We start from the raw sequence: 72,089 nt of genomic DNA, 5'->3' as shown, positions 1-72,089 counted from the left end.
CCAGCAGAAAAAATGGATGAAAGAGATAAGTATACATAACTTATTTGGTGAATATCTTAGATCCTATCTTGGTTCTTCAACCCTTTGGTTTTCATCCAACTAGAACTTGAAAAGAAGAGAAAATCATTTAGGGTTTGTGTTGAATTTTTGGGAGGAGTTTGCAGGGGCTTATCTCTGGGTTTTATGCTCTATAATGAGTGTAATATCTGAAGGAGATCAGCCCTTAAAAGGGCTCTTTGGCCGACCCAAACTATCCTCTTTTGGACATGTTTCGTCCTTTCATTTAAGCAAGTAGGTAACACACCTACTTGTCACCTATGTAGTCTGCGCAGTCTCGCGAAAATGCAAATATCTCTCTACTCCGATATTGTATAGATAAACGGTTTAATGAGTTAGAAACTAGACTCTTAGGTCATCAATCTTTTAGGTGGATCATCCCGTAATTCCACGTATGCTGGGAGAAAATGTCAGCTACATTGGACCTAATTTTTAGCACATTTATGAACGTAACTTGTGATGACCTTTGCCAACTTTTGTTCCACAACTCGCTTGACTTCAAAACATAACACACGACTATGATACGACTAAAACAACTCATAACATAGCCTCCTTATCATGTTAAGCACCCTAGTCTCACCCCAAAAGTACATGTTATAACATTCACAACTTGTCGAGTTTCGACGAAACTAATTTTCTTCAATTCATTTAGCTTCTAAGCCTTCCAACCCTCTTGGTACTTTTTATTTATGATCTTAAATATTTTTTACCTCCACGGTAACATGATTAACTTAATTGATGTACTTTCAAAGATGATCTCATTTTTGACCTTACATCAATTGACTTACGACGTACTCTCACGTACAAAAATATAGGGTATAACATACTCTGTAGAACGCCTTCGACAAAATTAAGGAGTATCTCTCAAACCCACCAGTGCTGGTTCCCCCCGAACCAGGGAAGCCATTGTTTCTCTATTCGTCAGTCTTGGATAACGCCTTTGGCTGTGTGTTGGGGCAGCATGATGAAACTGGGAGAAAGGAGCAGCCATCTACTACTTAAGTAAGAAGTTCACGCCATGCGAGGCCAAGTATACCCTGATAGAATGCACTTGTTGTGCTCTGACTTGGATTTCTCAAAAGCTAAGGCATTACATGTCGGCATACACTACATATCTGATATCTCGGCTCGACCCGCTCAAGTATATTTTCCAGAAGCCAATGCCTACCGGAAAGCTGGCTACATGGCATATTCTCCTCAGTGAATTTGACATTGTGTACATAACTCAAAAGGTTATCAAAGGACAAGCTTTAGCCAACCACCTCGCAAAAAATCTGATGGATAGGGGTTACGGCTGCTTACCACGTATTTCCTCGATAAAGAAGCACTATTTGCCGGAGAAGATATTGCAGAATCGTACCCTGGGTAGAGAATATTTTTTGATAGAGCAGCAAATTTCAAAGGAGTCGAAATTGGGGCAGTCCTGATTTCGGAATATGGACAGTATTATGGCAGTCGACATGAATATCAAAGAACTTTTGGTCATAGGAGATTCCGATTTGCTGATACACCAAGTCCAAGGAGAATGGTCCACCAAGAATGTCAAGATACTTCTGTACCTGCACTGTGTGAAGGAGCTACGCAAGAAGTTCACAAAGATTGAGTTCAAGAACGTCCCCAGATTTCAAAACGAGTTCGCCGACGCCCTTGCAATCCGATCATTTATGATTCATCATCCAGACAAGAACTACATCGACCCTATCGAGGTAGAGATCAGGTATCAACATGCCTATTGCTTCCATGTAGATGAAGAACCAGATGGTAAACCATTGTATCATGACATCAAGAGATTCCTTACAATAAGAGAATACCCGAAAGATTCTACTATTGTATAAAAGCGAGCACTCAGGAGGCTGGCAAACAACTTTTTCCTCAATGGGGAAGTCCTGTATAGGAGAACCCCAGATTTAGGTTTGTTGAGATGTGTAGACACTGCTGAAGCAATCAAACTGTTGGAAGAAATACATGCAGGGATGTGCGGACCCCATAAGAATGGGTTCACATTAGCCAAGAAAATTTTAAGAGCTGGATAGTTTTGGATGACTTGGAAAGCGACAGTATCCACTACATGCAGAAGTGTCACTAATGCCAGATTCACGGAGATTTTATTCGGGTTCCATCAAATGAGTTAAACATAATGGGTTCACCTTGGCCGTTCACCGCCTGGGGCATGGATGTGATTGGACCCATAGAGCCTGCAACATCAAACGGACATCGCTTCATCTTCGTAACTATCGACTATTTCACCAAATGGGTCGAGGAATCTACTTACAAGGCCGTTACGAAGAAGGTAGTGGCAGATTTTGTCCGGAACAACATCGCCTACAGATTAGGGATACCGGAGTCTATCATCACTGACAATGCCGCTAACCTCAACAGCGACCTCATGAGAGAAATCTTTGATAAGTTTAGAATCGTCCACAGCAATTCCACAGCCTACAGACCACAAATAAATGGGGCAGTCGAGGCAGCCAATAAGAATATCAAGAGAATTATGCGGAAGATAGTGGACAATCACAGACAATGGCATGAGAAGCTACCTTTCGCTTCACTGGGCTATCAGACTACTATGAGAACATCCACTAGAGTACCGCCATACATGTTGGTATATGGCACTGAAGTTGTGATACCTGCAGAGGTCGAGATACCGTCTTTAAGAGTCATTCAAGAGGCAAAGTTGGATAAAGCAGAATGGATACGGGTCAGACAAGAACATTTCATGCTCATTGACAAAAAATAATGGATGTAGTATGTCATGGTCAGCTATATCAGAACAGGATGGCCAGTGCATTTAACATGAGAGTGAAGCCTTGCCAGTTCACACCGGGATAATTGGTTTTGAAGAAAATCTTTCCCTCTCATGAAGAAGCCAAAGGAAAGTTTGCACCAAACTGGCAAGGTCCTTATGTGGTTCACCGAGGACTTTCGGGTGGTACTCTAATCTTGGCAAAAATGGATGGAAGAGTCAACACAAAGCCTATCAACTCAGATGCAATCAAGAGATACTATGTTTGAAGAAAAATAGAGTTAGGTTTTTGATGTAACAGAATTACGTTCAACCTAACTTCCCATAGAGGGATACGTAGGCAACCCACGTAGGGTTCGATTTCTCACCCCCCTTTCTCTTGTAATAGAAAAACCAAATATCACTTTTGTATGTTTCTCTGGAACTATGCCGACTTGATTTCCTTAGAAAGGGATACGTAGGCAATCCTCATCGGATTTAATCATCTTTTGTAATTGAACTACGTTTTGGCATGATTCCACTTGGATACGTATGCTGTCTGAGTCAGACTCGGCCAATTTCATTCTTAATCATGCATTTTGCATCTGTTGTAATCGAACTACATCTTGGCCTGATTCCATTTGGATACGTAGGCTGCTTGAGTCAGGCTAGGTCATTTTCATCATATTTCATCATAATCCACGAACTATGTTTAGACCTGATTCCCTTTCGGATACGTAGGCAACTTGAAAAGGTTCGGTCAAGACCTTAGGAAAGCCATGTAATGCATTAGTTCAAATTAGGATGCAGTCACAAGTAGCCACGTTGTCAGAAACATCACGGAGGATCGACATCAACAGGAAAAAGTTTTCAAGAGGATACGTTCGCGTGTGGAGAACTTTCGTAGCCTGTCATACTCTAGAACGACAGCATTTGCCTTTAAAAAAAGCTATCTTCAAAATGTTTTCTAAAAAAAATATATACCTATACAGTAACTTGTTCCATATACTGAAATTCATGGCGCAATCATGTCAAAAGATGGGTAAAACCAACAACTGTGGTCGACACAAACCAATTTCTCCCCCACTAAGAATTTTTTTTTGAGTGCAGGGTCGACAGGGAGTAAGGAAGCACTAGGACCACACTGGGGCAAAATGACGGATCCTCCTCTTGCCTAAGATTATCTCTCTCCCTCCTTTAATTAATATCTTATAGTACAACTAAAGCTAACTCTTGAATCATTTGCAGGTACCTCGGAATCAGACAGCTGATACGGAAAAAACCTGTACATAGCAAATCGCCTGCTCAATCAATCGGAGCACCCTGTACAACGAGTCGTCGACTTCACAAATTGAGGTTATGTATATAGAAAACCATCAGCTCAATCAATCCGAGCACCCTGTACAAATCGACATCGGCTTCATCAATTAAAGTCCTGTATATAGTAAACTGTTAGTTCAATCAATCGGAGTGCCCTGCACAAATCGAACGTCGGCTTCGCCAATCGAAGCCTTGTATATAGCAAACTGCAAACCTCCAACAAAGCAATTTGCATCGCTGCTCCATCTCAACGGATGCAAAAATAGACAATCGCAAACCTCGTCATCGATGTTCCGCCAATCGATGGCCGCAACTTAGCTTCGCAGTCAAGAGTTTCGTTTGGGCATGCTTTCATTTAATTTGCTATTTGCTTTGAATATTTTAACATTTTTCTCACGTAGCTTCAGGTATGATTACGGTTTAGTCAATCACTTCTAAATGGAGATTACTTTGTATTTTAGTGTAAAGCTCTCCCAACAAGCGGAGACGCACTTTACAAATCAAGCTCTTCCGACAAGAGGAGACATTCCTCAGTGCAAAGCTCTCCCAACAATTGGAGACGCACTCTACCAATCAAGATCTCCCAACAAATGGAGATAATTTTCAAATGCTTCGACAGCTGCTGAACGTTACACAGCGGGCTAACAAATAGAGTCAAGATCAAGTATCCCATCATCCTAATCCCAAATAATGGGTCACTGGCATCCAGGCATTATCATTCCTACATCATTTACATCAGATCTTAATATATTCTGCATTACAATATATTGTTGTGCATGTATTTCATTTGTTTTGCAGGAACAAACACCGCAGCGTGTAACATTTTCTTAGCAGCAGACCGAACCACAATGCTATGGGGACAACCAACCAATTAGCGGGCCTAAGATCCAAGCTCAAGACGATCAGTGAAACTCAAAATTTCGAATCATTAAAAATCAGGCCGCAAAATCAAGCCATCATGAGTGCCCAATCCTCTGTCTCTCTGTATCGTCATAATACGATACTGGGGCAATTCCTGAAAGTGCCGCTTCCCCAAAATCTCTACTCCAGAACTACATGAGGCCTGATCCTTGTTAAGTCCGAGGTATGTAGCCAATTCAAAGCCAGAATTCGGCCCTAATATTTCCAAAATATTCCCAGATTCTTCCTTAACTCAATCTTGCAATTCACCATTCCCATTTCCTACAATACATGCCTAAGTCGGGACAAAATTGACTCCGGTTCAATTTCTTTGCCCGAAAACTCTTTTATCGTCTCCGGTCAAAGAGGGGTAGCTGTTGATGGCCAATTTTGACCCTCCCTTTTTAAATTAATTTATTTATACTTAATAATTTACAATAAATATTTTTAAAGTACTTTCTAGTAACAAGTACGTATTTTTACAAATTAACCAAGTATTAGTTTTTAAATTAATCGCGTAGTATTAACATTATGTAATTAAAAATATATTTACTATTTTTAAGATTATTAAAATAATTCTTATATATACATTACATAGGTTCTATAATTAATTTGATAAATTACTCTTTAATTTCTAGTTAATTAGATTATTATGTGAAATTCGAAATTAGTGTTGTAGTTAAGGAAAAATAAGTGTTTTATAAGTGGTTAATTAAATAATTAGTAGTATATATAGTAATTATAATTTTACCATATTTTATTGAAAATTATTAAGGTTATTTAAATTAAATTTAAAAGGGGTTAAAAGACAAAAGGGCTACAATTGTAATTTTAAACCAAAGACAAAATGGCCATTTTAAAATCATTTTGGCCCAATTTTTCATGGTTATTTAAATTTAATCGACGGCTCACGTTTATTCTATGACTTTTTCTTTTAATATAAATACCCCCTACCCAGAGATCTAATCTCAACCATCCAAATTCTTTTGATCTAACAGCCCCCGATTTTCCCACTTAAAACATTTTTTAAAAATCCAATCACCAAATAATCGGAGCCGTTGATCAACAGATCCAACGGCTCCCGTTCAGTCTTTCACCTTTAAGCCTAAAGACCAACCCCCAACCCCCTTAACCCTAAATTATGTCCCCTCAATCCCGTTGATCAACATATCCATATCATAAGGCTTTATGAGGCTACCATCATAAGGCAATTGAGGCGCATAGGGATGATTATATAGCCAATGCTATAGAGAAAACACTATTGTAGCTTTTGCCCTCCTTACTTGTACTCTTACTTTGTGATTTTTTTTATTTTCTATTATTAATAAAATAGTTACTAGGCAGCCCGCCTAGTAGCATAATTTACTTTAAAAAAATATATATTTCCCCTCTGACCCCGCCGCCCTTCTTTCCCTTTTCTCTCTCACTTCTCTCAACCTAACAGAATGGCCATCAAAGAAACCTTGCACAAATTCGTGCAAGGCTTCAAATCAACCAGAGATTCATACTTTTTGTCTCTCCATCCCCCCGAATCGTGCTAGTTTCACCTTTTTGCTCTCCAAATCTGAGAGTTTAGACACAACTCGTGAGGTCGAAACACCATTCCTTTATTTTTTCAAATCAATTTGCAGATTTGTCTCCTTTGTCCCTAGGAGATGAAGCTAGTGAGACCAATTTCCATTCTCGTTGTTAGAATTCAAAAACCCCAATTCGAAACCCTAGACCTAACTGATGAACTTTCATTTCATCTGGTTTTTCCACTCACTCTGCCAAAACGGAGCATGCATGTGCACCCTTCGGAACTTCATCATGAATATTCTGTACCTAGAGGTCAAATGCAGTGACCTCTGGGTTTTTGGGTTTCGTCCGATGGTTCTTTTCCTTCAGTGGTCGACTGCTCTCCACTCAGGTAAAAACTATCATGAATTCCCCTCTGTCTTTGAGATTGTTTCACTCAATTTGCTATCATCATCTACTATGCGTCACTCTCCACTTCTGATTTGAATCTGAAACCCTAAGAGCCTTAAATGATACTATAAATAGAGCTCTTTAATGTTCTCACCAACATGACAACCTAACACTGGAATCATCTACACAATCACTTAAGAGAAATTTTAAGATCAAAAGCCTAGGGTTCCTTATTGTTCTTTTCTTTTCGTTTTTGAGTATTGTAGTTGCTTCGAACTTGAAGTTTTTGGGTCTTAAGAAATGAAGAGAGTCTTCGTTTGGTCTGTTGCCCTAAAAAAGGTCAGTACATCCCTCATCTCTCTCTTTTGCTCATCTCATCTAGTTATTGGTTTCATCTTTTGACCTAGTCTTGTTTGAATTGAACTTTCTTCTTTTCATGAATACCAATAGCTCCACTGTACACATCCTGTTAGGATTAAGTTGTCATTCCCTCATAAAACAAGTCATGATCATATTTTGTTATAGTTGACTGGTGGTTGTTTAGCTTTCCCATGATTAGTTAAAATCTTCAAATACATTTTCCATTCAAAACCTACTTGGTATAGTAATTCCCCGTCTTTAATCTCTTTGAACTACTATTGGTTTTTGTGAAGCTTATAGGCATCTATTATTAATTTATCTTCCATAAAAAGTAAGACTTAGTTATTCTGTATTAATCAAGTGATAACTTTTAAAAGTTGAAGCATGACTACTTTACATTTAGATACTAAACTAGACTTATGCCTAAGTTAAACTCATTTTAATACAATGATTTCCTTTATCTATAACTCCTTCTCCTCATGGCATGTTTAACCTGATTCTGTAATGTGCAAAGCTCCCCTGTCTATATGAAGTCATAACTTCACTTGAAGTGTTCATGTAACTAACTGAATACTGTATGTTCCTGTTTGATTCATGATTTTATGCTCTGACCTGAACCACCCCAGTCTTTTCCCTATGAGGACCTTTGTTGATCCTTAAACAAAATATGATCCTTAAACCCTATGAGGACCTTTGTTGATACTGTCTGAACATGATGACTTGTCAAGGTTAATGCTGTTAGGGACATAACTCTATTGAACCCTTAGGGATTCCATGTTCAAATCTATGAATTTGTAGTCATGTTAAAAGTCCAATCTTGTATCTGATATCTTTTGTAAAAATTGTTAGCCATGACTTTTCTGTCTAAATCTTTATTGATGACCCTTAAAGTGCTAAGTAGTATCATCAACCCATGCATATGTTAGAAGCAAACCAATCAGTTCATAGTTGGTTTGCCAGGGACAGGAACATCTGTATCTTTTGTGTTGTTGCATATATGAACCCTGTATAGCTTGCCTTTCCTTTGAGTGTGCTCTTCTCTAATGTTCAGACCTTTACAGTATGCTTGTGATGTTTCTACTCCTCTCATGTGTGTGTTCTAAAGTTAGACCTTTAAATTCACTTGATATGTATTCTTTTATTTGGTATCAAATGTAGATTACGTGTTCTTATGATAGGAAGGAAAGTATTTTTTTTATGGTAAGTATTTTTTTTTATGTTTCTACTCCTCTCATGTGTGTGCTCGTGCCCCAGCTGCAGTTCGTCATGGTAGGGCTATGTGAGTCACCCTGTTCATTCGGCACTTCCAGCTTCCAATGGTATTCCATATACTCCTAGGCCCCAGGAGCCTTATTATGCACCGCTAGTGTCTAGTGTACCTCCTGCACGGGGTGCTTTCAGTGGTCAGTCTAGTCGACCTGGCCCGAGCCAGTCGCAGCAGCCACGCCTTCCGAGAGCTTGTTTTGAGTATGGTGATACTCGCCATATGGTGAGGGATTGCCCCAGACTTAGGAGGGGTGCACCTCCACAGACTACTCAGGCACCGCATGCTCCACCGAGTCCCCAGGCTTTGATTACAGCACCAGCTACCACTCTACCTCCTCAGCCAACTCGAGGTGGAGGTCGGGCAGGTATAGGTCACCCTAGAGGGGGAGGCCAGGCCAGATACTATGTTATTCCTTCTTCTACAGAGGCATTTGCATCCGACTCTATCATTACATGTATTATTCCGGTTTGTCATAGAGATGCGTCAGTCTTATTTGATCCAGGCTCCACTTATTCCTATGTGTCATCTTATTTTGCTCCATATTTGGGCGTATCCCTTGATTCTTTAAGTTCTCCTATTTATGTATCTACACCTGTGGGGATTCCATTGTTGTTGACCATGTGAATCGGTCGTGTTTGATTGTTCTGAGTAGTTTTAAGACCAAAGCCGATTTGTTATTGCTCAGTATGGTAGACTTTGATGTTATTTTGGATATGGACTGGTTGTCACACAATTATGCTATTCTTGATTGTCACGCCAAGATCGTGACGCTGGCTATGCCAGGATTACCACGGTTAGAGTGGAGAGGTAACTTAGATTATACTCCCAGCAGATTTATTTTATTTCTTAAAGCTCAACTAATGGTTAAGAAGGGGTGTGACGCGTATCTAGCTTATGTGAGAGATGTCAGTATTGATACCCCCTACGGTTGAGTCCGTTCCAACAGTGAGGGATTATCCCAATGTATTTCCAGCTGATCTTCCAGGCATGACGTCTGACAGGGATATCGATTTTGGTATTGATTTGTTGCCGGGCACTCAGCCCATCTCTATTCCTCTATATCGTATGGCTCCTCCTGAGTTGAAGGAACAGTTACAAGAATTGCTTGATAAGGGCTTCACTTGGCCCAATGTGTCACCTTGGGGTCCCCCGGTCTTGTTTGTGAAGAAGAAGGATGGTTCTATGCGTATGTGCATTGATTATCGCCAGTTGAACAAAGTTACAGTGAAGAACATGTATCCATTACCTCGTATTGATGACCTATTTGATCAATTACAGGGTACCAGAGTGTTTTCTAAGATTGACTTGCATTTAGGCTATCATCAGCTGAAGATTCAGGACCCAAATATCCCGAAGACTGCTTTCAGGACTCAGTATGATCACTACGAGTTCCTTGTGATGTTATTTGGGCTGACCAATGCCCCAGTAGCATTCATGCATTTGATGCACAATGTATTTTGGCCCTATCTTGACTCATTCATCATTGTGTTTATTGACAACATTATGGTGTACTCTCGGAGTCGAGAGGATCATGAGTAGCACCTGAGGACTGTGCTTCATACCTTGATAGAAAAGAAGTTATATGTAAAATTCTCAAAGTGTGAGTTCTGACTAGATTCAGTGGCATTTTTGGGACACATAGTGTTGAGTGAGGGAATCAAGTTAGATCCGAAGAAGGTTGAGGCAGTGCAGAGTTGGCCTAGACCATCCTCGGCTATGAAGATCCAGAGTTTTCTTGGTTTAGCGGGGTACTACCATCGATTTGTAGAGGGTTTCTCATCTATTGGAGCACTTATGACCAGGCTGACCCAGAAGGGTGCTCTATTCAGGTGGATAGAGGAGTTTGAGGAGAGCTTTCAAAAGCTTAAGACAACTTTGACTACAACCCCAATATTGGTATTGCCTACATGTTCGGGGTCTTATACCGTATATTGTGATGCGTTGTGGATTGGTCTCGGCGCGGTGTTGATGCAGGACGGTAGGGTGATTGCCTACGCATCTAGACAACTGAAGGTGCATAAAAAGAACTATCCGGTCCATGACCTTGAGTTAGCAGCTATTGTTCATGCCTTGAAGATTTGGCGGCACTATTTGTACGGTGTCCCTTGCGAAATCTACACTGACCATCGGAGTTTGCAGCATCTGTTCAAACAGAAGGATCTTAACTTGCGTTAGTGGAGGTGGTTAGAGCTACTTAAGGATTATGATATCACTATTCTATACCATCCTGGGAAGGCCAATGTAGTGGCTGATGCCTTGAGTCGCTTGGCGGAGAGTTTGGGGAGCCTAGCATATCTACCAGCAGCAAAGAGGCCATTGGCTTTGGATGTTCATACTTTGGCCGACCAGTTTGTTAGATTGGATGTTTCTGAGCCGAGTCGAGTTTTGGCTTGTGTGGTTTCTCAGTCTTCTCTTTATGATCGTATTAGGGAGCGTCAGTATAATGACCCCCATTTGCTTGTCCTTAAGGACACGATTCAGCATGGTGATGGTAAGGAGGTCACTATTGGAGATGATGGTGCATTGAGGATGCAGGGAAGGCTATGTGTGCCCAATGTAGATGGTTTGCGTGAGTTGATTCTCCAGGAGGCTCACAGTTCACGGTACTCCATTCATCCGGGTACCGCAAAGATGTATCAGGACTTGAGGCAGCATTATTAGTGGAGGAGAATGAAGAAGGACATAGTAGAGTATGTAGCTCGGTGTCTAAATTTCCAGCAGGTGAAGTATGAGCATCAGCGTTTAGGTGGATTGCTTCAGAAGCTAGACATTCCGGAGTGGAAATGGGAGCAGATCACTATGGATTTTGTTGTTGGTCTTCCACAGACTCAGAAGAATTTTGATGTAGTTTGGGTGATTGTGGATAGGCTGACTAAGTCAGCTCATTTCATTCCGGTAATGTCTAATTATTCTTCCGAGCAACTGGCTCGAGTTTATATCCGCTAGATTATCAGGCTTCATGGCGTGCCGGGGTACGTAGTTTACATCGCGGTTCTGGAGAGCCGTACATCATGAGTTGGGTACTCGGGTTGAGTTGAACACAGCATTTCACCTTCAGACGGACGGGCAGTCCGAGCGCACTATTCAGATACTGGAGGATATGCTCCGGGCATGTGTGATGAAGTTGGGGGTTCTTGGGATCAGTTCTTGCCTCTTGCGGAGTTTACCTACAACAACAGTTATCAATCGAGCATTCAGATGGCACCATATGAGGCTCTGTATGGTAGGCGGTGTCGGTCCTAGTAGGTTGGTTCGAGCCGAGCAAGGCTACGCTATTGGGTACAAACTTGGTTCAGGATGCTTTGGCGAAGGTTAAGGTGATTCAGGATTGACTTCGCATAGCCCAGTCCAGACAAAAGAGTTATGCGGATCAAAAGGTTTGCGATGTTGCATTCATGGTTGGTGTCATGAGGTTCGGTAAGAAGGGTAAGCTGAGCCCAAGGTTTATTGGCTCGTTTGAGGTGTTGTGGCGAGTTGGGGAGGTTTCTTATGATCTTGCCTTGCCTCCCATCTAGTAGGAGTTCATCCAATATTCCATGTTTCTATGTTCCGGAAGTATCACGGCGATCCGTCTCATGTGCTAGATTTCAGCTCAGTCCAGTTGGACAAGGATCTATCTTATGTTGAGGAGCCAATGGCTATTTTGGACAGGCAGGTTCGAAAGTTGAGGTCAAAGAACATTGCTTCAGTGAAGGTTCAGTGGAGGGGTCAACCGGTGGAGGAGGCGACTTGGGAGACTAAACATGATATGCGCAGCCGTTATCCTCACCTTTTCACCACTTCAGGTATGTCTCTATGCTCGTTCGAGGATGAACGATTATTTTAAGAGGGGTAGGATGTAACGACACGGCCGGTCGTTTTGAGAGTATTATCCCTGATTCCCTATTTACTACCTTCCCCGTATGATTTTATGCTTATGTGACTTGCCGGGAGGTTTTGTTTTTGGTTACGAAGTGATTTTGGACACTTAGTCCCTAAAACGGAAGCGTAAGTTCTAGGATTTTGACCGTAGTTAGAAATGTGTGAAGACAGCTCCGGAATGGAGTTTCCTCCATTCCGTTAGCTCTGTTGGTTGATTTTGGACTTAGGAGCGTGTCCAGATTGTGAATTGGAGGTCTGTAGCTGAACTAGGCTTGAAATGGCGAAAGTTAAATTTTTGAGAAGTTTGATCGGGAGTGGACTTTTTGATATCGGGGTCGGATTCCGATTCTGGAAGTTGGAGTAGATCCGTAATGTCGAATATGACTTGTGTGCAAAATTTGAGGTCAATGGGATGTGATTTGATAGGTCTCGGCATCGGTTGTAGAAGTTTGAAGTTTCAAAGTTCATTAAGCTTGAATTGGGGTGCGATTCGTGTTTTTATTGTTGTTTGATGTGATTTGAGGGCTCGACTAAGTTCATATGGTGTTTTAGGACTTGTTGGTATATTTGGTTGAGGTCCCAGGGGCCTCGGGTGGATTCCAGGTGGTTAACGGACTAGATTTGGACTTGTTGGAATTGCAAAAAAATCTGTTGCATCAGTTGCTGGTTTCCTTCATCGCGTTAGCGAGAGAGGCCTCGTGTCCGCGTAAGGCATCTGGGAAGCCAGTTGTGTTTTGTTCTTCACGTTCGCGATATGGTTCCCGTATTCACGAAGCTTTGGAGCATTGAGCCTACGCGTTCGCGATAGGGACCTTGCATCCGCGTAGAGGAAAGGGCAGGGGGTCCAGGCATTTAGCCTATGCGTTCGCGATGAGGTTCCCGCGTTCGCGTAGGGTCGGGCTGTGTAAGCTCCACGTTCGTGATTGGTCCATCACGTGTGCGAAGGATGTTTTTGGACTGAAGCATTTTATGCTTCGCAAACGCGAGGATGGTTCCACCTTCGCGAAGAAGGAATCACTAGGCAGTTATAAACATTTCAAAAACGAGGGTTTTGCCATTTTTATCAAAACATGAGATAGAGAGCTCGGAACTGGACGAGATTTTGAGGGGTTTTCAGAGACATCGATTGGGTAATGATTCTTCACTTGTTTTTGGTTATACCCCAATAATCTATCATTAATTTCATCATTTAATTAAGGATTTGGGTTGAATAAATTGGGGAAAATGTTGGAAAGTTCTTCAACCGAATTTTGGGGTTTTGATTGAAATTTTGGTATCGGATTTGAGTAATTTTGGTACGAGTAAACTCGTGATTGAATGGGTGTTCGTATTTTGTGACTTTTACCCGATTCCGAGACGTGGGCCCGGTCGACCTTTTGGGGCGATTTTCTAAATTCTTGTTAAAGCCTTGATTTCATTAATTAGATTAGTTTATTATAGTTGTATTTATAGTGTGTAATTGCTTTTGGCTAGATTTGGGCGATCTAGAGTTGGAAAGTTGAGGAAAAGTTATTCTTACTGATTGATTGAGCTTTGTTCGAGGTAAGTGGCTTGCCTAACCTTGTGTGGGATAAATTCCCTTAGGATTTGGTACTGTTGTGATACTTCTGTGATATGTGAGTGCCATGTGCACGAGGTGACGAGCGCGTACACGGGCTAATTGTTATAAAACCCGGTTTTTACTGAGCAGTAACCTGTTACATCTTAATTGAGTTATACCAGCATGTGTAGTTATCCTGTTAGCCTAATATCACATTTCTATGTGTCTTAATTGCTTATTTGAAACCTGTACAACATGCTTAGTTGATTTTCTATTTTTCCTTGACTTGTATTTAGTCATAAACTGTAGGATTTCTTGCTGTAATTGTTGTTTCCCCTGATTTCAAGCTGTGTGTTTACTTTTGGGACTACGAGGCAGTACCTCGGGAGATCACCCTGTATATTTATTTTTGGGACTACGAGGCGGTACCTTGGGAGATTCCCCCTGCATATTTACTTTTGGGACTACGATGCGGTACCTCGGAAGATCCCCTATTGAGAATTTACTTTTGGGACTACGAGACGGTATCTCGGGAGTGCCCCCGTTGTTTATCCCTATGTGCTGTGCTATTATCTTTCTGTATTTTCTCCTTGTTAAATTTCTAGTCTCTTATTACATTGCTATATTTTTCTGCCTTAAATTATTATATACCAGTAGGGCCCTGACCTGATCTCGTCACTACTCTACCGAGGTTAGGCTTAGCACTTACTGGGTACCGTTTGTGGTGTACTCATGCTACTCTTCTGCAGAAACATAGTATGAGTACACCACAGCGGTACCAAGTAAGTATCAAGACTAACCTCAGTAGAGTAGTGATGAGGGACAGTCAAGACACCTACTAGACTAGATAACCTGAACAAGTATAGGTATAGAACTAATAGAGTACGATATCTCTACAGAACTACGCATAATGACAACAATAACACGGTGCTTGCAATAGGAAATAGAAGCAACAATTAGCAGCGGGACACCACAAGTAATAACACAGTAGAGTAAGCTGGACACAGTTTAAATCCGATGAAAAACAAATAAAGGAAAGACAAGTAGCAAATCGATAAGAATAACCGCTTTACACCAGGTTTATCCAATAATCCCCACGAGGTACCAAACCTAAAAAATATTCACAATTCATAGGTCCCGATTCGTGAACCCTAATTACTTGGCATCTTGTGCCCTCATTACAACTGGTAACTACACGGACGACGCACGTGCCAATAGAACAATTCTCACATAGAAGGCAAGTAGATGAGGGTATGTATGAATGATCAATAACATCAGGATCCACGTTCTTAAACCGATAGGGGTGAATAATTACGTGTATACTTGTGCAAGTGTTCTATCACAGTTCAGGCCAAAGAGTAAGAGTAGAGGAAATGCACGGCACATAAGAAACGATCCCCACAATTTGCACAAGGTAAAACTCACACACATTAGGCACGCCACTACATAATTATCAACAACAACAATGCCCTCAGGCCATCCCAAGTCATCACAAATCAATCCCCGACATTGCCCGCCTTGTCTGTCCACGTGCACAATAAATAATTAAATGCCAGCTTTATCTCACCGCACGCATGATACGCTCAAATTACACCTAAATAAATGGTGTAAGGTGGTCAATGTCAAATATAATAATCCAACTAGGTTGGGGTTGAATCCCACAAGGAATAGGTGTGAAACGATTACTTGAATAGTGTGCAACTTGACTTAGGTCATAATTCTATAAAAGTTAGCTTGAAAATGGTGTTGTAATTATGTGTAGTAAAGAAGAGATTGTATTGTGAGAATTTATTTAATTTGATTAAGGAAACCAAGGTTGTGTCCCCATCGATGGAATGTAATGCTATCAGTATTAATATGATATATTTCTAATGGAAAGTCCTTTGATATGCAAATGGTTTCTAAGTGACTACCCAATATTTCCCAATAGTTGAGTATTATCTTCTCTTTAATATTTTCCCAAATATAAAAGAGTTGTAATTAAAAATAACCAATTTATTCCAAATAGAACCCACTTATTCCTAGGCGATTCTATTAAACAAGGTTTAAAATCTTGAGTTTTTGATATTCAATTCTACCAAACCCTAACCCACTTTTCCAAGTGAAGATAGAGTGAAATGGAATTAGTTAATGTTTGCAACCACTAACAACACATGAAGCATACGAAGTGAATAAATATCAACCAACCATTATATATATATATTCAATGGTAAATACCCATTAACATTACACCCATCTAGAGTCCACAACCTTAGTAGTTAAAACTAACTACTCATACTAGAATCTAAGAACAGAGCGATAAATAAAGTCATAAAACTTACAAAGATACAAGATTCTTTCTTCAAACGTCTCCAAAATAATGGTGCATTCAATGCTCTAAAAGTAGCCTCTTTTTCTAACTCAATACCCCACAAAAACCCTAGTAAATCTATTTATAGTGGACTAAAAGTCGGGGTCAAGATTTGACAAAAATGCCCTAACAGAGCCCTTCTGCGACCGCATAATGGTCGCAGACCATGTATGCGGTCTGCATAGTTGAAAATTGCATCGCAAAATTTTAGATATTCAAGCCTATATTTCCACCGCATTTCCATTATGCGGCCGCATATCAGTTATGCGACCGCATTTTCCATCGCACAAGTGCTACGCAGATTCTTCAGTTGTAATTATGCGGTCATTATGCGATCGCAGAAGTGTTATGCGACTGCATAATGGACCGCATATTCTTCTCTTCAGTTGACCAACAAACGGCTTTAGTTTGCGGTGAGTATGCGATCGCATATTACTTCTGTGTTCGCATACTTGCAGCATTCCTGCCCTTTTGTGGCTTTTTGACTTCTTTTTCATGTTTTTGGGTCTTCAAGTCTCATGCACCACAAAACACCAAAACTTCATAAGAATTAACTAAAAATGCATTGAAAGACGAGCTAAAGTCTATTTAATTGGTATCAAAAATTCCAAAATTCTACGGCACATCAACACCCCTAACTTAAACTCTTGCTTGTCCTCAAGCAACTAAAATAAAATTATTCTATCCTATACTACTCCTATTTCCGACATGTCACAAAATAGTAGTTCTTGTAGATGGTTTTGACTGTCAGCTAACAAGCATGTAATTTCTTTTATTTACCCTTCATGGAAGATAACTATCATTTAACAATTCGACTAATCAACTTGTGAACTTCGAGCCTCAACCAAAATGACAAAATGCTACTCACAGCTAAGTGTGTACTTGTATTCTACTTCAAGAATCTCACTTCTGCTAAATCTTGCAATTCGTGCGCGCTCACAACAACGAAAATCCCCAACTCACACATATATACAGGGGATGCAATCAAAACACTCTTGCACTCGGAAAGAAAGCATGAACTATTCAACACAACATAGTTCCAGCCCTCAAGTGAATGCAAGGCAACTCAAAGCTTTTATCACATGATATGTAAGATTATGAGTAAGCATAAAGTGAAAGAGCGAGCCTCAAGTTCACAAGAATGACTAACCATACATATAAATATGTATATATATATATATATATATATATATATATATATATATATACAAAAGTCGGAAGGGTACAATTTAAAAAAAAAATTCATTACATGTTTGAAACTAGACAATCAACACCAAACAAGTCAAAACATTACATGCTATTGTCGTGGTTCTACTATTACACCGTTGGAAAAGAACCCGGCAAAGAAAAACCAAAGGGAATTCATTGCTAGCTACCAATCTATATTATTAAAGAAAAGATTTTATGTACAATTGTTTACACAAAATATGACTACCCTACCCCCAACTTAAAAGCATGCATTGTCCCCAATGCATAGAGAATGTAAAAGCAAAGTTTAGGGGCTTCCTGGGGCACACTGGGCGCTCGGAGGGGCTGGAGCATCCTGGGCAGCTGTGGGGTCAACTGCTGGCACTGTGGCAGCAACCGGCGGAGCCTCGAACTGTGTGGTGGTGTCTGAGGCTGGAAAAGGAAGCTCCACCTGCTATGAGGCTGAGTCCAGTATCTGGGAGCTGCTAGCCTCTCCCAGTGATGATTGTGGGGTCGCTGGATGTGCCTTGGCGACCATGTCAGCAAGAGAATATGCAATTGTTATCTGCAAGTCTACTTCCTCTTCGTCCTAAGCATCTGTAGAAGTAGCCAGTTGCTTACCCTTGTTGTCCCGCTAATCCTCAGTCTCCTCTACCAATGTGTCCTCATCGGTTTCCTCATCTTCAATCGCTCCCTCATCAGAGTCCCCTTCCGACTCTCCGAATCCTTCCTCTGAAGGAGTGTAAGTGTGTACAATGAAAGCTGGAGCTTTGAAGTCTCAACACCCTGTGCCTCCGGGTCTGTCATAACGTTTGTGAAGTCCAAATCCAAGCCCGAAATGGAGGTGCTTGTACCCTGCTCGCCGCCCTCCGGGAGAAGGGAGGTCAAGTCGAACTCTAAGTTCTGCATCTTGTGCAGGTCTGATTTCAGCTCATCAACATCTTTCCTGAGCCGAGGCATATCTCCAACTTTGCCTTGCTCGACCCTTTCAAGTCGCACTTCAAAGTGTGTTAGGCGATCTTCATAAGATTTATGCTCTTGTTGAAGAACGCTCACTGAGGCTTGGATGTGGCCTAATGCTTGCCGGATAAGATTCGGGAGTTCCTTTGTCAGCCGGTCTACCTTAGCATTGGCGTGCCGGGCTAGTAGACCCATCTTTGAGAGAGTTGGTAAGGCAGCAAGTAGCTGTGTAGTGGTTGGCTGAGGAGTGGCTATGAAGGTAGCTGGGGCAGAAGCAGTGTCAGGCAGTGAGGGGGCAGCAAGTGCAGGTGTTGTTGAGTCTGATGGATGAGGGAGTGATGTCTCAGGTTGGATGTTTGTCTCCTTGTCTACTGCATCACTTATCCGAGTGATGTCAATATCTTGGAGAGCTTTCTCAATACGATCATGCTTTGGGATAGGGGGAACTCTCACAGCCTTACATAGAGCCGTGATCAAACATGGGAAAGGAAGGGATGTTTGTTTTTGGTTTGCTCTGATCCCCAACTCCCTGAATATGATATGTCCCACATCAATCTTTATGCCCGACATGATGCATGCAATGATGGGTGCCTTTTCAATATTTATGTCAGTTTCATTCCTAGTCGGCATCAGACGGGAGTAGACGAAGCTGAGCCAATATCAGCCCTCCTGGGTGAAATCCCGCTTGTAAATCTTGTGGCGTGGGTCAATCCAGGAGGGGGTTCCCTTTTCTATGACAGAAGCAATCCAGGCATGCTCGTTGTCACTGTTGGCGAGTTTGGCATCATACTCAGCCGTGCCTGACGACCAGTCCTCAAAGTATAGGTCATTAATGGTACCTGCGTCACAGAGTACTTGAACCCCTCGAACTTGGACGGATTGCAGAAATAACATGTTCCTCTTTTTCTCACCATTTCTTGAGGCAGCATAAGAAGCATAGAACTCCCTCACAAGTGTCTCATTATACTCATCTGGGATTTTAGTGAAGAACTCCCATTGCCTCTTCTTAATGTTCTCGATCATGTGAGGGTAGTGCTCTTTCAGACCGTTTAGACTCAATTGCTTCTCCTCAATAATGTTTCTCTTTTCTATTCCTTCTTTGTATAGTTTCCATGAGCCTGGGACCCCAAATCTTAGATCTTCCCCACCCTTCCGTCATGATTCAGCTTGTAGGTCAATGGATGGCAGGAGGTCAATCTGTGCCTCCTCCTCTTCAGACTGGGAGGAGTGTTCAGAAGTGTTACGGGTTGTTTCAAGCCGTGGACGTTTAGACTGTTGTGCCTGTTGGTTCAGAGCAGCAGCCCGTTTCTTTCCACGAACGGGTTGTGATCGCATTGCAAGAGACTTCTTTGGTTCCATTCCTGTCAATGAAACAGTGTGTGGGGTGGATATAGCATAGGGATCATGTTGATAGAAAATGAAAGAGGCAAACAACTTATGCGATGGGTTATGCGATCGCACAACCACTTTGCGGACCGCAAACCCATCTCAGAATTACACTCCCAGAAGGTAACCAATTATGCGATTGCAAAAACCACCGCAAAGTTTGTTATGCGAACGCAAAACGGTCGCATGTCTATTCACAACAAAGCAATTTTTCTGACCTTGTTTGCTGTAGCTTTGCAGTCAGCAAAACAAGTTTGCGACCGCATACTCTATCGCAAAATCACATTATACCAGGCCACCTAGGGTTCTAGTTTGCGGCGACTTTGCGGACCGCAAACCAATTATGTGAACCGTAAAGATCATCTTCCTCAGTCAAAACTGGTCATACCCCTCACTTATAGGACTCCTATCACTCGAATGCAAAAATTTACTCACCTAGATCCCCACTGATCAGGTTTGAGAGGAAGGGGAAAGAAAGGGAATCAAGCACATGCCATTGTTCAACATAATTACGAGAAAGAGGGAAGAGAATCACATACCAAATATCTGTGCAAGGTAAAAATTAATTATGAGATATGAATGGGGTGAATCTTTCCGCAATGCTGATCCTTGCTATGTGATTTTATGTGTGATTCGATTTTTTTTGGCTTTTTCTTCTGTTTCTTTTATTTTTGTATTTTTGATATTGTGTGTGTTGTAAAGTGTTCATGTGTGAGTGGTAGTGAAGGTATACGAAAGGTTTAGGGTCTTATACCTGAGCATTTTGTGGTGAGCAAATTGATCGCATAACACATTATGTGGTCGCATATGTGTTATGCGATGGATTTAGGACTGGGTTGCTCACCTTTATTTTGCGACGCATTCTACGGTCGCATAGTTGTTATGCGTGCTGCAGAATTTGAAACCTTACCGCATCTTTGCGGACCCAAATTTACAATTTCACTAACTGTGTCTGCGACCACTATGCGGTTCGCAAAGTCATTATGCGACCGCATAGTTGCCGCAAACCCCCGATTCTCCTTTTCTTCACTTGCCTCAGTCCTTGCACCCTGTTTCATGGTATTTTGGGTTACCTGCATTCTAACACACACGTCAACCTGCTCAACACCAACAACTAAACCTACAGAAATGAAAAAAAAAACTAACAAAAAGGTGTTACTACACATGGGTTGCCTCCCAAGAAGCGCTTGATTTTACGTCGCGGCACGATGATGTTGGTCCCGTTTGGGCTACTCAGTGGTGGGGGTTGGTGTAGGACTATCCTTGAGAGCAAATTGTTCTACCAAGTGCCTTTCTCCTATTGTGCCGAGGTAATGCTTAACCCGTTGGCCATTTACTTTGAAAGTTTGAGTTCCGTCATCCGACTCCAATTCAATAGCACCATAAGGAGACACATTCATAACTTTAAACGGGCCAAACCATTTGGATTTGAGTTTGCCCGGAAATAACTTGAGTCTTGAGTTGAAAAGTAAGACCAAGTCACCAGATTTGAATTCCCGCTTTAAGATCTTCTTGACATGAACAAACTTCATTCTCTCCTGATACATGGCTACACTCTCATAGACATGGAGAGAGAGTTCTTCCATCTCATTGAGTTGTGTCATTCTCAGGTTAGCAGCTTCAGCCCAGTCAAGATTCAACTTTTTCAGAGCCGACATGGCTTTGTGTTCAAGCTCCATAAGCAAATGAGACGCCTTACCAAAAACCAACCAGTATGGTGAGGTGCCAATGGGAGTCTTAAATGCTATGCGATATGCCTACAATGCATCATCTCGCTTCCTTAACCAGTCGGTCCTATTTGCATTGACAGTTTTTCCTAGGATGTTTTTAATCTCCCTGTTGGAAACTTCAACCTGACCACTCGACTGAGGATGATAAGGTGTGGCCACCTTCTGCTTTACGCCATACTTTTCGAGCAGCCCGGTGAAAGCCTTTTTGCAAAAATGAGAACCACCATCACTAAGGATGGCCTTGGGAGTACCAAACCGTGTGAATATGTTCTTCTTTAAGAATGTGGTCACACTCCTTGCCTCATTGTTGGGTAAGGCGATTGCCTCGACCCACTTGGAGACATAGTCCACAACCACCAAGATATATATCATGCCATAAGAGCTCACGAAGGGACCCATGAAATCGATCCCCCATACATCAAAGATCTCGACCTCCATTACAAAATTCATAGGCATCTCATGCCTGTCACGCCCCGAACCTAGGAGCGAGACAAGCACCCGGTGCCTCACCTAACCTGGCGTACCAAATTGCGACTAAGGGACTCTGAACATATAATGTCATACTTTGGCCATGGGGCCACCTTGCAAGACAATTTGTGAAGCAAAATATAAAACTGAATGGAAACTAGCGCTAACTAAACATCAATATAAAGCTAGGCTGAAAAGGCCGTCATAGCTACTACAGCGACAAACCACCAAATTATACATACCAGGCCTACAAATCCAACATACTGCACTAACCAACAGGATATGTCTACAAGCCTCTACTGATAGATGTACTATGATCGGAACAGGGCCCCGACCTACCCATAACATATATACAGATATACATAAGATGTACACAATACTCTAGACCTGGCAACTCCGAAAGACGTGGAGCTTACCGATCAGGCTGAACTCGGGAAACACCTACTGAGGAGATCTACTCGTCTGTCTATCTGAACCTGCATGCATGAAATGCAGCGTCCCCGGAAAAGGGACGTCAGTACGAAATAATGTACCGAGTATGTAAGGCAATAACATAACTGAAAATTGAAACTGAACTGATAATATAATAACTGGAAGTAACTGGGAGTCAAAGATGATCTGGAGATATACTTACCTGCTGATAGTGACTCAACTCCTTCAATGTAGTAAGTAAAATAATTGTACGGCCTTATAAGGCTCGGTATATATAACTGCTGTGCCATAGTAGGCTCGCTCATAGGCGCTTGGCCATACTAGGCTATGTATCTCGACCATGCTGGGCTCGCTCATAGGCGCTCGGCCACAGTAGGCTCGGTATATAACTTTCCATCTGATCAGAGGTTGCCCAATAGGGGCCTGCCCATCGATTATAGCTCGATGGTAATGAAAATACTGTAATACTGTATATATAGGCATGCTGCTCTCTTGACTGGAAGAAGACAATACTAAAATTGAATATAGAGTCTCGATAAGGAATAATATTGTAACTTATGAGACTAGAATAGTGTGAATAAATTCATGAATATGAACTTCTCTTTTGTCTCATTACTAACACATGTAGCTACGAGATCATGCCAAAATGAAGGAAGGCTTAGCCTTAACATACCTTATCACAATCTTTCCAATCACCAAGTTGAACTCACCTCTTCGCACCTTAATCTACAAGAATGATAATAATACTATCGGTAAGTTACGAAAGGTAGAACTATCGCACAACGAACGACAAACCTATTTTGTATTAAAACGGGCAGCATCTCCCCTATAATCCTTACTTCCTCCAAATTCAAGATAACACCAACAATACAAGAACAGAACAATAACAACATATATACATCATTTTCCAGCCCTATATACACCATCAAATACTACAAAACAGCCCAACACACCCCAATCTCTTCGTACACAAAACGACCACCGTAGTAGTGTCAAACGACCCGAAAATGTTATGACGAATGACCAGCCAACCACCCTACATTTATATGGTGTTTATAAACCCCCTTCCTCCTCCAAAACTCCACAAAATAGTAGTAAAACATGCAGCCCAACAGCAACACAAAACAGTCCACAAAACAGTCCGCTACAAGTGAATAACTCGAACTCACGGCTTCCGATCACCGTCCCGTGAGTTCTTACAAGTATAGAACGACTTACCATGAATTTACAGAAGAAAAATTGGATGAAAGAGAGCAGTAAACTCACCTTATTTGTTGGATAACTCAGCTCTTATCTTGGTTCTTCAAACTCTAGGTTTTACCTCCAATTGGAACTTGAAAGGGAGAGAAAATCAATTAGGGTTTGTGGGAAATTTTTGGGAGGATTCTTTGCAGAGCTTTTGTCTGGTTATTATGCTCTATTTTAAGTCTAATATATGAAAAAAATAGGCCCTTAAAAGGCCTCTTTGGACGACCCGAAATGGCCCATTTTTGGGCTTTCATTTAAGCAAGTAGGTGACACACCTACTTGTCACCTAGCAGCTTGCGCAGTATCGCACAAATGCCCATATCTTTCTACTCCAATGTTGTATTGACAAACGGTTTAATGCGTTGGAAAATAGACTCATAGATCTTTAATTTGATGGGTGGAACACCCCATAACTCTAAGTATATTGGGAGAAAATCGCAGTTACATTTGACCCAAAATTTCAGTAAAACTTATGAGTGTAACTTGTGATGACTTTCATCGACTTTTGTTCCACAACTCGCTTGACATTAAAACATAACACACGGATGTCATACGACTAATATAAATCATAACATAATCTCCTTATCATGTTAATCACCCTAGTCTCACCCCAAAGGTACATGTTATAACATTCCCAACTTGTCGACTTTCGACGAAACATTGTTTTATTTAATTGCTTTAGCTTCTGAACTGTCTAACCCTCTTTGTACTTGTTGTTCATGATCTTCAATATTTGTAACCTCAGAGGTAACATGATTAACTTACTTTATATACTTTTAAATATTATCTCATTTTTGGTCCTACATTAGTTTGCTTACGACGCATTTTTACGTACGAAAATATAGGGTGTAACATCACTCCCCCCTTGGGAACATTCGTCCTCGAATGTTTACTCTTAGAGACTTTGGAAAATTTTGCCAAAGTATCCTTCGTACACTAGGTTAAAACCAACCTGCACGTAGCCAGAAACATACTATGCATGCCACACATGGCCAATCTTTATAAATAGCAACAATTTGCCTCACCGACCGTAAATCATAAATATTGAAAGTGAAAAATAAAAGCTTACCTGATGACCTGCTAGCCTACATAGAGCTATGTTGTAGCGTCCCATCTCGAACCATATCTTCAGTTTGAAATAGGTGGGGGTATTTAGACTTTATTTCTTCCTCCGATTCCCACGTCATCTCTTCTACATTCTTGCTCCTCCATAAAACCTTTACGGAAGCTACCTCCTTATTTCGTAGATTGCGGATTTGTCGGTCTAGGATGGCAACTGGAATTTCCTCGTATGACAAGTCCTCTGTAATCTGTACATCATCCGTGGGCACCACTCGGGTAGGATCGCCAATGCACTTCCGTAGCATAGATACGTGAAAAACCGGATGGACAGACTCCAATTCTGAGGGCAACTCTAACTCATAAGCTACTTGGCCCACTCTCCGAATGATCCTATAAGGCCCAATATACCGCGGGCTAAGCTTGCCTTTCTTGCCAAACCTCATCACGCCCTTCATAGGTGATACCTTTAAGAATACCCAGTCATTAATCCTGAACTCTAAGTCTCGTCGCCGCACGTCAGAATATGACTTCTGACGACTCTGAGCTGTCAACAGTCGCTCCCGGATAAGCTTTACTTTCTCTATGGCCTGTTGAACCAGGTCTGGCCCATATAACCCAGATTCCCCAACATCAAACCACCCTATAGGAGATCTGTACTTACGCCCATACAAAGCCTCGTACGGAGCCATCTGAATACTGGAGTGGTAACTGTTATTATATGCAAACTCGACAAGAGGTAGATGTTCATCCCAACTTCTTTTAAAATCCAACACACATACTCGTAACATATCCTCGAGCATCTGAATTGTGCGCTCGGCTTGTCCATCAGTTTGTGGATGAAAAGCTGTGCTGAGATTCACCTGAGTCCCTAGACCTCTCTGAAATGATCTCCAAAAATGTGCTGTAAACTGAGCCCCACGGTCAGATATAATAGAAACTGGTACTCCGTGTAGTCGCACTATCTCCTTAATATATAACTTGGCATAATCTTCTGTTGTATATGTAGATCTGACCGGTAGGAAGTGAGCTGATTTCGTGAGCCTATCGACTATCACCCATATGGAATCGAACTTACGATTAGAACGAGGTAAACCCGTGATAAAGTCCATGTTTATCGCCTCCCATTTCCATGTCGGGATCTCGATAGTCTGCATTAGCCCTCCAGGCTTCTGGTGCTCTATCTTCACTTGCTGGCAACTAGTACATTGGGCGACAAACTCAGCAATGTTCTTCTTCATATCATTCCACCAGTACACATCCTTAATGTCATGATACATCTTCGTCAACCTAGGATGGATGGAATACCATGAATAATGTGCCTCTGACATAATCCTGTCTCGTAGCCCTGCTACATCTGGAACACACAAACGACCCCTATATCTGAGAAACCCATCTCCCTTTAGCTCTAACAGTGGTTTCTTCTGCTGTGGAACTCGCTCTCTCAGCTCGACCAACTCTGGGTCCTCGTACTGCCTTTCCTTGACTTCCGCTATGAGGGATGATTTTGTAGTGTTTTGGAGTACAACTCCACCATCCTCAGAATCTACTAACCGAACCCCCAACGAAGACAATTGATGAATCTCTCTAGCTAATTGTCTTTTCTCAGGATCTACATGTGCTAAGCTACCCATAGATCGACGACTTAATGCATCTGCTACAACATTAGCTTTCCCTGGATGGTAGAGAATGTTAACATCGTAATCTTTCAATAACTCAAGCCATCGCCTCTGTCGCAAATTCAACTCTTTCTGCTTGAAGATATATTGTAGGCTTTTATGATCAGTAAATACATCAACATGAACACCATATAAATAATGCCGCCATATCTTAAGTGCATGGACAACCGCAGCTAACTCGAGGTCGTGGGTCGGATAATTCCTCTCGTGCTTCCTCAACTGCCTTGAAGCATACGCAATTACCTTCCCATGTTGCATCAGGACACATCCTAACCCGACACCTGATGCATCACAATACACGGCATAACCCTCTAGACCCTCTGGAAGTGTTAGAACTGGAGCTGAGGTCAACCTGTTCTTAAGCTCTTGGAAACTCCGCTCGCAAGCCTCTGTCCATTGAAACTTAGTTTCTTTCTGTGTCAACTTCGTCAATGGTGCCGAAAGGGAAGAAAAACCCTCTACGAACCTCCGATAGTATCCTGCTAAGCCTAGAAAGCTACGAACCTCTGTCGGAGTGGTAGGTCTAGGCCAAGATTTCACGGCCTCAATCTTCTGAGTGTCCACCTTTATCCCTTCGTCTGATACAATATGCCCCAAGAATGCTACAGAATTCAACCAGAACTCACATTTAGAAAACTTAGCATACAACTTACGATCACGGAGGGTTTGGAGTACTGCTCGTAGGTGGTCCGCATGCTCATCCTCTGAACGGGAATAAACCAGAATATCATCAATAAATACTATCACGAACAGATCTAAAAATGGTCGGAATAGGCTATTCATCAAGTCCATAAATACAGCGGGTGCATTAGTCAACCCGAAGGACATGACAAGGAACTCGAAGTGGCCATATCGGGTCCTAAAGGCTGTCTTCGAAATATCTTTTTCCCGAACTCTGACCTGGTGGTACCCCGACCTCAAATCTATCTTTGAAAAGCATCTAGCCCCTGCAACTGATCAAACAAGTCATCGATCCTTGGAAGTGGATACTTATTCTTAATAGTTACCTTGTTCAGCTGCCTATAATCGATACACATCCTCAGCGAGCCGTCTTTCTTCCGCACAAATAGTACTGGTGCACCCCAAGGTGAGGTACTGGGCCTGATGTAACCTTTCTCTAGCAAATCTTTTAACTGCTCCTTCAACTCCTTCAATTCGCCAGGTGCCATTCTATACGGAGGGACGGATATTGGTTGAGTTCCTGGAAGCAAATCGATGCTAAAATCAATCTCTCGCTCTGGAGGAATACCTGGAAGCTCATCTAGAAACACATCTGCATACTCTTTGACTACGGGAATAGACTGAAGTGTAGGTATCTCAGCATCTGCATCTCTAACTCGCACAATATGATAAATGCACCCTTTTGCGATCATTTTCCTCGCCTTCAGATAGGAAATAAACCTACCTCTGGGTGTTGGTGTATTACCTACCCATTCAAGGACTGGCTCACCCGGAAAATGAAATCTGGCTGCCTTTGCTCGGCAATCAACTGTGGCATAGCAAGCTGCCAACCAGTCCATGCCCATGATAGCATCAAAATCCATCATCTCTAGCTCAACTAGGTCAGCTGAGGTCTAACGACTACAAATTGTCACCGTACAACCTCGGTAAACCCGTCTAGCAATAATCGATTCTCCGACCGGTGTAGATACCGCAAAAGGATCACTTAGTATTTCAGGCACTATACCAAAATTCCTCGCGACAAATGGGGTAATATACGATAAAGTAGATCCTGGGTCTATCAAAGCATAAGCATCGTGAGAGCAAATGGTTAATATACCTGTCACAATGTCTGGTGAAGACTCCTGGTCCTGTCGACCCGCTAAAGCATAGATACGGTTCTGATTACCACTTGAACTGGAACCTCTACCTCTGCCCCGACCTCTACCAATCGAAGACTGAGACTCACGCCCTGAAGGATGCACTAACATAGATGATCCTGTTGCTGAACTCGCTGGTTGTGCCATTCCCCCCGAATATCTATTTGGGCAATCTCGCATCATATGCCCTGGACGCCCACATGTATAACAAGCATCAGAACTTGCTCGGCATTGGCCCAAGTGTCCTCTACCATAGATGTCACACCGTGGAGGAAATGACCATGTCTGCGCAGATCCTCACTGTCGCTGCAAACCCGACGCCCGTGAGCTCTCACCTGGTCCTGACTTAGTATAACGGTCATACCTGTAACCCTGTAACTGAGGTAGCAGAGGCCTAGGTGGCCGTCCGAAGTACTGGGTCCTATAACTACCCTGATATTGCTCCTGAGACCTGGGAAATCTCATCCTCTTACGTTGCCCTTGCTCAGCCCTCTCTGTACCCTGCTGCCGACGCCTACCCCTTTCTATATTCTGGGCGAATGCCTGAATCCGGGAGATATCCATACTATCCTGCAATGCAGCGGTGGCACATGCCTCGGTTAACTCTGGGGCTAACCCTGCTATAAACCTGTGAATCCTGTCCCGCATAGTAGCAACTATGGATGGTGCATATCTGGCCAATGAGTCAAAACGGAGACTATACTTTCGAACACTCATATTACCCTGCTTAAGGGCTAGAAACTGATCGACTCGAGCCTGTCGGATCTCCCGTGGTAAGTACTGGTCAAGGAAGGCATCTGAAAAATTCTCCCAAATAGCTGGAGGTGCATCACGTCCCCTGGACCTCTCCCATCCCTCATACCAAAGGATGGCTATATCTCGGAGTCGAAAAGCTGCTAGCTCAACTGCCTCTTTCTCCGTGGCATGCATAACACGAAAGATCCTGTGAAGCTGATCTATGAAATCATGCGGGTCCTCCCTTTGATCTGTCCCCGTGAACTCTGGGGGACTCAAAGCAATAAACTCTCGGACCCTTGAACTCCCAGACCCCTCAGAAGTTCCTGCACTAGCTGATGCCCTAGCCTGTTGCTGGGTAGCTACCAACTGTGTCAACAAATGCACCGCACTCCTTAAGTCCTGATCTGATGGAAGTGGAGGGGGAACTGGATGTGCGGTTTCCCTAGGAATCTCCATAGTTGGTGGAGGAGCCGGTAATGGCTGAGTAGGGGTCTCACCTTGAGCCTCAGACTGGGCCCCATCTACTGGGGGTACCCTGCTGGTCCCCTCACCTACTGCTGTATCTCTCCTCTGGCTAGCCGTAGTCTTCCTAGTCACCGTCATCTGTGCATGCAAACACCAACACATAAGTTTAATTCAAATTTCCTATAACTCAGTTCTGTAGCACGATTTAGATTTCAAAGAAGGGTAACCAACTCCTAAATGCCCTGTAGTGCCCTGCTTATATAATGTGGTGCACAACACATCTATAAACAAGACCCTACTAGACACGGCTTGTAGACTCCCTAGGAAAGAACTGCTCTGATACCAAGTTTGTCACGCCCCGAACCTAGGAGCGAGACAAGCACCCGGTGCCTCACCTAACCTGGCGTACCAAATTGCGACTAAGGGACTCTGAACACATAATGTCATACTTTGGCCATGGGGCCACCTTGCAAGACAATTTGTGAAGCAAAATATAAAACTGAATGGAAACTAGCGCTAACTAAACATCAATATAAAGCTAGGCTGAAAAGGCCGTCATAGCTACTACAGCTGACAAACCACCAAATTATACATACCAGGCCTACAAACCCAACATACTGCACTAACCAACAGGATATGTCTACAAGCCTCTACTGATAGATGTACTATGATCGGAACAGGGCCCCGACCTACCCATAACATATATACAGATATACATAAGATGTACACAACACTCTAGACCTGGCAACTCCGAAAGACGTGGAGCTTACCGATCAGGCTGAACTCGGGAAACACCTACTGAGGAGATCTACTCGTCTGTCTATCTGAACCTGCATGCATGAAATGCAGCGTCCCCGGAAAAGGGACGTCAGTACGAAATAATGTACCGAGTATGTAAGGCAATAACATAACTAAAAATCGAAACTGAACTGATAATATAATAACTGGAAGTAACTAGGAGTCAAAGATGATCTGGAGATATACTTACCTGCTGATAGTGACTCAACTCCTTCAATGTAGTAAGTAAAATAATTGTACGGCCTTATAAGGCTCGGTATATATAACTGTTGTGCCATAGTAGGCTCGCTCATAGGCACTCGGCCATACTAGGCTATGTATCTCGACCATGTTGGGCTCGCTCATAGGCGCTCGGCCACAGTAGGCTCAGTATATAACTTTCCATCTGATCAGAGGTTGCCCAATAGGGGCCTGCCCATCGATTATAGCTCGATGGTAATGAAAATACTGTAATACTGTATATATAGGCTTGCTGCTCTCTTGACTGGAAGAAGACAATACTAAAATTGAATATAGAGTCACGATAAGGAATAATATTGTAACTTATGAGACTAGAATAGTGTGAATAAATTCATGAATATGAACTTCTCTTTTTGTCTCATTACTAACACATGTAGCTACGAGATCATGCCAAAATGAAGGAAGGCTTAGCCTTAACATACCTTATCACAATCTTTCCAATCACCAAGTTGAACTCACCTCTTCGCACCTTAATCTACAAGAATGATAATAATACTATCATTAAGTTACGAAAGGTACAACTATCGCACAACGAACGACAAACCTATTTTGTATTAAAACGGGCAGCATCTCCCCTATAATCCTTACTTCCTCCAAATTCAAGATAACACCAACAATACAAGAATAGAACAATAACAACATATATACATCATTTTCCAGCCCTATATACACCATCAAATACTACAAAACAGCCCAACACACCCCAATCTCTTCGTACACAAAATGACCACCGTAGTAGTGTCAAACGACCCAAAAATGTTATGACGAACGACCAGCCAACCACCCTACATTTATATGGTATTTATAAACCCCCTTCCTCCTCCAAAACTCCAAAAAATAGTAGTAAAACACGCAGCCCAACAGCAACACAAAACAGTCCACAAAACAGTCCGCTACAAGTGAATAACTCGAACTCACGGCTTCCGATCACCGTCCCGTGAGTTCTTACAAGTATAGAACGACTTACCATGAATTTACAGAAGAAAAATTGGATGAAAGAGAGCAGTAAACTCACCTTATTTGTTGGATAACTCAGCTCTTATCTTGGTTCTTCAAACTCTAGGTTTTACCTCCAATTGGAACTTGAAAGGGAGAGAAAATCAATTAGGGTTTGTAGGAAATTTTTGGGAGGATTCTTTGCAGAGCTTATGTCTGGTTATTATGCTCTATTTTAAGTCTAATATATGAAGAAAATAGGCCCTTAAAAGGCCTCTTTGGACGACCCGAAATGGCCCATTTTTGGGCTTTCATTTAAGCAAGTAGGTGACACACCTACTTGTCACCTAGCAGCTTGCGCAGTATCGCACAAATGCCCATATCTTTCTACTCCAATGTCATATTGACAAACGGTTTAATGCGTTGGAAAATAGTCTCATAGATATTTAATTTGATGGGTGGAAAACCCCATAACTCTAAGTATATTGGGAGAAAATCGCAGTTACATTTGACCCAAAATTTCAGTAAAACTTATGAGTGTAACTTGTGATGACTTTCATCGACTTTTGTTCCACAACTCGCTTGACATTAAAACATAACACACGGATGTCATACGACTAATATAAATCATAACATAATCTCCTTATCATGTTAATCACCCTAGTCTCACCCCAAAGGTACATGTTATAACATTCCCAACTTGTCGACTTTCGACGAAACATTATTTTATTTAATTGCTTTAGCTTCTGAACTGTCCAACCCTCTTTGTACTTGTTGTTCATGATCTTCAATATTTGTAACCTCAGAGGTAACATGATTAACTTACTTTATATACTTTTAAATATTATCTCATTTTTGGTCCTACATTAGTTTGCTTACGACGCATTTTTACGTACGAAAATATAGGGTGTAACAATGCCTTTTAGAAATTTACCCTTGTATTTGACATTGATCACAAGCCTTGACCATTTGATTTGCGTCATGGTAGATCGATGGCCAATAGTATCCACATTCGAGCACTTTTGCTGCCGTCCGGTTTCCTCCATGATGGACCCCAACCGGGGAGTCATGGCATGCCTTGAGAATTGGCATTACCTCATCTTCCGGAACACATCGCCGAATGATGTTGTCAGCACAAATACGGAACAAAAATGACTTCTCCCAATAGTATTGCCTATACTCCCGCAAGAACTTTTTTTTTTTGATAAGCTTCCAATCCATCGAGAACAAGGTCACTAACCAAGAAGTTGGCAATATCGGCATACCAAGGAGCGAATGTGCCAGACAATGCCAATATGTGCTCATCTGGAAAGGCATCATTGATTTCAAGGTTCTCTTTTTGCCTCCCTGCTTCTTCAAGCCTAGATAGGTGATCCGCAACTTGATTTTCTATCCCTTTTCAATCCTTGACTTTAAAGTCAAACTCTTGCAACAAAAGGACCCGCCGAATCAATCTAGGTTTGGCATCCTTCTTCACCATAAGATAGTGAAGAGCAACATAATCGGTGTAAACTATCACTTTGGACTGCAACAAATTGGTCCGAAATTTTTCAAATGCATAGACAATGGCAAGAAGTTCTTGCTCAGTCATAGTATAATTCATTTGAGCACCATTGAGTGTCTTGCTTGCATAGTAGATAGGGTGAAGGATTTTGTTATGCCGTTGACCAAGCACCGCCCCAATAGCGACACCACTGGCGTCACACATGAGTTCAAATGGAAGGGACCAATCGGGTGTGACAATAATAGGTGCCGTGGTGAGCTTTTCTTTCAATTCTTCAAAAGCTTTGAGACACTTCTCATCAAATACAAACTTTGCATCTTTTTCAAGGAGCTTGCACATGGGATTTGTAATTTTTGAGAAGTCCTTGATAAAATGTCTATAGAAGCTGGCGTGCCCCAAAAAGCTCCGGACACCTTTTGCTAAAGTGGGTGGAGGAAGCTTGGAAATGATTTCAATCTTTGCACGGTCAACCTCTATGCCTTGTTTGGAAATTTTGTGGCCCAAAACAATGACCTCGTCCACCATGAAGTGGCACTTCTCCCAGTTTAGCACAAGGTTTGTTTCTTCGCATCTTTTGAGCACTTGTTTAAGATTGTCAAGACAATGCTCAAAGGAATCACCCACTACATAGAAGTCATCCATAAACACCTCTAGGAAGTTTTCCACCATGTCCGAGAAGATTTACATCATGCATCGTTGAAAGGTAGCCGGGGCGTTGCATAACCGAAATGGCATACGGCTAAAGGCAAAAGTCCCATATGGGCATGTGAATATTGTCTTCTCTTGATCTTCCAAGGAGATGTTGATTTGGTTGTAGCCGGAATATCCATCCAAGAAGCAATAGAATGACCTTCCTACTAGCCGATCAAGCATTTGATCAATAAAAGGCATAGGAAAATGGACTTTGCACGTGGCACTGTTGAGCTTCCGGTAATCCATGCAAACTCTCCATCCGGTCACAGTTCTCGTTGGGATGAGCTCATTTTTCTCATTTTGGATCACGGTCATGCCTCCTTTCTTCGGTACACATTGCACCGGGCTCACCCAAAAACTATCGGGAATGGGGTAGACTACCCCGACATCTAACCACTTGATGATTTCCTTCTTCACCACCTCTTGCATGGAAGGGTTTAACCTTCTTTGATGCTCCATACTAGGTTTACTTTCTTGCTCCAATTGTATCTTGTGCTCACAAATTTCGGTGGGAATCCCTCGGATGTCCGCTATTCTCTACCCAATGGCTTGTTGGTGTTCCCTTAGGACATTCAACAAATGATCTACCTGCACATCATTCAACAAAGAATAAATGATTACCGGTAAAGTATAATTAGCGCCAAGAAATTTATACCTTAAGTGCGGTGGAAATGGCTTGAGTTCAAGTTGTGGCGGCTAAATAATTGAAGGCTTGGTGGGGGGAGTGAATCTATTCTCTAAGTCAAGAGAAATTTGCTTTGGTGCATAAGTGTAGGACCCACGTCCTTCTAATGCATTCAGCGATTCCATGTACCCCTCCATGTATTCACAAGGGTGAGAAGGAGTGTGTCTATTTTCGAGAACCAATTTGGATTTATGCCGGGGCGTTTGACTACAGAAGCCATCCACCTTGTTAGGAGATTGATGGAGTAGTATAGAGAGAGAAAGAAGGACTTGCATATGGTGTTCATCGACTTAGAAAAGGCGTACGATAAAGTTCCGAGGGAGGTTTTGTGGCGATGTTTGGAGGCTAGAGATGTACATGTGGCCTACATTAGGTTGATTACGGACATGTATGATGGAGCAAAGATGCGAGTGAGGACGGTGGGTGGGGACTCAGCCTTTTTTTGTTTGCTCTGGTGATGGACGTACTGACGCACCACATCCAAGGGGAGGTGCCGTGGTGTATGCTATTTGCAGATGATATTGTATTGATCGACGAGACACGAGACGGTGTGAATGCACAGTTAAAGGTATGGAGGCAGACCCTAGAATCTAAAGGTTTCAAGTTGAGCAAGTCCAAGACAGAATACTTGGACTGTAATTTCAGTGACGAGACTCAAGGAGAGGAAGGGGAGGTATGGCTGGACTCGCAAGTCATCCCCAGGAGAGGGAGTTTTAAGTACCTTGGGTCTATTATTCAGGGGGGTGGGCAGATTGATGAAGATGTACACATCGTATTGGGGCGGGATGGATGAAATGGAGACTCGCTTCCGGTGTTTTGTGTGACAAGAAGGTGCCACCGAAACTTAAGGGTAAGTTCTACAGAGTGGTGATAAGACCAACGATGTTGTATCACTACAAAAAAAAATAGTGTTTAGCGACGGACGTATTTCGTCGCTAAACCACTTATTTCCGTCGCTACAGTTGTATAGCGACGGATTCAAGTTTGTCTTAAAAATGCTTGTAGCTAGGCTCATAGCGACGAAAAACACCAAACCGTCGCAGGATTAGCGACGGAATATATCTGTAGCAAATTTTAGTGATGGAAATAGCCGTCGCTATATTTCTTGTTTCTGTCGCTATTTTGACGAAATTTATCGCTACGATACATAACAAAATTCATCGTTTGTTCTTACTAGCAACGAAAGCGTCTGTCGCTAGTCGTGTTATAGCTAATTCTCCCTGCTTTGTGCAATAAAAACCTTTTGTCGCCAATTCGTCGCAAGATTTAATTTTACGCTGTAATTTTAGCTACGAAAAATATTCGTCACTAATTTATTTTTAATCTATTACTAATTTTTAAAAATTCTTTTTATTTATTATTTTAAATGTACTCTGTTCAAGCATATTACATAAAAGCTATTAAATACCTTAATAAAAAGTCACTGATATTAATATAAATTAACAATATATTCAACAAGGTCCAAAATATATAGCATAATGCATATAATGGTATCGTTAAGTACAAAAAATCCACAAGGACTAATAATAAAGTCCAAACAAAATAGGCTAACTATGCGAGGCTGGAGAGTTACGGTCATTATCGGAACCCAATGCATAAACCTCATCAACGTTAGCAGCAGTAGAAGATGTAGGAACTGTAGGTGCCATATCTGATGGGTGGTTGGTAAGATCAGTATTTGGCTGATGCGAGGGTAAGGAAACTAATTCGCATACTCGCTCAACGATTACAGGAACTATATGATCTGTCAGTGCAGGAATCAATCGCATCACTAACTCATCCAGATTCCCTGTCGGTGTTGATTGAGCATATGGAGGTGTTGCTGACGATAAAGCATCAGATCCAAAAGAGTCATGAAGATTTGGCCCGTAGTAGCATTTTGCTTGAGATCCAAGATCATATACTCTTCATTTCTTTTCTCCTCCTGCGGCTTGATAATATTCTTTACACTGATCAATATCAGATTGAGTCTGTGTTTGTTGTTGTGATATCTCCTGATATTTTTCCTGTAGAAGAGTTAATAATTAGTGAAATAGAAAGACTAAAGAATATTGAGCATTCAATTTACAAAATAAAAAAATATATGAAAGTAAAGTCAATAAAATTATTTAAAAAGTTGTCTTACATGTACGATTTGAGATTTCTCACCAACAAAAGATTTTCCATCATTACCATGTGTATGGACGTGCAAATGCAACTCACTTGGTGTTGGATCTCGACTTTTTTTAGTAGCCTATGCAAAAGTTATTCAATTCAGAAGATTGACAAAAAAATGTTTGTGTAAAAATGAGATTGGAAATAACAAAAAGAAAATACTAGTCTTTGTTGATCCATAATAACAACTATAGCCAACTGTTTTTGCCTCATATTATATTTTAAAGCAACAAAGCATCTAGAAATTTTCAATTATATATGTAGTAATGTAGCATTCATGTACTGCCAATTAATTCATGTAGCATCTAGAAATTTTTAATTATATAGATCCATAGAAGATAAATGTTTATTACTGAAAATAATGCCAGTAATAAACCAAGCCAAAACCTAAAGCTTTAACAATCATATGATGCGCAAGTTTTGCCAAACAAATCCGCCGCAACGCATCAAAAAATTGATTTGCTTCCTATTAAAATTATCCATGGAGAACCAAAAATTGAATTCACCATGGAGGATGTTAATGAGTTCACCATCAAAGAAGTTTTACGCCAAGCTATCGTCGTCAAGTTTTCTTATGGAAAACCAGATCTGCACGAGCTTAGACAGATTTTTCCAAAACAGTTCTAATACCGTGGTTACAAGTTCTGGGGGAGTATAGCATTACATATTCTCAAGTTGGTAAAGTGGCATATGGTGATCGACCTGCTGTCGCACTGGATAATTCAGCAGGTGTGAAGGCTAACGGTGTGGATGTTGTGGGGAAAGAACATGTAGGTGTTTTGGCATTAGATGATAAAGCTACTACAGGGTATAAGGCAGTGAATTTAGAAGCTAAACAGTCTCAAGTTTTAGCAGGAATTGTGCAGGATGTTGTTGGTAATGGAAGTAGGGTACGTGAAGTTGGTCAAGGATCCGATGTTAAATCCCAACATAGAACAACTATTAATGTTGTTGTAACAGTTCCAGTTACAACAGCTCATAATAGGGTTGCTAAGGAATTGAAGGCTTCTACGGTTGTTGTGTTAGATCGAGGTTTAGTTGGTATTTCTAAGGGTCCAGCTGCTGCGCAAAAAGCTGATGAAGCTGCGCATCAAGTGTCACGACCCAAACCAATGGGCCATGAGGAGTGCCCGAGTCCTACCTGTCGAACACCCCTAAGCACGTGTCTAAGATATAACATGAATTAAGGGTAGGTCATGAATAACATCTGTCATTAAACTGTTGAATCACATGAATAACATACGTGAGAAAAATATGTCCAAAAGACATATATACATATACATGCGGAATACGGTAGGGCGAGCCGACAAGGCTGCTATAGACAACTATTTATCCAAAATTAAAAGCCGACAAAACCACATACTATCCAACTATACATGACTGCCTACAGACCTCTAATAGAGTGTACAATCGTATAAAGGACAGGACTGGGTCCCGTCGTACCCATATCTACATACAAAAGTAGCGTACCAAAACTAATAACAGCTCTGGATCAAGGAGCACACCAACTCTCGCTGATCAAGGATCCTAAAAAGGGGGACCGTCAGCTTGTCTACCTGCACCTGCGGGCATGAAACGCAACGTCCCCAGGAAAAGGGACGTCAGTACGAATAATGTACCGAGTATATATGTCACAAAAATCAGTACATAAAAGACATAAATAAAACATGGAGTAAAGGAATCCGCCCGTAAGTCTAAATAACTTTGTGAATCCTGAAATATTTATAAGTCATGCATGTGCGTATAAATGTCATATCATGCACAGGTATATGGGTACATAACATCATCCAGCCTCTGAGGGCATCCCGTCATATCATCTCGGCCTCTGTGAGCGAAATCATCACGTATACCAACTGATCAGGTAGTGGTGCGTATATAACGCCGTAACCTTTTCCCATATCCCATATACATATAATATACGCGTATATAATGCCATCTGGTCATGGGTCAATGTACATGTATAAATGAATGCAATGCATAATGAAGTAAGTCAATAAGATCTTTCGGATAAACTTTATCAACTTACGTATTTTTCTAAGACCCATGAACAAATAATATAATAATAGAACACATGGGAAATCAAGAACATAGGCACTCCTAGTACTTCTATGAATAGAGCCATTTATGAAAGTTGTGCGTTTACTCGTTTCATTTGTATCATATGGATCATGCCAAAAGGAAAGAAGGTGTTACACCCCATGTTTTCGTACGTGAAAGTACGCCATAAATAAATTGATGGAAGCTCGTAAATGAGATGTTACATCCCACATTTTCGTATGTTAAAGTTTCATCGTAAGTTAATCGACGTAAAATTCGGGAATGAGGTTATTTTGAAATTATAAGCATTATGCTATTTCAAACATGTGATGAGTAAATTTGTGAAGGAAAAAGGGTAAGCGAATCAAAGAAAAGGAATTTCGTCAAAGTTTGACATTTTGGGATAAAATATGGCCCGAGCTAAAATACCCAGTATTTATGGACTAGCGCCATACAAGGTACCACATGACCATGATAGTAAGGTGTATAATGTATGTAAAAGTGAGTAGTATTTTAAATAAGTTGAGGTATTCTGAATTATATAGGCAATTGGTTAATTATTGGATAGTAGGAGATTATTAAGTTAATCAAGAGATTAGTGGTTGATTAATAATGATTTTGGATAAAGTTTGAACCCCATTAACGTGGCAGCCAAAGACTTTATATAAATGTGACTCTTGAATTCGCATGAAATGTGGCAAAACTTGGAAAATGTTTTGGCCAACTAAGCCACATGTGGGGCCCACCCCCACTTAGTAAAAGACTTTTCAAAAATCAAGAGAATGATGCTTGAATCAGAACACAAAGGATTCCAACACTAGCAACATTAATTCACTTTCCAAATAGCAACGTTGTTGCTAAGTTCTTAATGAAAGGTTTCTGCCAAGATTTACTTTGCATTGCAACGTGATTACTTCGAGCTTTTCATACGACTTGTTCCATATTTTGTCGCAATTAACGGGTGTTAGAGGATTGTCAAGAGAATCGACTCAGGTATGTTAAGGCTATCCCTTCTTTCCTTTTGGCATGATCTATACGACACGAACGAAACGAGCAAATTCACAATTTCCATAAATGACTCTATTCATAGAATCACTAGGGGTGTCTATATTCTTGATTCCCCATGTGAATTATTATTATTATATCTTCTGTTTATGGATTTCAGAAAAATATGTATATGATAAAATTTATCCGACAGGCATATTATTTTTATGACATTCCGAGAAAATTTTATTAACGTATTTCTTATGCATTTCATGTATTTATACATGTACATTGACCCATGACCAGATGGCGTTATATACGTGTATATTATATGTATATGGGATATGGGAAAAGGTTATGGCGTTATATACGCACCACCACCTGATCAGTTGGTATACGTTGATGATTTGCCCACAGTGGTCGAAATGATATGATGGGATACCCTCAGAGGCTTGATGATGTTATGAACACATATACCTATGCATGGTATGACATTTATACGCATATGCATGACGTTATAAAAATAAAATAATTCACAGAGCTATACAAACGTACATGTCGAGTCTTTTACTCCATGTTTCTCTCATGTATATTATTTACTGATTTTCACTCCTTACATGCTCGGTACATTATTTGTACTGACGTCCCTTTTGCCCGGGGACGCTGCGTTTCATGCCCGCAAGTCTCGATAGACAGGTCGAGAGTCCTCCAAGTAGACTATCAGTTCAGCGAAAGATGTTGGTATGCTCCATTTGCTTCGGAGTTGCTTGTTTGGTTAGTATGAGTTAGACGTGTATTGTTTGGTATGGCGGGACTCTGTCCCGACCTTTATGAAAATTATGTATCCTTAGAGGCTTGTAGACAGATGTCATTTACATGAAAGATTGTATGGCCTTGTCGGCCTATGTTCAGTGTACTAGTGGTTAATTTGGTCTTATAGGCCCGTATGTCTTGTGTATAAGTTGGTATTACATGTTGTATTCTACTTATCTCACGGCAGCCTTCCGGCTCAGTTATCTATGATAGTATGACATGAAAAGATACGTTATGTTGGTACTCGGTTGAGTAAGGTACCGGGTGCCCGTTGCAGCCCATCGATTTGGGTCGTGACAAAAGTGGTATCAGAGCAGTTTTGTCCTAGGGAGTCTACAAGTCGTGTGTAGTAGAGTCTTGTTTATGGGTGTGTTGTGCACCGCACTTATAAGCAAGAGGCTACAGGGCATTTAGGACTGTCACTCTTTCTTCTTACTCTAGATCGTGTGGTAGAGCTCAGTTGTAAGAACTCAATTTCCTAAACTCTATCTTATTCACAATACGATGATGCCTATATCCAGAAAGACGGTTGGTAAGAGATATAGCTGTGGAAGAGTTGAGTCAGAGGAACTCAATTTTTGCATCATGCTTATGATGGATAAATATTAGGTATTCAGCGGATCATGTGTGTACTAAGATGTGTAAACTTCTTGATAACGATCCCTAAGGCAAGAATGTCTATCCACTCTTACGATAAAAAGGAATAAGAGAATAGGAAAGTAGACACAATTTTCAGCAAGTAAAAGAAGCAAGACGAAAAAGGGTACGAGCTACCCAGCTAATGAAGATTATCTCAGAGGAATATAAGCCTTTTGAGTTACCTTCAACAATAACAGAGATATGCACAATTGGCCACACCCATCTCATGTATGCCTTATGAGGGCTAACAGGTGTAGTTTAAGAAAAGGACGGGATACCAGGATCTAGCTAATGTTAGAGTAACCCAAAATGGTGAATGAATTGTTTGTGTTAGTTGACATTTCCGAAGGATATTACAAAGGTGCTAATAGATCTTCTTGTGAGGCACCCGGATGGTGCACTCTAGAATATTACAATTAGATGTGAATACTAGCATGATCAAAAAAATTCAGAAGATAGGCACTTAAAGCCAGGAAGGGATAAATATTACCTTAGTGTGGCTCGCGTCCCTAGTAGAGTGAGAACGTTAAGAAACCCGAAGAGCCACTGGATGGAACAAAGGGGAGCTAAAAGCAAAAAAATGTCTTGTTCGAGTTTTCAGAATAAAGTGATAGACATAAATGTTAGCGGGAAATAAGAAAAGAGTTAATGAAGCATTATGAGTAAGAAATGATACATGAATGACAACGGTATATCAAAAGATGACAGTATTACAGAGTCTATAGTCAAGTGAAGGAAAAGACGAGAGGTGACAGGCCTTGAGACAACAAAAGAGTATAAACCATAAAGTCACATCCTCATTTCGAGAAATAAATTTGTGACTCTAACGTGATTACCAAAAGGAAAAGTTAGACCGCAGAGTAATAGAAATCAGCATGGATTGGTGAACAAGATAAACTAAACATGAATCAGGGACTGAATGATTTGAATATGGTCGACATCATGAGAATTTCAGATTGCATTCTGGCGATAATATATGCTCATTTGTGCCTATACATGCATCACCATAATATTTACCTATGTGGTATCATATCCAATGGAAAGCAGCCTAGTGTTGAGATCCTTCTTGAGTCACTGTTTTCCTCTCCGGTATATGTGACTTCTATGGTTGGAACAATTATTCTACTCCTTTATGAATAGTATCATGAATCCTTTTCATTGTCTAGTAACATGAGAGTATATCTTAGCATCTATCATGTGCGTACATGCCAATTGAAAGAGGCCACTTATCCGCATAAAGTTTCTGAGCAACTTGAGATTTATCACAAATTCGTCACAGGGAGGTCTTGTTGTTTACCCATCTCAATATGACTTTCATGTCCACCTAGATCATGCCTCAATTAGTAACTCACCTTGTTCCCAGTATTGTGGTTGCCCGTGAATGGGCCTGATATGGCACCTTGAGAGTTGTTATGGCAAAAACATGTCTAGCTCACGGCAAAGTGTTCATTCTCTCTAACTAATACATGATTTCATCCCAACATTAAGATGTCCTAGCTACATGATTCCACTTGTGTGAGATTGAAAGTTAAGCAACCTTATGATGAGCATATTGAATTGAAAGACAAATTCGTCTTATCTCTAGTCCTCTCACATAGGATCAAATATTGGCAAAGGTTAAGCTGTGGGAATGATAATAATCTCACAAGTGTTCAACTTTTTTAATCCTTGTAAGCTTGTGGCATAGATTCCTTGTGCTAGTTACTGTTAAGAGTGTAATGCAACTTTGTGTATCTTGAAACCCATATCATATTCAGGGTGCTAGAATATTCTCATTTCGAGTTAAATTGATTTTCCCTACATACCAAGAGGCGACTGGTGTCACATAAGTGTTAGCTATCTTTGAGGCTTACTATTGCCAAATAAGGCACGGATAGAATGAAACAATTGTTGATGTCCATTTCATGACCCATTTCTTTTAAATCTCAGAATCATGAACATTTTCCCTAAGTTATCAATGCCTACTAGGCAATTCTAAGTCTCATTTGTCGAACCGATGATGTCACCACAACGAATCACCATGTCAGCGCTATTGGTAGTGACCTTCATGTATCTTAGTATATAACCTCCTGAAATGCCGTGGTCAGCACGTTGATGGATTCTTGAATAATTCCAGCAAAATCTCGAACCTCGTTGTTCATGTGTATAGCAAATCTATCGAGTATTGTAGGTTCAGGCATGTCAAACAAGAAGCATCATCCCATGATCAAATATATAGGATAGGAAATTTTATGGTCATAGTCAAGCTAGCACATCTTAGAGAAATTGTTGGAGGTTGCCAAAGGTTTAGTTTGGGTGTTCGGCGTGGAGATTTAGAGTTGAAGAAAGTGAATGGGTTATTCTCAATATTTTCTGCATGAGGATGCTATGTGAATTGTTAATAAAGGTAAAGCATGTGAAGTCACATTAGGCCTTATGAAATATTGAAAGGAAATAGGCTAAACTATGAGTATGATGTTTCCCTATTATTGTTCTCCGTGTACCCAGTGTTTCATGTGTCTATATCTAATAAGGTGAAGATAAGGGATAATGGGATTGTGAGGAGCAACTATTTGCTATCCTTGTTAGAAAAGTCCGGGAGTTGAGATTGTCTCCGTTAATGTGTTATGGCGAAGTCTGTAAGTCGAGGAGACCACATGGAGGGGCAAAAGTGTTGATGAAATAAAATGTTCCCACTAGAGTGTATAGTTAAATGATTGTGATTTGAAAGGTACTTCTGTGTGTTATGATTTAAATATGTGCAACTCATATCCAGATACCACTCTTGATAGTATAATGCCTGTAATGATTAGATTAGTGACGTTGTTATACATGGTGATGTTTTGTCAAGTTGTGGATGTGTTGTTATGAATTATTTTGGTATTACTCTGGCAGGTGGATAGGCCCAGTAACAGGGGAGACTCTGGCGAAATTTTTGGAAATTTAGTAAGTTAGCCAAATTTTGAAACTACTGGTGTGTGTGAACCAACAGTTTAACCACATTGAATGCTAATGACGGATTTTGACCCTCATTCGAGGACGAATGATCCTAAGCGGGGGAGAATGTAACACCCCAAAATTTTTTGAAGTATTTCAGTGTAAAGCCCCGTAAATTTTGCAAGTGAATTCAAGGTTTCGTGGTGCCAGTATGGGGGCAATTATGCGGTCGACTATGCTATCGCATAACTGTTATGCGGTGCATTATGCGATCGCATAACAGTTATGCGGACCGCATAGTGACTGCATACACTGACAGATTTTTGATCGTTTTGGTCTGTAATCATGCAACCGATATGCGGTCCACATATCCATGATGCGGTCGCATATGCGACCACATAACCTATTCCGGAGCTCCATTTTTGGGTTCTTACAACCCGACCCTACTTCGTTAAATACACGCAAAGGGTCATTTTTGAGCAAAAATTCTGATGTTTTAGAGAGAATGGAGAGTGTTTTAGAGAGAGAGGAAACCCTAGGCTAATTATTCATCAAGTCTTGCTCAAATGTTGGAATATTAACAAGGAAAACCCACAAGTTCTTCATCTAAGATGTAAGGTTCCGTACCCTAGTTTTCAATTTCGAATTTGGGTAGAAGATGGTTGATTAAGAGTATGATTCATGGGTATGAGATTATTATTTATACATGAATGTACCAATAAGAATTGTGGGAAGATTGTTGAACTGGAATAAGTAAGGATTGGGTTGTGGAGTGAAGGAAATCTTGTAGAAGAAACTTGTGGTCAAATTTGCACACCTAGTGTCTGATAAAATGCTCAAATGAGCTGAGACCATGAATATCTTCCTAATTATGGTTCAATTTTGTTATGTATCAAAATAGATCGGGATTTCTAAGAATTCCGGATCATTCTAGAGTTAAGGAAGTTCGATTAAGGTATGTTGGCTAAACTTTCTCTCTTGGAATTGAATTCCATAATGTTTCTGTAAGTTTCAAAGTATGGGTTGTGTATTAAAGGGTTATGGCTTTGAGTCGTGTTTCAATGAAAGATAATATGCCAAATTGTGTGAGAAAATCTCATTATTCTTAAGACTCTTAATTGCTCATATGTATACCTAAAGTCTTGATTTGGAAATGTCTTATCGTTGATAATCTATAAAGATGGTTGAAAGTGAAATAAGTTAATTGGGGATATAGAGTGTGGCCAACGTGCCAAGAATTTAAGTTATGATTGTGTCTAATAGTGCAAATAATTTGAGAAGATGCGATAAAGAATATGAAATGAGCCTCGACTCAATTGTTTAAAATGACTTCGAAGATAGAATTGCCTAAAAGCTTTTGTACTCAATTCATGCCCATTAGTGGTTGCTTTAACTAATGCTTTGCTTTATAAATATATCCAGTGTGATTCGAGTTCTATATACTCATGTGTTGAAATTGTACATTTTTATTTCTGGGGAAGAGTATTGCAAGAGTAAATGGTGTATTGACTGTTTATGATTTTTCATGTGTATTTCTATTGTTGGTTGGTATGCCTCATTCTTTGGGAAGAAACCATTTGTGTTTGAATTTCCCATTTCAAATGGATTGGAAGTATATGATTTCTGAAATTTTCTATATGTTGATATTTGATGGTGATCTTTGAAATTGAAAGAGGTGAAAGTGTGGAATATGAAATACGGCCATCGTGCCAGGAATAAAGAATCTTGTGAATAGCCTAATGAGCCAAGGAAATATTGTCGTTGTGAATGACTGGGAATACTAATGAGAATTTATACAATGTGAAAGATGTTGAGGTGAGTACAATTGCATTTATGATATTTCTGTTTGCAAATCAAATCAAAAATATTTTTGGGAGAACCATTAGCAAAACCGAGGAAGGGTGGGTCATAAGGTCCACACCTAAAACTACACGTTCCGGTGTAGGGGTGGATTGTGATTATTCCCCTTATTTGGGATGAAATTGGAACCTTTTGGGAAATTATGATATTATTCCCCTTAATTGAGATGAAACTGGAACCTTTGTGGATTGAAAAAGTCAACCCGCACAGCATATGTGGGAAGGCGGCCTAGCTGATCGGGTGGAGATCAGACGCCATATTGCGCATATGGTGGTACTACTCTTGGTAACAACTTTCTTCCGCATCACATGTCAAACCACATTGTTCGTGGGGAGATGGCCTAGCCAATCAGGCGTGATCGGACTCCGTGCTAACAAAGACGGTGGTATATCGGTGCTAATGATCTCCCAACCAAAATTGTATATGAAGTTCGTATTTTGAAAATTATTATGTTTTAACTGAACATTTGGATATTGTTGATTATGACTTGTTTTTTCTATGTGTTGCATTTTCTTATGTGGGCATTCTATTTTGAAAGAGGACTTTTAGCTATGCATACTAGTGCTATTCGACAGTACTAACGTCCCTTTTGCTGGGGGCGCTGCATCTTTAATGGATGCAGGTGATTCAACAATAGGCGACATTGATTAGTGATAGCAGTGCACTCTTTTCAACTGATTTGGTGAGCCCCACTTCATTTTGGGGTCATGTATCTTTTGTTTCTCATGTACTGTGTTTTGAGGTATAGCCGGGGCCTTGTTGCTGACATTTTCATATTATTCTTCTATTGTATTTAGAGGCTCCGTAGAAAGGTTGTGGGTTATGGTTGAAATTGGGAATTGAACTAGAAATATTGGTATTTGGAAATCATATTTTTTATTAATTTTATAAACTCGTAATATTTTGAAAATTATGAATGAAGCTGCTAATGAGAATGAAAAAGTAAGTTGTTAATAAAATCTTTTCAGTGAATGATTAATGGAGTATATCTCCTCTTTATTCATGGATGAGTTTGGGTAGAAGGAAATCTAATAGGCTTGCTCAGCCGGGTTCTCTCGGTTGAGCGCCGGTCGCGCTTCCCGAGTTTGGGGCGTGACACTCTGCCACATGTATTCTTTACATCCTTCGCAGCTATGAGGGTATGGACATATTTCCTAACAAATGCAGGTTTTTCCATGGAAGGGCTGACATTACACCAAGCAATTGTTAAATGTTGGACTGCAAAAGTAATACCACGACTGCAACCTATTATGCAAGCACTACCAGCGATCATCATTTGGGAGTTGTGGAAGAGAAGAAATAGTTACAAGCATGGAGAGGTGGTGACAATCAGTAGAGTTTTATATCAAGTCTCTACCACATTACAGTCTCTTGTCAAAATAAGGAAGCCTAGTATGCAAAATGTGCCTCACAAATAGCCTGATTTGATACAAATACTAGAGCCATATACTCCAACTCTGAAGGTGACAAAAGTGATCTTGGAGTTTTCTTTTGAAGGATGGATTAAGGTCAATATAGATGGGGCGAGCAGGGAAAATCCTGGAAGAAGCTCTATAGGTTTTGTGTTGAGAGTTGAGGAAGGAGATGTCATTTACGCACTAGGAAGGGAGGTTCCACCAGCTACAAACAATGAGGCAGAAGCTCTAGCTATTCTGGAGGCATTGAGATATTGTGTGGACCATCGATTCACACAAGTCTTGCTATAAACAGATTCCATGCTGATGATGAAGGTGATAGAAGAAAAGTGGGTGACCTCATGGAATATTGCTGACTATGTTAAGGAGATCAAAAATGTTAGTGAAAGGTGTAGTGTTAAAATCTCCCCTTTCTTGAGGGAAGGCAACAGCTTAGCAGATCATCTAGCTAACTATGCTCTAGATAATGGCCATTTCGAAGCTCATGGATTTTCACAGCTTGACGTGCATGGTCAAAGGATTGTTAACTCCGATAAATCATAATGTCCATATTTGAGGGTGAAGGTTGCCAACATTTAGGGGTGATGAAGTTAGAAAGCAGAAGGAGGAAAGGAGATCACAATAAATACTGTGAACATTGGGAGGAACTCAGAGTACATTTGACTAACTTTGTTGTCTTTCTTGCAGGAAATTTTACTTTCACCCACCCTAACCACAACATTACTCTAGTATGTGTGTTACTAACACTTTGTAGTCAACTTCAGGAAGGCTTAACATTGGTACAGATAAGGAGCAAACGCTACTGGAGATACAAGTTGCCCAGTTTTTTTAGTGCGACGTACAAGAGAGTTTCACCATTTCACCAATCAAATATGGGAACAACAAAGCTTAAGTTCCATACCAGAAGAAATACTCAGGAGGAACAACTACTGCCCAGGTGCTTGATGAGCAGCTATGACATGGGATTTTGGTGCTCAAACACGGGTTCAATGGGAACATTGTGTACTAAAATCTCAGTGCAATTCTTTACCTTCATCTGCCAGGAGGGCTACCAAACAATGTTTGTCTCAGAATCTTGCTCGAACTCACAAGACGTCTTCAGCAAACTATGCAAACTCACTCATGCGCACAACTGCTGGTCTAAAGGTGCCATATTTTGCAGACCAGTTGCAGTGGATCACAAGGTACTTCAGCTGGTACAATGCATTTGTTTTAATCATATACAACACGAAGTAAATAATGATCGTTGTATCTTGAGATCATCAACACAAATCTAGATAATGCAAGATACAAAATTGCTTACTCCAAGCAAGGAAGACTACCCAGTTAGCGTTACTGGGCAGGGGAATTGTTTGAGGATCACACCACTTCCACAGGCCTAGATTTTTATTCATGATGTGTACTACTTATTTTGATATCAGTTTTTTAATTATTTCAAAATGTACTATCATAATTGGGTATCTGTTACTCAATATTGGTACTAGAAGTTATGTTATCGTCAAGTTTATAGTAGCTACACTAGGAAAGACATTACAAGTTATGTTTTTTTGTTTATTTTATTTATATATAAAAACTAGCTCTAGGCACCTTGCCTAGTGGATTGCTAAAAAAAACAGCATGCTGGAGCACTACTGGACAGGGCAATCGACATGGCATTTTTGGCAACATATTTTGGACTCATTAGATCGAAACTGGGTGTATATCTCAATGCGATATAATAAAATACAGAAGGAGGTCACGCAAAAATGATGGCAAAAGCAGTGCACTTGTACTTGATTGGGCAGTGCATTTTTTATTCAAGATTTTGCGAGACTTTCAAGTATACTCAGATGCGATCAAGTGGAATGGTACATTGAGGATCATGGAGGGAAACACACATCTAACATTGGTACAAGCACAAGGATTCTCGACAGTGGCAATTATAGAGCAATTGTGAAGTGGCTATGAGTGCAATCAAGGTGACCATGCATGCAAGATGCGGAACTGGGCAGTGGCTATTTGTGTTTGAGGCTATTATTGCAAGAAGCGGAATTTTCAGCTGGACATTAATTATAACGGGCTTCAAGGGCTAGTTTTTAGTTATAAAAGCTACACTAGATCTTGGAATAGCTTTTTTTTAGAAGACAATATGTACTATCATTGTTGAGCACGTTACTCAACTTTGATAATAGGAGCTATGTTTTTGTCAAAGTTTATTTCTTTCATTTTGTAAGACCTCCTAACATTTTGTTTTTTACTTTTTTTTAGATATATATATAAAAACTAGCCCTAGGCACCTCGCCTAGTGGATTTGCTAAAAAAAAATCCTAAACCCCACCTGTATGCAAAAAACCCATCCGCGCATCTAGAGAGAGAGGCTCTAGCGATTTGAGGCGATTCCAGGCGATTAGTGAGAGAAACTCCTTACATGGCCGCGCCGGTCACTGCCCAGCCTTCAATGGAGTTTGGGTAGTCATCTTCCAACCCTAAAACAATCCCCCAAACACCTGCTAACCCTACACAAATCCAAAACTACGCAAAATTGCTCCAGCCCCAAACATTAAATGCTCCCATGCACGTAAATACCATAAACCTAAAACCAATCGAGTTTTTACATGGAGAACCAATGGTGAGATGGAAGAAATCAGAGGTTAAACACTCGATTGTGCAGCAAGGAGTTCATCTAGCAGTTCTGGGTAAGTTTTCATATGGCAAACCAATGATTCAAGAGTTCAGGAAGGCTATCCCAATCCAGTATGAATTAAAGGGATCATGTTCGATAGGTTTGATTGAGGATACACATGTTTTGATCATGTTATCATTAATGGAGGACTACATCCACTTGTTGTCAAATCCAGCATTTTATTTGAAAGCTCAAGGAGAGTTTTGGCAGATGAGATGCACAAAATGGAGTCCATGGTGATCTTGAGATGTTGAAACACCCATTGCAATTGCTTGGATTTCTTTCCAGGATCTCCCTCCTAATTTCTTTGGTAAGGACTTTGTGTTCTCGTTAGCTAATGCAATAGGTAGGCCATTGCATGTTGATTTTGCTACACAAAATGGCACAAGACCTAGTTATGCTAAGGTCAAGGTGGAAGTAACCTACTTGCTACACTGCCACAAAGAATCAAGATTATTGAAGAAGTTGATGAAACTGGACCTGAGGAGTCTAAATGGATCAAGATAAAGTATAATTACATGCCTAAGTACTGCAAGAAATGTAAGAAGCAAGGTCACAATGAGGGGGAATGTCACGACCCAAAACCTAGCCCGTCGTGATGGCGCCTATCTCAATACTAAGCAAGCCGATAATCTCAATAACCCACATATCTTTTAAATTTTAAAACATAATGATTAAATTTAGCGGAAGAAATCTCACAAGTACAAATATAAATACTCTAAAAATCCGGTGTCACTGAGTACATGAGCATCTAAATTGAATACAAAGTCTGTCTGATAAAATCACTGTCTGAAAATATAGAATAGTACAATAATTAAACAAGAAGGGAATCAAGTCTGTGGATGTAAAGCAACTACCTTGATAGTCCCCAACAGAATTAACTTCGAAATCAATCAGCCACCGTATTCGGGAGCACCTGGATATGCACACGAGGTGCAGAGTGTAGTATGAGAATAACTAACTCAATAAGTAACAAGACTAACCTCTGGGCTGAAAGCAATGATGAGCTCTGCAGGTACAATCCAGTATAAATAATGGTACAAAAATATAGGCATGCTTTCAAGTGTAACAGTTAAACTCAGTACAAGTGAAATAGATCAATACTGCATGATATGAGGTATATGACGTCTCAGTAGAAAGACCTCATGTAAATACTGGTCACAAATTATTCAGTCACTCGATACTTTTTATGGCCAATCCAGCCCAGGGGTGTTCCAACCCATATATAAATACACATCGACTAACAGTCAGTCACTCAGTATCGTATAAGGCCAATCCAGCCCTGGGGTAATTTATCCCCAAATGTAAATGATACAGACAAGATCCATATCCAAGTAAATTTATTACAATATAAATAAGTAAGGCAAGTCCATGCCCTGGTAAATCCATCCCGAATATGTATAATCATCTATGCTCACTGGGGGTGTGTACAGACTCCAGAGGGGCTCCTTCAGCCCAAGCGTAATATAAAGCCGATATGGCTTACTGCAGGCGGGCAGTCTCGATCCGTGTAATAAATAAGCCTATAAGGCTTGCTGCAGGCAGGCAGCCCCGATCCATATAATAATAAAGCCAACAAGGCCTGCTGCAGGCGGGCAACCCCGATCCATATAATAATAAAGCCAACAAGGCCTGTTACAGGCGGGCAACCCTGATCCATATAATAAATATTCTAGCAATGGATGAGCACGACTAAGTATGAAATGTATATTTTAAAATAATTAATTTAACAGCAACACGACCCCATGGGTCCCAAAATATAGGCGCGTAGCCTAAACATGATCTTTAATAAGATCCCCAGCTCAATTTCTCTAACACGTAGGAAATGTTCAGATAACAGCATGATTCTTTAATTTATACAACTTCACAGAATTTATTCAAGTCACAATTTCAATGGTGCACGTCCACATGCTAGTCAACTATCGTGTGTGTCACCTCCAAACAATTTATATAATACTAATTCAGGGATTCATACCCTCAGAACCAAGTTTAGAAGTGTTACTTACCTCAACAAGACGAATCCAACGTCGAACAAGCTAATCAGTACTCAGGAAATTCCATTCCGTGCGTATCCACCTCTGAATGCCTTCTTGTCTCCTCAATTCAATGCCAACGATCCAAAACTGAAATTCACCCCTTAATGAAACTACAACGATCTACTATACTAAGCAACTTCAATCTACAATATCAACATCCAATGGGACCAACATTAGTAACCAATTCCATAGTTTAGGCCATTTAGACAATTACCAAACACTTAATGGGCATACATTTATACATTTCTTAACCATAGAATTAGTTCTTCCAACTACCATCATTTACCAACAATTCATCCCACCATCATTCTTTAACAACTTATAATCCTAACATCACGTGTGTGACCAACCATTCTCACCCAACCAACAAAATTCCATCAAATAATCACCTTTCAATCTCTATAATGGTTATGTATTTAAATTGAGAATTTATGGCTTCCAATCACTATACCAGAAGTTTTAATACTTGATTCATACTCATATTTCCATAATAAATCCATCCATGTACACATAATACTCTCACACCCAAGATTCATACTTCTTATGGCCTACTTTTAATCCAAATCCCGAAATTAAAAACTAGTGTATGGAACCTTACCTCTTTGATGAAGATCTTGTGATTAGCTTCCTTGATTCTTGAAGATTGGTGCAAGATTGGATGATTAGAATTTTAGCATTACTGTTTCTCTCTCTAAAATGCTCTTACTTCTCTCTAAAATATCAAGTTTTACCTCAAAAATGACTTAACCCCTCTCTCTACCCGGCCTTGGTGTTATTTAATGGGTTCCTACATGCGCGGCCGTGCACCTGGGCAAGTGGCCGCGCATCTGGCAGCGCACCTGAGGCATAAACTCTCAAATATGCGCGGCCGCGCATCTGGGCACGCATATGACACAAGTCCAGTAAAATGACCATAACTTTTGGTATACATATCCAAATGATGAACGGTTTGATGCGTTGGAAACTAGTCTCAAAGGAATTTGATTTGATAGGTTATACACCATACAATTCTCATATATTGATAGTTATGCTCATTTGAAGTTAGGTCTTGTGCGAACTCACTTGAAACTTTATCCCATCATATAATTTTCAACTTGACTTAACCTTAGGACTCTTCTTAGACCATAAACTATTCTTAATGAACCTCATACATATATTATCATGATCAATTGATATCATTCAAATTATTAGTCTTGTTCATACCCGAATTAATATAATTATCACCCGCCAATATTCTTAATGGTCTTAAAACACTTCAAAATTTCCGGGGTGTTACATTCTCCCCCACTTAAGAACATTCATCCTCGAATGTTTTACAAGTCATTATTAGGCACAGTATTATCCTCCTTTCACCTTAACCATCATCTTTAATTATTCTTGACTTCATATAGATCTTAGATATTCTTCCAACATTTCAACTTCCTTAAGGCCCCAAAATTTGGCTAACTCCCATTTTTTTCCGAAATTTTGGCAGAGTGTCCTCTGCAATTGGGCCAAACCACCTGCCAGAGAATCACCAAAACCATTCCTAACAACATATACATGAACCAACAACGCAACGTAACATTAAAACAATTTAAACCGTGGTCTCACGAGCAGTATACTACCAAAAAGGAACACTTTCACGGAAGCAATTTCTTTATTTCTCAACTTTCGGACTTGCCGATCAATATTAGAAATTGGAATCTCTTCATAAGTCAATTTCTCATTAACCTCAATAGTCTCAACCGGAACAATGAGTGTCGGGTCTCCAACTACTTTTTTCAACACAGATACATGAAACACCGAATACATGGAGGACAATAATAAGGAAACATCCTACTCATAGTTTGGCCTATTTCCTTCAAGATTTTATAAGGCCTATTGTGACTACACATACTTTACCTTTCTTAACAATTCACCCAATATATTCATAGAGAAAATTTTGAGAATAGCCCGTTCACTTTCTTCAACTCTAAATCTCTACGCCGAACACCCGAACTAAGCCTTTGACGACCTCCAACAATTACTCTAAGATGTTCTAGTATGAAAAATGACCATAAAAATTTCTACCCAATATATATTTGATCATGGGGTGATGCTTCTTCTTTGACATGTTTGAGCCTTCAAATCACTATTTTTTTATCAGGCATGCATACCCGAGGTGATCCCACGTCACCCTATCCCATATAGGCCTGATGACACCACATAATTAAAAATTACCAATTTAGCCTTAACCCATAAACCTTGGAATCCAATTTCCAACATCCAAACCCTTCTTTTCAAGACCCGAATCTCACATCTATACACTGTATAAGTCTGAAAAAATTATATCAAGCCATAGCCATAACTCCAGATATAATCACATAACATACTACACAACTCACACACTCGCAGCACCATTCTCGATCATAGTAACTACTCAAAACCAACCCGGTATTGGTATTGAACCCCATATCAAACAAAACCTCATTCTAAAACCTTCACACACTGCTGATAATGAAAAAAACACGTGGAATCTCATAACCCCTTATCAAATCAATAAGTCATGGAGCTTTCTTGCCCCAACCAGAATCATAATCACCTTCTAAGACGACTTTCAATATTACCTTCCCAACATACCGTAATAAAATCTGATAGTACCCATTCTAGGTCCAATGACCATATATTATTAAGCATAACTATCCCACTGACATGCCACACCAATACAACTCAAGCCATAACTGCGCAACCTTGTACCCAAAATGGAAGATGTCTCAACGTAGAGAACCGTATTGCAAGTTCAACAAGCACCACCACAACTGCAATGCTATAAGCTCATCATACATAGTAGAACTGTTACACCCTATATTTTCGTACATAAAAATGCGTCGTAAGCAAACTAATGTAGGACCAAAAATGAGATAATATTTAAAAGTATATAAAGTAAGTTAATCATGTTACCTCTGAGGTTACAAATATTGAAGATCATGAACAACAAGTACAAAGAGGGTTGGACAGTTCAGAAGCTAAAGCAATTAAATAAAACAATGTTTCGTCGAAAGTCGACAAGTTGGGAATGTTATAACATGTACCTTTGGGGTGAGACTAGGGTGATTAACATGATAAGGAGATTATGTTATGATTTATATTAGTCGTATGACATCCGTGTGTTATGTTTTAATGTCAAGCGAGTTGTGGAACAAAAGTCGATGAAAGTCATCACAAGTTACACTCATAAGTTTTACTGAAATTTTGGGTCAAATGTAACTGCGATTTTCTCCCAATATACTTAGAGTTATGGGGTTTTCCACCACATCAAATTAAAGATCTATGAGTCTATTTTCCAACGCATTAAACCGTTTGTCAATATGACATTGGAGTAGAAAGATATGGGCATTTGTGCGATACTGCGCAAGCTGCTAGGTGACAAGTAGGTGTGTCACCTACTTGCTTAAATGAAAGCCCAAAAATGGGCCATTTCGGGTCGTCCAAAGAGGCCTTTTAAGGGCCTATTTTCTTCATATATTAGACTTAAAATAGAGCATAATAACCAGACATAAGCTCTGCAAAGAATCCTCCCAAAAATTTCCCACAAATCCTAATTGATTTTCTCTCCCTTTCAAGTTCCAATTGGAGGTAAAACCTAGAGTTTGAAGAACCAAGATAAGAGCTGAGTTATCCAACAAATAAGGTGAGTTTACTGCTCTCTTTCATCCAATTTTTCTTCTGTAAATTCATGGTAAGTCGTTCTATACTTGTAAGAACTCACGGGACGGTGATCGGAAGCCGTGAGTTCGAGTTATTCACTTGTAGCAGACTGTTTTGTGGACTGTTTTGTGTTGCTGTTGGGCTGCGTGTTTTACTACTATTTTGTGGAGTTTTGGAGGAGGAAGGGGGTTTATAAACACCATATAAATGTAGGGTGGTTGGCTGGTCGTTCGTCATAATATTTTCGGGTCGTTTGACACTACTACGGTGGTCGTTTTGTGTACGAAGAGATTGGGGTGTGTTGGGCTGTTTTGTAGTATTTGATGGTGTATATAGGGCTGGAAAATGATGTATATATGTTGTTATTGTTCTGTTCTTGTATTGTTGGTGTTATCTTGAATTTGGAGGAAGTAAGGATTATAGGGGAGATGCTGCCCGTTTTAATACAAAATAGGTTTGTCGTTCGTTGTGCGATAGTTGTACCTTTCGTAACTTAACGATAGTATTATTATCATTCTTGTAGATTAAGGTGCGAAGAGGTGAGTTCAACTTGGTGATTGGAAAGATTGTAATAAGGTATGTTAAGGCTAAGCCTTCCTTCATTTTGGCATGATCTCGTAGCTACATGTGTTAGTAATGAGACAAAAAGAGAAGTTCATATTCATGAATTTGTTCACACTATTCTAGTCTCATAAGTTACAATATTATTCCTTATCGAGACTCTATATTCAATTTTAGTATTGTCTTCTTCCAGTCAAGAGAGCAGCAAGCCTATATATACAGTATTACAGTATTTTCATTACCATCGAGCTATAATCGATGGGCAGGCCCCTATTGGGCAACCTCTGATCAGATGGAAAGTTATATACCGAGCTTACTGTGGCCGAGCGCCTATAAGCGAGCCCAGCATGGTCGAGATATATAGCCTAGTATGGCCGAGCGCCTATGAGCGAGCCTACTATGGCACAGCAGTTATATATACCGAGCCTTATAAGGCCGTACAATTATTTTACTTACTACATTGAAGGAGTTGAGTCACTATCAGCAGGTAAGTATATCTCCAGATCATCTTTGACTCCCAGTTACTTCCAGTTATTATATTATCAGTTCAGTTTCGATTTTCAGTTATGTTATTGCCTTACATACTCGGTACATTATTTCGTACTGACGTCCCTTTTCCGGGGATGCTGCATTTCATGCATGCAGGTTCAGATAGACAGACGAGTAGATCTCCTCAGTAGGTGTTTCCCGAGTTCAGCCTGATCGGTAAGCTCCACGTCTTTCGGAGTTGCCAGGTCTAGAGTGTTGTGTACATCTTATGTATATCTGTATATATGTTATGGGTAGGTCGGGGCCCTGTTCTGATCATAGTACATCTATCAGTAGAGGCTTGTAGACATATCCTGTTGGTTAGTGCAGTATGTTGGGTTTGTAGGCCTGGTATGTATAATTTGGTGGTTTGTCAGCTGTAGTAGCTATGACGGCCTTTTCAGCCTAGCTTTATATTGATGTTTAGTTAGTGTTAGTTTCCATTCAGTTTTATATTTTGCTTCACAAATTGTCTTGCAAGGTGGCCCCATGGCCAAAGTATGACATTATGTGTTCAGAGTCCCTTAGTCGCAATTTGGTACGCCAGGTTAGGTGAGGCACCGGGTGCTTGTCTCGCTCCTAGGTTCGGGGCGTGACAAGAACCAAGGCACACGAATCTAATAACGGTAGCTAGCTCTCCTATAGCTCACATTAACATCAACAGTACGGACAACTCACGTGCCATAACATAATCAGCCCGATATAGTCCCAGGCCTCCAGTCCAAACATATCATATGGGAGCATTTACACAGGTATATATGTATAAGCTAAATGAAATCAGATTCTCATGCTCTTGGGCCTCCAGTCCAAACATATCATATGGGAGCATTTACACAGGTATATATGTATAAGCTAAATGAAATACGATTCTCATGCTCTTGGACTGGTATAAATAACACGCTATAGTGTAGCCTTGAGCAATTATGCTATCACAACTCAAATCGGCAAGTTAACGCACAATTAGTAACTACCCAATTTAATTAGGGAATTAGCCTCTTTGTAACCTCAAGTATAGTCCAGATAGTTCTCAACAAAGGTACGAATACGAGAAACATTATAACTTTAATCTTAACAGTCAACTCTAGGCATATCATAGCCTAAGAATTTTTTATTTTATTTTTTCCCCGATACCCGCACATGGGCTCAAACCTCACATATATGTGCACTCATAGTGCATAGCTATCACAAATAATTAACGCAACTAGTGCCTACACTGAGTTTAAATAAAATACTCACCTCAAACAGGTCGCAACCCTGAAACAATATGCTTCTGAGAACTCCCAGTCTCCAAATTCATAAGACATATGAATCCCCGTAACTGATCCCAACTCCAGCACTCGAATAACTAACACATCTTTCATGCACGATCCTCCCACTAGGAATACTTCCAAAATTCTTCTGTGCCACATAGCAATAATTTGAATATCAACAGTCTATCAACCAGCTGAGTATTGCAATACCAATGAACATTCGTAAGTCAAAACACAATGCGCCTTTTGAAATGCGCACCCTTCTCAGGGGTTACCGAGCAGTTATAACATTCATCTAAATATATAACACTAACCATTTTGTCTAGAATTCGTGACCTTCCCTTTAAGAAAGAACTGCCACCTTGTACATGTAAATCTTAATCCCGCACAACACACCACATCTATCATGCCATCATGTGACAAGCACAAGAATCTCATTATCAACTTTGAGTCACCAGTAAATTACATACCCTATTAGTTAGAAACCTTTCTCTTGCTTCTTTTCAGGAGGAAATCACAATACATGACACGTTCCCCACACCGGTAGAAAATATCTGGTTCAACCATGGTAGAAACCATCAAGAATATTTTGAAATCCATTTGCACATAACCAAGCTATCAGAACTGAATTCCTCTAACTCGACCAAGCCACACAGGTTGCCAAATCCGAGAGTATTGCCACAAAATACCCGTAAAGTCTCACCACATTATAATTACCCCTAAAGAACCGAGCATACCATTACCATATTGATCCAGCATGCTACCCATTTTTCCTATTTTCTCCGAGTTTCTTCCTCAAGTTGCCATTTCTCCTTGTCAGAACACTACTATCCTTACCCAAAGCTCACTACAAGACATCCTAACATTAAACCACACCCCCTAAGGCCCATAAGCCATTGTATTCTTCTTAAGCACCTACATAAATGCCACAACTGTAACACTCACTCTGAAAATACCTTATGCGAATTTAAAATTATTCCTATTTCCTTTCTTATACTGAAATGTAGAATCCATAGTCAAACAGAATTACTGCACGTCCCGATACCATCTAATGTAAGTAATCGATTCTACTTGATATACAAATTTGAAGAAGAAAAAATTCAATAGCCACATATACATTTTGAATCCATTAGAACCCTCTCAAGAGTCATCCACTCTGCTCAAATCTAATTTGCTCCGCCAAAATGGGCCGAAAGACACGTGCTCCTTTAGCACAATCAACACTCAAAGAAGTAACCTTGCCTTAACACGACCAATCAAATTCATACTTCGTGCGCACTACATCCTTCAAATAACAACTTAATCATTCCATAATTTTCATAGTTTCATAAAGTGCAATGCAACCCGTATTCAGGAATTTCCTTACCCGAGTCATCCTCGATCTCCACCTCTGCAAGTCATAACTAATCCACCACTATGCATCAGACCAAAACTAAAATTTTACATATATCCATCAAATTGAACTATCAATAACAGGCTCTCCCACTTGGCTCAAAGCCATACAACAAAACACTCAATAACTGACAATACCCATACTTTATTACTACCATAATACTGCAGTCAGTTCAACGAAAATTCTTCTCAAACTTATGCAACACCCACCATAAAATACCTCAATCATCCGCTAAGTTCGCATTTATTCTCGTGACAGTCAAGTCAACTTTCTCAACCAGATTCAAATTCAAATCTCAACACATACGCCCAGCTGGTAGAAAAGAAACTCTTCACTCAACATTATAAGGAACACACCTACATAGATTACTCTGCAGGAGATAACCCACATGCTTAGCCTCAAATTGGCATCTTGTTATACCCTTTCGCAATTACAATTACTACAAAATTACTTACTCCTTCTGAGTCCAAACTCATTAACAAGACATGAGAATTTAATATGTCCCACAATTTAACAGCGTGAAAGATCTTTCAATACACTCACATCTCAAAACTATACGTCAAATCGAGACAGAAGTCAAATACCCAATAGTCCTTTTAACTTCTCAAGCAAACATTTTTTTTCGTCACTTTCAAACCATCCGAGCACCTCCCGCAATCACAATATAATCATCATATGGTCATCCAGCCATTCATCGAGCCACAAATTTCACTCATAGGGACACTACCGGACATATGAGTCCAATTATACAAGTTCACACAACTGAAACTATCCTGCCTAAGCTACGGTCTAATTCTGGCCTCAAGTGCTCCAGACTGGTCCATCACCAAAATACAGAATACACCTTTCGAACCTCGTTCATGGAATCACAAGCCGGCGATGCACATCTGATACCGAGCGCTAACATGCGCACGCGAATGCGTAGAAGGAATTCAAAGAGTTATGTTTCAAGCTGAATCAATTCTGCACGATAGAATACAAGAGAGTGAAATTTTCCTAAGGGTTCGACAACCTCTCAAATATAAGTACAGACGTCTCCGTACCAATCCGCAAGACTCTACTAAACCTGCTCATGACTCGTGAGACCTATGTTACCTAGAGCTCTGATACCAATTTGTCACGACACAAAACCTAACCCGTCGTGATGGCACCTATCTCAATACTAGGCAAGCCGACAATCTCAATAAACCACATATCTTTTAAATTTGAAAACATAATGATTAAATTCAGTGGAAGAAATCTCACAAGTACAAATATAAATACTGCCAAAAGCCGGTGTCACTTAGTACATGAGCATCTAAATTGAATACAAAGTCTGACAGATAAAATCACTGTCTGAAAATATAGAACAGTACAATAATTAAACAGGAAGGGAATCATGTATGCGGGCATCAAGCAACTACCTTGATAGTCCCCAACAGAATTAACTTCAAAATCTAGCAGCCGCCGTATCCGGGAGCACCTGGATCTGCACACGAGGTGCAGAGTATAGTATGAGTACAACTAACTCAATAAGTAACAAGACTAACCTCTGGGCTGAAAGCAATGACGAGCTCCGTAGGTACAGTCCAGTATAAATAATGGTACAAAAATGTAGGCATGCTTTTAAGTTTAACAGTTAAACTCAGTACAAGTGAAATAGATCAATACTGCATGATATGAGGTATATGACGTCTCAGTAGAAAGACCTCATGTAAATACTGGTCACAAATTATTCGGTCACTCGGTACATTTTATGGCCAATCCAGCCCAGGGGTGTTCCAACCCATATATTAATACACATCGACTGACAGTCAGTCACTCAGTACCGTATAAGGCCAATTCAGCCCTGGGGTAATTTATCCCCAAATGTAAATGATATGGACAAGATCCATATCCAAGTAAATTTATTATAATATAAATAACTAAGGCAAGTCCATGCCCTGGAAAATTCATCCCGAATATGTATAATGATCTACGCTCACTGGGGGGTGTGTACAGACTCCGGATGGGCTCCTTCAGCCTAAGCGTAATATAAAGCCGATATGGCTTACTGCAGGCGGGTAGTCCTGATCCGTATAATAAATAAGCCTATAAGGCTTGTTGCAGGTGGGCAGCCCCGATCCATATAATAATAAAGCCAACAAGGCCTGGCAAACTCGATTCATATAATAATAAAGCCAACAAGGCCTGCTGCAGGCGGGCAGCCCCGATCCATATAATAAATATCTTTACAATGGATGAGTATGACTGAGTATGAAATGTATATTTTAAAACAATTAATTTAACAGCAACACGACCCCATGGGTCCCAAAATATCGGCACGTAGCCTAAACATGATCTTTAATAAGAGGCCCAACTCAATTTCTCTAACACGTGGGAAATGTTCAAATAATAACATGATTCTTTAATTTATATAACTTCACAGAATTTATTCAAGTCACAATTTCAATGGTGCACGTCCACACGCTCGTCAACTATCGTGTGCGTCACCTCCAGACAATTTATATAACACCAATTCAGGGATTCATACCCTCAGAACCAAGTTTAGAAGTGTTACTTACCTTAACATGACGAACCCAACGTCGAGCAAGCTAATTAGTACTCAGGAAATTCCATTCCTTGCGTATCCACCTCTGAATGCCTTCTTGTCTCCTCAATTCAATGCCAACGATCCGAAACTGAAATTTACCCCTTAATGATACTAAACGATCTACTATATTAAGCAACTTCAATATACAATATCAACATCCAATGGGACCAACATTAGTAACCAATTCCATAGTTTAAGCCATTTAGACAATTTACCAAACACCTAGTGGGCATACATTTATACATTTCTTAACCATAGAATTAGTTCTTCCAACTACCATCATTTACCAACAATTCATCCCACCATCATTCTTTAACAACTTATAATCCTAACATCACGTGTGTGACCAACTATTCTCACCCAACCAACAAAATTCCATCAAATAATCACCTTTCAATCTCTACAATGGTTATGTATTTAAATTGAGAATTTATGGCTTCCAATCACTATACCATAAGTTTCAATACTTGATTCATACTCATATTTCCATAATAAATCCATACATGTACACATAATACTCTCACACCGAAGAATCATACTTCTTATGGCCTACTTTTAATCCAAATCCCGAAATTAAAAACTAGGGCATGGAACCATACCTCTTTGATGAAGATCTTGTGATTAGCTTTCTGGATTCTTGAAGATTGGTGCAAGATTGGATGATTAGAATGTTAGGTTTACTCCTTCTCACTCTAAAATGCTCTTATATCTCTCTAAAACATCAGGTTTTACCTCAAAAATGACTTAACCCATTTCTCTACATGGCCTTGGGGTTATTTAATGGGTTCCTACGTGCGTGGCCGCACACCTGGGCAAGTGGCCGCGCATTTGGCCGCTCACCTGAGGCAGAAACTCTCAAATATGCGCGGCCGCACATCTGGGCGCGCATATGACACAGGTCCAGTAAAATGGCCATAACTTTCTGTATACATATCCAAATGACAAACGGTTTGATGCGTTGGAAATTAGACTCAAAGGGATTTGATTGGATAGGTTATACAGCATATAAATCTTCATATCGTGAGAGTTATGCTTGTTTGAATTTAGGTCTTATGCAAACTCACTTGAAACTTTATCCCATCATATATTTTTTAACTTGACTTAGTCTTAGGGCTCTTCTTAGACCACAAACCATTCTTAATGCACCCCATATATATATTATTATGATCAATTAATATTATTCAAATTATCAGTCTTGTTCATACCCGAATTAATATAATTAGCACCCGCCAATTTTCTTAATGGTGATGATCCAGAATTGCATAATAAATTTGAGGAAGGTGATGATCAAGGCAAGGAGAAGGCAGTGGTGGTGCGTAGTGATGTAGTTGGGACTGCTGCTAATACTTCTAAGGTGTTGTTGAGTGGAAAAGTGCTGGAAAAACCTATCCCTAATCCAGCAAAGCAAGAATCGATGCAAAGGAGGAATAATAGATATCAAAGAGACAAAAATGGCCACATTATTGAAGCTGCTAGTGAGAAAGAAGGTGACAAATTGAAAGGAAAAGCCAAAGAAGATGGAGTTGCGACTAAGAATTCTTTTGATGTTTTGGAAGTTGAAGAATCAGACAAGACAATTTTGAGGATCACTGAAGGCAAGGGTGAAGAAAATAGCAAGGACAAAAGGCAAGAAAAAGACAAGGATCAAGCTAAAAAGGGCAGGAGAAGGTAAATTTGAAGAATTTCAGAAATCCTAATCCTATTCCTATAGGTAGTGGGAGTAGGGCATCTGGGAAGGAAGGAATCCCAAATTCTAAGGGAGAAGGGATTAATCAACTACAAGACCTAATACACATGAAGAAAGAAGTTGTGGAAAAAGTTCTTGAAAAGGAAAAGAGTGGGAATCATTCTCCTACTCATACAGGGAAAGGAACTAAAGCAACTATAAAAGGAGCTGGAGATGGAATTATCAATGGATTGAATGGTTCAGCTCCTAGCCCTACTGGCAATGGGGGTAGTGAAGAAATTATGAAGGAAAGAACAGTGGATTGGGTGACAAGAAGGTTCATTGCAGCTCGTGAAGACATTCTTGTCACTACTAATTATTCATGTCAAGAAATTCCTACGCAAACAGTTGGTGATAGCTCATAAGGTTTGGCAACTTCTGAGACCCTAACTGATGCAAGGAAGGCTTGGTGTGACAAAGTTGAGGAAGTGGAGAACACAATTGTAGGAGAGTTGAATGACAAAAGCAATGCTCAAGCTAAAAATTTGCAAGAACTAAAAGAGGGTGGTTTGGAAATCCTAGCTACAGTAAACCCTAACCCTAACTGCCCAAAAATTAGGGTTGAGGGTAGCTCGAGTTTTAAGGTTAAGCAATCAAAGCCATCAATTGGAGGTGATAGAGGATCATCAAAGGAAGCTGGAAAGCAAGGTGGATCAACTCAATTAACATTGAGCAAGAAGAAAGGCAATGGAACAGTAAACCCTAGCAAAACGGGGGAGGTTTTGGCCTTTGTTGATGGTGTTCCAGTGAATGCATTGGAGAAGGGACTTGATGAGAATGTTAATATGAAGGTTAGGGATGATACAATGGGGTCAGACCAAAAAACAGACAATGGGAAGGGTAGTGATCTTATGAATAGTGTTTTCTGGGCAGACTGCTACAATATTTCCTGGTTGGGCAATGTTTATGAATTGCAATTCAAAAAGATACAGGTTGTTGTGTCTTCTATGGAGCAGAATAAGGTGAACGAAGAGCTGAATGAATACACTAAGGAACAATTTGAGCAAGCAATTATACCAAGATCAGTTGGGGAAGTAGAAGCAGTTCCAATGGCTTGTGAATCTGTCCCTGAACAGATAGTGCAACTGCAACTTAGTGTTCCATTGAAGACCCCTTTGCAATACTTACATAATCTAGTTACACACAATGTAGCACCAATAAAAGAAGATATAATGAAGCAGCAACCATTAGAGGAAGAAGGAGATGATGAATCAACTGCTGGCAATTTTAAACAAGTCATGAGGGAGGCAGATGTATCACCTAAAGCTAGTGAAAAGGGAAGAAAGAAGACAAAGAAACAAATCAAAGAACCTCAGCTACCTTTAAAAACCATGCCCAGGAGGGAACTTTCTCAATCCAAATGATGATCAAGACACTCATATGGAATATTAGGTCTGTGAACACTCAGGATGCCTTTCCTAGATTGATCAACATGCATAGGGAGCACAATTTCTTTGTCATTGCATTGATGGAACCTTTTCAAAAGAAAGGATTCATTCAAAGATATAGAAGGAGGTTGAACATGGAGACTGCCTACTCAAACATTAATGGGCAAATATGGTTGTTCTTTGATGCTGTGGTGGAATGGGAACTAATTGAGGATACTGAACAACAAGTAACTGTGAAGGTGTTTCACCATGACCTAGGGCAGCACATGATGATGACATTTGTTTATGCAAAATATTCAGCCTTAGAGAGGTTGGAATTGTGGGAGCTTTTGTATTACTTAGCTAGTGATATGGAGATGCCTTGGCTTGTAGGAGGGGATTTTAATATGGTGGTACATGAAGATGAGAAGATAGGGGGATTGCCAGCACACCCTCCCGAGTATGAGGATTTTGCCTTCTGTGTTAACTCATGTGGATTGTTTGATCAAGGGTACAAAGGGAGTCCATTTACATGGTGGAATGTGAGACCAAATGTTGAGTGCATATTCAAGAGATTGGATAGGATCTTTATGAATTTTCCATTCCAAAACATGCTGCCAACTATAGAAGTGGAACACTTAATTAGAACTGGATCAGATCATGCACCTTTGTTCATGACATGTGGGGAGCAGACTGCCAACTTTGTCAAGCCATTCAGGTTCTTGAATTTATAGGCCAAGCAAGATACATTCATGGAAGTGGTGAAGCAGAATTGGGAAGCTGATTTTATTGTTGACTCCTTTTTGATGTTCAAGCAAAAGCTCAAGAAGGTGAAGGCAGCTCTATCAAAATGGAGTAGGGAAACATTTGGTGATATCTTCAAGCAGTTGGCTATCTTGGAAGACATTGTTAGGGTGAAGGAGATGTTGTTTGAGGAGGAGCCTACAATAGAGAATAGGATTGTTCTTCAAAGAGCTCAATCTGAATTGAAGAAGTACTTGAGTATTGAAGAGCAATATTGGAAGCAAAAAGCTGGGATGACATGGTTTGCTGAGGGTGATAGGAATACTAGTTTCTTCTACAATCATGTCAATGGAAAGAGGAAGAAGCTACAATTGAAGAGGATTCATACTGGAAATGGGTTGTGGATTGAAGATCAAGAGCACTTGGCTAGTGCTGCAGTGGACTTCTATCAAAAGCAGTTCACAAATGAAGGAGACACTATTGATTTCTCATTGCTAAACAATGTACCTGTTATGGTGACTTTTGAGCAGAATGTGGAGTTGAGTAGATTGCCAACACTTGAAGAAGTTAAGGCAGCAGTATTTGAGCTTAGTGGGGAGAGTGTCAGTGGTCCCGATGGATTTACGGGCCTATTTTATCAAGCATGCTGGGATGTTATTGGTGTTGACATACACAACATGGTACTACACTTCTATGGAGGAGTTGCATTGCCTAAGTCTATCACTCATACTAACCTAGTCTTGATTCCAAAGAAGCCTAGAGTGGAGACATTTTCAGACTTAAGAGCTATTAGTTTGAGTAACTTCATCAATAAAGTCCTGTCTAGAGTGTTACATGATAGATTGGAGAGAATTTTGCCTTCATTAATATCTCCAAATCAATCTGGATTTGTGAAAGGGAGGAGTATGTTTGAGAATATCTTACTCACTCAAGAGATTGTAACTGATATAAGGTTGAGAGGCAAGCCAGCAAATGTGGTTATTAAGCTTGATATGGATAAGGCCTATGATAGGGTTTCATGGAAATACTTGTTACATATTCTAAGGAAGATGGGAGTTTCAGAACATTTCATCAACATGGTGTGGAATTTGGTGCCAAATAATTGGTATTCAGTGATGGTGAATAGCCAGTCTTCAGGATTTTTCAAGTCTACGAGGGGTGTGAAGCAAGGTGATCCATTATCTCCAGCCTTGTTCATATTGTCAGCTGAGGTACTCTCCAGATCATTGAACAAGCTATTTGAAGAAAAAGCTTTTGGAGGATTTGGGATGCCTAAGTGGTCTGATTCTCTAAACCACTTGGCATATGCTGATGATACCATTATATTTGCATCTGCTCACCCTCCATCCTTGAACAAGATTATGGTAGTGTTGGGGAGCTATGAGAAGGTGTCAGGCCAGATGATCAATAAAGCCAAGAGCTCATACTATATGCATGCTAAGGTAGCTAATGGACTATTTCAGGCAGTAGGTGATATTACTGGATTTGCAAGAGGTAAATTCCCCTTTACATACCTAGGTTGTCCTATTTTATATACTAGAAGGAGGAAGGAATATGATGATGATCTTATTAAGAAAGTTAAAGCTAAACTACACTCATGGAAAGGCAAGCTGCTCTCATTTGGAGGAAAAGCAACACTTATATCTAGTGTGTTGCAAAGTATGCCAGTTCATATGCTTTCAGTACTTGATCCACCAAATAACATTCTGGAGCATCTTCATAAGCTCTTTGCCAGATTCTTTTGGAGTACAAAGGAAGAAGGTAGGAGCATGCACTGGTCTTCTTGGCAGAATCTTTGTTTACCTAAGGAAGAGGGGGCCTAGGTTTTAGGTCCCTTCATGATGTTTCAAGGGCATTGTTTGCAAAGCTATGGTGGAAGTTTAGGACTACAAAGTCTTTGTGGTCCAATTTCATGTGGAACAAGTATTGCAAGAAGGAATTACCTACAGTTGTGCAATTTCGAGAGGGATCTCATGTTTGGAGACAAATGTTGAATGCTAGGGAAGATGTTGAACATGAGATTCTATGGGAAATGAAGAGAGGAACAACAAACATATGGCATGAAAACTGGACTGGATTAGGAGCTTTATATCATGTACTACCTGAAGATTTTCCAATCAATGAGGACCTTCAAGAAGTGGCAGAATTGAGGCAAGGAGAAGCATGGAATGATCAGTTGCTTGACCAAAGTTTCACTGAAGATATTACTGATCATATTAGGTCCAATGTTCATTATGATGGGAGTGAGGAATACTGGGATAGACCTTACTGGATGCCAACTCCTTCAGGCAAGTTCAGTATTAGTAGTGCTTGGCAAATACTAAGGCATAGGGCTGATCCTAATCAGGAGTTTAAGCTAATGTTGATAAAAGGTGTGCCATTCAAGATATCATTCTTCTTGTGGAGGCAGAAAATAGCCACTGATGATATGTGAAAGAGGCAAGGGAAAATGGTGATGTCTAGATGTTGGTGTTGTTAGCAGCCTCAAGAGGAGACTATAGAGCACATATTTGTAACTAGTCCTACTGCCTCAAAGGTGTGGAAGATATTCATGGGAGCTGCTGGAATCAATGTGCCTTTGAAGTTGAAACAAGTTATAAGACATTGGTGGAATGCACAATTTTGTCCAACGTTGAAGCCATTGTACCAGGCAGTTCCATCTATCATCACTTGGGAGCTATGGAAGAAAAGAAATGTAGGCAAACATGGAGGTTCAGTGTCCAAAGATAGGGTGATTCGTGAAGTAAATAGGACACTGCATCAATTGGCAAGGGTGAGGTATGCTTGGCTGTCTAATATTCCATTGCTATGGCCAGATATAATCCAGTTCTTTGAAGGTTACAAACTTATACTGATCACAAGAAGAGTAACATGGCAGCTTCCTCATTATGGTTGGTACAAATGCAATACTGATGGGGCTTCAAAGGAAAACCCTGGTCCTAGTTCCCTAGGCTTTTGTGTGAGGAATGATGAAGGGAATTTGGTGTATGCTAGGGAAGTGGACTTGGGGGTGACTACAAATGTGGTAGCTCTAAGGCAATAGTTCAAGGATTAAAATATTGTGTGGAGAATGAGCTCCATCCTTTCATCTTAGAGACAGATTCATTGGTGATGAAGAAGGTGATTGAAGGGGGATGGGATCCTCCATGGGCCATTGTTCCGGATGTGCAAAAGATTAAGGACATGAGGGACAACTTCAATGTGATCTTTCAGCATGTGTTCAGAGAAGGCAACACAGTGGCAGATTTTATTGCTTACATTGTTTTTTCTTTTGCAGGTACAACTGAGTTTCATTCTTTTTCTGAACTACCTAGTGCAGGGAGGAGGCTGATCAATCTAGACAAATCTCAAACTCCTAATCTTAGGGTTAGGATTGCTAAGAGAAGAGCCTCAGACTGATGACTACACATGGTTTGATTTTGCACTTGCCTGCTTGTCTTTTTTACTTTGTTTTTTGTATGCTAGTAGGGTGTTATCCAGTGGTATTAGCATGGTTACATGCTCATTCTGGAGGTGCTCTAATGGTATATAGGAGCTTTCACTTAAGCAGGTTCTTGATAGTGTAGTGTCTTCTACTTCAAAATTGTCCAAATATTACTCATGAGCTTAAGGACATAGTTTACATAGTTTATTGTTACCTTAATGGTTTCTATGGTCTTGAAAATGTTCTACATAAAAGTTGGGATCCAACGACTTCATCAGGATGTATTGTATATGTGTGTATTGCAAGGTTGGTATCCAGTGTTATTGGTGTGTTTACATGCCCAATCTGGAGACATAATGGCAGTACACATAGCTTATCTGAATTGAAGTCATGGTTCATATGTTATGGAAAGTTTTGGCAGCACTTTGGTATCATTAGGATCTGCATCTCTTGGAACAAAGAATTGTTGGATTCATTGATCACGCAGTTTACAGCCTTTTTGGAGAGTTGGTCATTCCTAGTAGATGGTGTTGGTTGGAGATTCATGTTTTCCTTGTCCTTTGGAAAGCAAAACTTGGCGCCTGGTAAGAGCATTAGAGGTGCTACATTGAGGTTTTGCACTTGGCTTCTAGATCCACACTCCTTCTCATGTGGGGAGTTGACTGACTCATTATGTGTAATAGTTAGCTTATTTCATTTTATTAGCTATAGCATTAGTTCTAGCTTAGCATTTTTGAGGTTGGTGTTGCTAAATTGTAAACATTGGATCCTTGTTTTTATTTATTTATATATTAGCCACTAGGCAGCCTGCCTAGTGGTATATTTGCTAAAAAAAGTTCTCGGTCTATACAACAATATAAGGAATAAGAGATACCACACAAATGGAACGGCATCACCCTTCATGCTTTTACTCTCATCCTCACAAGCACATAATCACTCTTTGTGAACAATCACTCTTCCTCACTAGTATGGAAACACCTTTCGTGCAATTCACTCTTTCTCACCAAGCATAAACATGTAAAGCAGTGCTAAGCAAGGTTGCACAAACAATATCTAGAAGAGTGACTGAACATAGCTTGTCATATAGGAAATAATCATCACTTTGCACCAATAGCCAAATCAATATTTCAATAGACGTACTACCCAATATCACAACAAGCTCAACACGAGTACTAACATGAATGAAAATAGTCAAAAGAGTCTTACATTCTATTTAAAGCGTGATAGACATAATACATGAAGTAACAAGATGTAAATAACTAGTTCTAGCCGCATGCTCAACCCATAGCAACTCTTACACTCGTCACCTTACATATACATCGCTCCCAACATAATAACACATAATAATTAGACATAATTGCATCCTAATTCTTTTAAATCAAGGTTAACCAGGACACTTACCTCTTTTTGACACAAACAACCATCCAACACTGCTTTTCCTTTAGCATAAGCCTCCAAACCACTCGAATCTAGCCAATTAATACTCAAATAAGTCAAAACAAGCTTTAGAAACTACCCTAGTATAAAAAATGTTTGATCTTTGACATATTTGAAAAAGTCAGCAAAAAGTCAATTTGGGCCCACATGGTCGAAATTCAAAATTAAGACCAAATCCTATTACCCATTTTTCCCTGAGTCCAAATATGTGATTTGTTTCAAGATCCGACCTCAAATCGAGGTTTAAATCTCAAAAATACAAAATCTTATATTTCTACCCAAATCTTATTTCTACTCTATGAAATCTTAGATTTAGGGATATAAATTTATGAAAAGTAATGAAAATTGATCAAAACAAGCTAAAGTTACTAACCTATGAAGTTGGAAAGAAAATATTCTCCAAAATCTCCTCTAAGTGTAATCTAGGTCTCAAAGATGGAATAAAATAAGCTAAATCCTCAAATTCCAACTTTATCCTAACTGCAGATGTTGCAATTGTGATATCTTGTTCACAATTGCGATGTTCGCAAAAGCTAACAGCTAGTCGCAAATGTGAATCAGCCTCTGAGTCTCAAACCTTACAATTGCGACCTATGTATCGCAATTGCGGATGTAGCAAAAGCGACAAGTACCTCGCAAATGAAACGACAGGACCATCGCGAAGCTTCTCAAATCCCCCTCCCCTCAGTATTGCAAATGCGATCTAACACTCGAAAATGTGAGGCTGGCATTTGTGAACAGACCATCGCAAATGAGATGTCTGCAGCACCAGCAATGCCCGACTCATGGAAATCAATCCAAAACCAATAAGAAACTTACCCGGGCCCCCGGTGCCCACTCTAAACTGCCAAACAAGTATAATAACATCATACGAACTCAATCGCTAGCTAAAATCATTGATATAACATATAAAATCAAGAATTATGCATCAATTTCAAAGATTCAAAGTTCATAACTTAAAACTTTCAACTATTCACAATAAGTGCCAAAATGGCCTCGGGTCACCCGGAACCCCAACCAAACATGCTTACAAGTCCAAAATTATCATACAAATCTATCATAATCATCAAAGTATCTATCTGGGGTCGTTTATCATGATTGTTGATCTTGGTCAACTCTAACAACTTTTAAGTTAAAAAATCAAGCTTTCTTTAAAAAATCACATATAAACTTTTTGGAATTCAAAATGGACGATACACACAAGTCATAAATCATCAAATTAGGTTATTCAAAGTCTAGAAGAACGAAACAACAAGCTAGAACTCAAAGCAACCTATCGAATCATTACATTCTCCACCTCCAGAAGAAACATTCGTCCTTGAATGGACATAAAAATGTACCTAAATTGGAAAAAAGATGTGAATATCTACTCCTCATATCTGACTTGGACTCCTAGGTAGCCTTCTCCGTCGGATGACCTTTCCAAAGCTTCCACGGAAGAAACATCCTTAAATCTCAACTTACGAACCTGCCGATCTAGAATAGTTACTGACTCTTCTTCATTAGTCAAATCCTCATCAAGCTGCACTATTTTGAAGTCCAAAATATACGACTTATCTTCATGATACTTCCGAAGCATAAAAAA

At 40.2% G+C, this 72,089-nt stretch overlaps 2 protein-coding genes and 1 pseudogene across 2 annotated transcripts; 2 read left to right on the top strand and 1 right to left on the bottom strand.

Annotated features, from left to right (window-relative positions):
* Nucleotides 1-34,128: 34,128 nt before the first annotated feature.
* LOC107806952 (uncharacterized) lies at nt 34,129-36,684 on the bottom strand (annotated as a pseudogene).
* Nucleotides 36,685-64,892: 28,208 nt separating this feature from the next.
* Nucleotides 64,893-65,633, top strand: LOC107809491 (uncharacterized). The gene has a single exon (XM_016634139.2). It carries the CDS (start codon nt 64,893-64,895, stop codon nt 65,631-65,633), a length of 741 nt encoding a protein of 246 aa, XP_016489625.2.
* A 2,561-nt stretch (nt 65,634-68,194) lies between these two features.
* LOC142167230 (uncharacterized) lies at nt 68,195-69,042 on the top strand. Its single transcript, XM_075227387.1, has 3 exons — nt 68,195-68,668; nt 68,764-68,872; nt 68,921-69,042. The coding sequence occupies exons 1-3, from the start codon at nt 68,195-68,197 to the stop codon at nt 69,040-69,042; spliced, it is 705 nt and encodes a 234-aa protein (XP_075083488.1).
* The last annotated feature ends 3,047 nt before the right edge of the window (nt 69,043-72,089 follow it).

Source organism: Nicotiana tabacum, chromosome 12, assembly GCF_000715075.1.
Source record: "Nicotiana tabacum cultivar K326 chromosome 12, ASM71507v2, whole genome shotgun sequence".
In the NCBI taxonomy this organism is placed as follows: Eukaryota; Viridiplantae; Streptophyta; class Magnoliopsida; order Solanales; family Solanaceae; genus Nicotiana; species Nicotiana tabacum.
Note: the sequence above shows the minus strand (reverse complement) of the source record. Positions and strands in the feature narration are given on the sequence as shown.

Bases quoted from the DNA above. Each gene is read 5' to 3' on its own strand.
- LOC107809491 (XM_016634139.2), top strand. From the start codon at position 64,893: ATGATGATCAAGACACTCATATGGAATATTAGGTCTGTGAACACTCAG.
- LOC142167230 (XM_075227387.1), top strand. From the start codon at position 68,195: ATGGGAGCTGCTGGAATCAATGTGCCTTTGAAGTTGAAACAAGTTATA. The intron at 68,669-68,763 runs GTAGCTCTAAGG...GTGATGAAGAAG, and splicing joins TGGGGGTGACTACAAATGTG to GTGATTGAAGGGGGATGGGA. The intron at 68,873-68,920 runs GCAACACAGTGG...TTTCTTTTGCAG, and splicing joins TCAGCATGTGTTCAGAGAAG to GTACAACTGAGTTTCATTCT.